This window comes from Leucopleurus acutus (genome assembly GCF_964270905.1).
Source record: "Leucopleurus acutus genome assembly, chromosome: X".
NCBI lineage: Eukaryota > Metazoa > Chordata > Mammalia > Artiodactyla > Delphinidae > Leucopleurus > Leucopleurus acutus.
Genome location: NC_139148.1, coordinates 97,935,807 through 98,007,895, shown reverse-complemented (window position 1 = coordinate 98,007,895; position 72,089 = coordinate 97,935,807). Strand labels below are relative to the sequence as shown.

At 43.2% G+C, this 72,089-nt stretch overlaps 1 protein-coding gene across 1 annotated transcript; it reads left to right on the top strand.

Annotated features, from left to right (window-relative positions):
* Positions 1-24,838: 24,838 nt before the first annotated feature.
* AMOT (angiomotin) lies at positions 24,839-68,742 on the top strand (the record flags this gene model as incomplete). The annotated part of the gene is made up of 12 exons (XM_082864146.1): positions 24,839-24,913; positions 26,789-27,722; positions 33,933-34,440; positions 39,245-39,389; positions 40,216-40,308; positions 42,837-42,982; positions 56,588-56,737; positions 57,469-57,659; positions 65,112-65,234; positions 66,239-66,471; positions 67,606-68,295; positions 68,645-68,742. The coding sequence occupies exons 2-12, from the start codon at positions 26,851-26,853 to the stop codon at positions 68,740-68,742; spliced, it is 3,249 nt and encodes a 1,082-aa protein (XP_082720272.1). The 5' UTR covers positions 24,839-24,913; positions 26,789-26,850.
* Between the last annotated feature and the right edge of the window lie 3,347 nt (positions 68,743-72,089).

Below are 72,089 nucleotides of genomic sequence, written 5' to 3'. Positions count from 1 at the left end.
AGAAAGCCCACGTGCAGCAACGAAGACCTAACGCAGCCAAAAGTAAATAATTTATATATATTAAAAAAAAGGTCAGGATGGTAGAGCTGTGAAAAAACTTTAGGCTTTCAGAAGGCTGGGAATTGAAAAAGTTTTTACTTTGAAATAGTTCTGAATCCAGATTCTGCATTCCAAGGAAACAGGGAGATGAGTTTTTAAAATATTGAGGGTATCCCGGGAAAGCCACCAAGATAGGGTTGGAATGGCTTCAGGGTTTTTTTACCTGGGGCAGAGGGGTACACCGGAGCAATGACTTTGCCTGCTCGGTTCATCACAGATGCTGAGAAAAATAGCTTTGATTTTGGTTTTAAACACAAAGTGAGATGGGGAATTGGAAAGGATTATAAATGACTCATTTACACAAAAAACCTGTGTCATGAAATATGTTTCCTTGACCCGACAAATATTTCCTAGGTACACACTATGGGCCAGATACAGCGTGTGCTAGGTGTTGTGGATATAGCAGTGATTAAGACACTGTCCATGACCTTGGGAGAACCTAAAGTCTAGTTGGGAATCAAGAGAATAAATAGCTACAAGACAGTATGAAAAGTAATCTGATAGAGAGAGGAACTAGGAAGAGAACTGGAGCCTACCGAACGAGGGAGGGAGCTAGGGACGAGGTGCCGTTAGCCCACAGCACACCCTGACTCAATGCCTGTCCCACTCCCCAGGGAGGGGAGTGGTAATTGAAACGTTGGAAACCCTATAGTACATGAAACATGACACCTTGTGAAATGAACTACATAAACTGTGAAACAAAAGTTGTGGTTCTATTGTTCTGCAATGAGGTAAAAATTGAAAATTTTTTTTTTATCCAACTAGAAACCATGAACCATGAAAAAGTATGAGCAGCCTTCCCTTCTTTCCCACCCCTCTGACACTATGCTTCTAGAAAGGGGGCTATGGGAGTAGAGGCATGGGACATCAAACTTTTGTAAAATGTTTGGTTGGTTAATGTCACCTGGGGAGGCGCATGCCAGGAGTGGGTGGAGGGGGAATATCATGATCCCAGATTTATGCTCTTTGATCTGGAGATAACGAAGAGGAAAGTTTATCCAAATGGAGGTTAAACCTATGGCTTAGGGTCACCCTGGGTTAAATTTTGCCACAGAGGGAACTGCTACTAAATAGTAGGAAAAAATATTGCCACTTAGGATGGAAAAACTCATACAAGCCACCTGTTATTACTAATTACATGAATCTCAAGTACTTTGTTCAAGCCATCTATTATCTCTTACGTAGAAATTACCTGGATTCACCTGAGTTTATTTCCTTGTTTCTTTTTAACAACCCTTTGTATAGACATTTGAGTTTGTATAGAAATTACCTGGCTTCACAGATGTTGATTGCTTTACTAAAAATATAATAATAATAACTACTATTACAACTATTATTATTTATTGAGTACCTACCATGTTCCGGGACTGTGTGGACAACACTCTGAATCTTCACAGATCTTTAAATATCTACTCACCATTCCCACATCCCTCCAAAATGTAAGCTCTTTAAGGGCAGGGATTTTGCCTGTTTTGTTCGCCAATGCATTCCAAGTGGTTAGAACAGTGTTGAGCACATAGTGGATACTCAATACATATTTGTTCAACCAACAAATTATAATTCAGACTTGAGAGGTTAAGTGATTTATCCAAGGTCATATAGCCACTTGAATGTGGGGATCTTAACCCAGTTTGGCCTGAATGAAAAACTGCTTTGTTTCTCCCACTATACTAGGCTGCCTTTTGGTAAAACTATTCCTGGTTTACGGTTCTGATGGGAATACAGGAAGCGACACCATCCATAAAGTCATCTGGAACAATCTTCTTGCCATCAAAGGCCTTCAGCCAGCCAGTCACACTCAAATGAATCTACTCCCTAGCGCTCATACTTACACTGTCTTCCCTCTGATCTCACAGCACTCATTTGCTAGCCACCAAATAAATATACCACCTTGTGCTTAAACAGTTCACACCCACATTTCCTTGCCATACTTCAAAACTCCCCGTTATACACCAAGATCAAGGAACTGGGAGGCAGGAGGATACGGATGACACTTCTGACATAGCTTCCCACTCCAGCATTCAGCAAACTTGTCAGCATCTGACAACTGTCAGCAGTCAAGAGTTGCAAGGAACCCTAAAGATCATCTAGTTCAATGTGCCCACCTAGTACAGGAAGAACTCTAACAAATGACCAACCCAGGCCAGCCCATGTGTATCCCTAAGGAAGTAAGCAAGAGGGTGCCAGGCCATAAACAAAGCTATAGGATATGCCTGAAGCTTCTTCCTGGACCAATGATTTTCCAGACTGGAAGACAAAATTATATAATTTACCTATTGAATAATTTAAGTATTATTTGTATACTAAAACCACTTCTGATATAGTTTATCACATAGAATATGCAATTCACATGAATGTTTAAACAGGAGACTAGGGTAGAGGTTACTGCTTAGGGAATATTTCCCTGAAGAAGTGACATTTAAGTTGAGGCCTGAGAAATAAGATTGAGTCAGCGAGGTGAAGAATGGAGTGGAGAGAGGTACGTGTAGGGTCCTTGTCAGAAAGAATAGTATGGGCAAGTGTTCTAAGGCAGGGAAAAGTGTGAGATTCAAAGAGCTGGAGGCCTGAGTGTTTCAGGCCCGCACTCCACAACAAGAATACTCTATTATCCCAGAATCTCCTGCAACACCTCCTAGGAATCCCTGTTTCGTTCATATTCTTCCAAAACACTGTGAAAATCTTGGGAGAGGGGAGAAGTTCCAATTGCCTGGAACTGAGATGTCTGTAGCTGCTCCAGCAGCACCCCAAATTCCTTAGCCAAAACCAGGAAACCAGGAACACATCGCTGTTAATGCTTAAGGATTTTCAACACTCTTGCTAAAACCATTCACTAGTAACTGCTTGGTATAAAAGTAAACTCTAGTCAGCCATTGCACAAAATATTAGCTAATATTTGCATATGGCTGTCATTTTATCCTCATCACTCCCCCAGTGAAATAGGTGCTGTTATTACTCTTTTACAAATGAGGAAACAGGCTCCAAATGGGCCCAAAGTCACATAGCTAGTGAGTGACAGAACAAAGACTGTGACACTAGGTCCATTTGGTGCTAAAACCCATATGCTTAGTACGACACTGCCCCACTGAGCAGGGTTAGTAGGGAAGAGTGATTACCAGAGCCTTAATCCCTGTAGGCCACTAAGCGAACCCATTGTCCTAACTCCTGGAATTCCCTAAGAAGATTGAACAGAGGGGCATAAAGAAACGGTGTTAAGTGACTACTGAAAGCCAGGAATCATGGTAAGGCCCCTAAATATGTTATTTCATTTAATCCTTACAGCAACCCCATCACGGTGGAGAAATTATTATCCCTACTTTACAGATGAGGGAGCCGCGGCCCAGCATGGTTAAGTAATTTACCTCATTGGTGAGTATTTGAGCTGTGACCGAAATCCAGGCTTGAGTGACTCCAAAAGCCTACACCTTTTCCATCAGAGCACACCAAAGATGGCTTAATATTTAACCCTTCCCAGGTTACATATTTGCACTTTAACAGGGGTCTTTCCTGTGCGAATCTCACGGGACCGTGGCGAACGTGAATAGAAGGCTAATTGGGGGCTGCAAGGTGAGCCTGCCTTAAATCACACCGGAATGGCATTGACCTACCCTCTCCGCGTAGTTACTGAAGTGGGGCAGCATGCCAGAGAAGATAAATCTCTACTCCAGTCACAGCCTTCTTCTCCAACTGGGATAACAACTCTCAGACACTCTGGCAACTACAGGAACAGAGAAAGCGCCGAATCAATCAAGAGTTTATTTGCAAAGTGTAATGTCAGAGGATGAACTTCCTTTAAATCCTGCTAACTTTGTACAGTTAAACAGCTTACTGGCTCAGGAATGTGATTTGCCTCTGACTTGCTTTCAGTGATTTATTCTTTATCATTGACTAAATCGTCTTCTTCCTCTCATCCCACCACCTTTTAGAGCGCAGACTTTGATGTGTGTTCCTCGGTCTCCCTACCTCCCTCTTGCACCAGCTAACCTAGGACTTTGCAAACAAACCCTACTGAGAAGTATGGACAGTCTGGGCCTTTCCAGAAACTCAAGCTGCTGAAGGAGATATGATATTTAGTTAAGCTGAAGTGAAGCCCTGCATAAATCATAAAGAGGCGAACCCAGGTTACTCAAACAGGACCCTAGGAGGTGCTTGGGGAATAGACTTGCAGGCAGCTTTATTTTTCTACAGCCGATTTACTTCCAAAATGCTGGGGCCCACAAGTACCCCAGGAGTAACTTGGCTCCCAAATGCTGGAGCAGGTCTTGGCCTTGGAGCACAGTTCTGGTGTTGTTTCCTGAATTCCCACATTGCTGTTTTCCACGCATGGATCAGGCTTCAAACTTCCTGTGTCTGGACTGTGTGTGTGCGCACGTTTGTGTGTGTGTTTATATGCTTGGGAAGGGTGGAAGGGGGGAGGAGGGGAACCCAAAAGGAAGAGAATTTAACTCAATGCTTGTATTGCATATGTATCCCTTTGATCCTTTCCTGTTCAGATAAAGCTGCTATTTTCTAATCAGCTGGCTTCTGTATGTGCAACGGCTAGTATCCTTGTGAATAAATAAGAGACTGACTTTAAGAGGTGTCCCGGAGAAGGCTGCTTTTCAGTGTTTGTCGAATATATTTGAAGGGTATTTTTTTCTCTGGAGTTGGGGGGAAGAGGGAGAGTTATGTGGACCCATAAATCCTTAGGATTTATTTTCCCTGGTGTATGTGCTTGCCTCTGCTTTTGTTTCTAAATACATTTAAATGATTGAGTTGTTCACCAGGCAATTAGAGGAAGATGTGCTCATTTCACACTCCCAGTTGACTTGGTGGGTGGGGAAGAATGTCATTCAATACAAAGCACTATGGTTTTGTGGTCTTTCCTTCTAGAAAAATCTAGCCAAGGATCAAGGAATCAACTATAAACCATGTTCTCCTTTGTACTTTTCCTGTACATTGGGGAAAATATTGCATGCAAAGGGCAGATTTTTTAATTAAAATATTTATTAGTTGCCGAAATAAAAAACCAGGAGGTTTTACACTAAAACATTTGACTTCTGGTTTCTCTCGAAAAATCAGAAGTCCTGGCTACATTGGGCCTGCATTTCCTGTGGTGTTGACCAAGCTGCCCCCTTTAGAGGGGTCCTGCCTTCTTAGCAGCCTCCATTATTGGCCTTGTCTCTTGACACTGAGCCTGAGGGTTGGTATCTTAAACTTTTTTTTATTTTGGTAAAATATACATAACAGAAAATTTACCATGTTAACCATTTGTAAGTATACAATTCAGTGGCATTAAATACATTCAAAATGTTGTACAACCGTCATCACTATCTTGTTCCAGAATTTTTTCATCATCACAAACAGAAACTGTGCTCATTAAACAATAACTCCCCATTCGTCCCTCCCCTCAGGCCCTGATAACCACTGTGCTACTTTCTGTGTCTGTGAACGTGCCCATTCTAAGTAACTCAGATAAGTGGAATCACACAATATTTGTTCTTTTGTGTCTGGCTTCTTTCACTTAGCATAATATTTTTAAGGAAGATCTTGATTTTTAATTGCCTTTTCTTAGCGCATAGACGTTGAATTTTATTGCATTTTTTGGCCACACCCCTCGGCTTGAGGGATCTTACTTCCCCAACCAGGGATTGAACCCAGGCCATGGCAGTGAAAGCACCGAGTCCTAACCACTCCTGCTTTTTATTGCATTTTCAAGGAGGAGTTGCATTTCACTGAAAAAAGAAAAAAGTCAAATAGGACAGATAGTTTGGGATGAAGATTCTTGACTTCTTTAAATGATCATTACATCCATTATCGATATGTGGAGGTTCTTAATGTACTTAGGTAACCCTGCATCTTTACACAGGTGTTTTACAGTTAGTGGTTAATTCTCCTGGTATCCCCCAGAGGCTTCTCTATATTTTACAGTCAGGATATGAAGACACAGGGATGCTCTGGGGATTAGTTAAATGTGTGTGGCATACTTCGCTGTATAAACTCACTCTCTGGAACTAGTTTTCGCTCCCTGCTCTCAACTTCCACAGCTTTTACTGTCAATCCCATTCATTTAGCACTTAGCATATGCTTGTTAGTTGTCTTTTTCTGTATATACCCTTGAAGGCAGGAGCCAAGTCTCATCCCTCTTTGTTTTTTCAGTCTTGTCCATAATAGCAGCTCCATCAATGTTTGCTGATGTTGGCCCCCCTCCCCCTTCCTTTTAAGTAGAGCTGGCAAAGCATAGCTTTACATTCAGACTCAGTTTAAACAAACTGAAGGGTTTTCAGGGTAAAAACAGAAGGAAGTCTTGCGTGGCAGGGGAGAAGGAACACCTAAGACGCTTAGAAGACCTGGGCAAAGACGACGTATTAAAAAACCTGTTATTAGCCACAGGCTAAGAAAGTGACTCACACGGGGCCTGATCCACCATGAAATTCAGTGCTGTGCTCTGCTCTACCCAACAAAATTCAAAATTGGAGGAGATCGATAATGCCCAAGGCAGGATTTGAGGAGGGGGGTATTAAAAGAATTAAGTGTTTTAGGGGTTTCCATTGTATGAAGGCCCCACTAGCTGTGGGGAAGGCAGGTTTGGAAAAGTCTTGGGAGGGCAACTTCAAGGCTGGGGACAGGCATTCTGCAAACAGAGCCACCAGACCTTTGCTACCAGGGTTTGTTTCCCAGCATCTTCTGTAATGGCCTGAATCACCTCTCAATAGGGGAATGAGTAAAAGAATTTTGGCACATGTATGCATTGGAACACAGAACTATCATGAAAAAGAATGAGGCAAAGGAAGTTATCCTGAGATGGAAGGATACTTAGACATTGCTGAGTAAAGAATGCAAAGTGTGTGCGTGTATGCAAATAATACATTTTGAAGATTATACACATGTATGGAGAGAAAGGGACTATGAGAACAGAGTGGTGGAGAGGAACTCTTTATGGTCCTACTTTCAGTACTGTTTTCAGTTTACCATGTGCATATTTTTAGTTTTTAAATATTTATTTCTTTATATATTTTTGGCTGTGTTGGGTCTTTGCTGTGCGTGGACTTTCTCTAGTTGCGGCAAGCGGGGGCTAGTCTTCATTGTGGTGTGCGGGCTTCTCATTGCGTGGCTTCTCTTGTTGAAGAGCACAGGCTCTAGGTGCGCGGGCTTCAGTAGTTGTGGCACGTGGGCTCAGTAGTTGTGGTTCACGGGCTCTAGAGTGCAGGCTCAGTAGTTACGGCGCACGGGCTTAGTTGCTCTGCGGCATGTGGGATCTTCCTGGACCAGGGATTGAACCTGTATCCCCTGCATTGGCAGGCAGATTCTTATCCACTGCACCACCAGGGAAGCCCACATATTTTATTTTTCCCACTTTAATAGCAGTGTTAATTTTAGCAAGTATCCTATTGCCATTCTGATCAGTAGTCGTCTGCAGCATATACCCATCCTATCCAGCTCTGCTGTCCATCCCTCCAAACAAAGCTGGAATAATCTTCCTTTGTTTCACAAACTAGGTGTCTCCATGTCTTTAACACTCAAAATCTCACTTTCTCCAGGAAAAATCACCCAAATAACTTCATCTCACACATAAACTGAATCATATCAAGAATCCATTGTTGCCCATGCTCTGGCTTCTGAATTCTTACAGCAGCTCTAGCAGAGCCCTCTGCACATTGAGGCTACCCCACTACTTTTCCTGTACCTGGTTATATTCTGGGACCCTGTTCACAGTGAGATGGTATTTCCTCTGAGCACATTTCCTCTTGCATGCTTTGGTCCACAGCCCCTCAGAAGCTCCCGGTAGGCAGGCTTGAATTGGGTGTCATTTTCTCATTGGCATGAGCTCCTTATAATAGTTCTGCATTGTCAAGGCCTTACATACAGACTCGCTTCCTCCTTGTAGTGTTTTCTAGGAAATACGGATCTGTAGAGAATGGTGGTTTCCATGGTAAATGTTCCCTCATATTTGTTTTCTTAAGTTCTCTTCAGAGATACACAGTATGATTTCCTCTTTCAGTACCAGCACCACAATAGACTTAGGTCGTGGCACCACTGCAGAACAGTTTAAAGAAGAAATCTCACCTACCCTGGATAGAAAAGGAGTAATTTATTATTCTAACTTCAGGGAGCCACAAAGTGTAGGAAAAGAGTTGACTTTTTAAAATAAAGCCACAAAACCTACACACCTTGGCTACGAATGCTTAAAACAGATGAGCAGAGTATTTGATTCCCAAACACATGTGAGAATCTCCACCATGTGACAGACACAAGTAGGAACACATACACGTGTGGAGTGCTTTGTGGTTTACAGAGTTTTCACACACAATTCAGTTTATTTTCATATACCAGTGCCAGTAAGTTAATAGGATATGTTTTATAGCCTTTATTTACAGATAGGAAAATGAAGCCTCAGAGAAGTTAAGGGACTTAACGAAAATCGCACAACTAGCTGGTAAGTGCTTGAGTCTGAAACGAGTTCTTCCTTTAGTTCCAAATTCCATCTTATCCTGCTATTTCTTTGTGCTTTCGTTTCCCGGTTGTAAAATGGTTGATTTTCAGTGTCCCAGGAGGCTGTTCTCAACCCTCTGTGTTCTTCAAGCAATATCAATTTTTTCGCAGCCGGGAAATGTGAACACCACATTGACACTTCTCATACTTTCCCCCCCTCTTGGCCTAATGAATTAAGGGGGGAGAAAAGTTACCTGTTCCCAGAGGGCCGGGCAGTGCCATAAAGGTGTACTAGAGCCGGCCGACACACTGCCCCATTCTCTTAGGAGACTGAGAAACCAAGCGTCTCATCTTTCTTTTCTCAGCAGTAGCTGGGGGAGAAGCGAGAGCTAGACAATGGCCTCTTGTTTAGTTTTATTAATTTTGAGGGCGGGTGGAACAAAAGAATCGGATCGACGACGCAAGTAACCAATCGCACAGGAACCCTAGGCCAGGATTCGCCAACCGATAGCTGCCAAAGAATGGTGGGCGGGATTTACTCCTTGGGCCGGCTCCGCCCAGGCCGGCCCTCAGTCCGCCCCAGAGGCGGAGGCTTGGCAGAGCTCCGCCCACGCCACCCCTGCCGCCAGCGCGGCCTGCCAACTGGAGGGGGGCCGGGACGCAGGGTGGCGCGGGGGAGGAAGGGGGTGGCTAGAGGGAGTGGAGGAAGAAAGGAGGGTGTCTCGCCGAGTTGCGACCTGGGTGGGGGCCTGCTGGTCATAGGAAGCAAGAGGGGAAGGAAAACCAAGGATCGCTGCTCCTTCCTGAATTATTTTAAGCAACCTTTGCAAGAAGCTGCTTTTCAGCATTTCTATTATTTGTTTTTCTTCCTCCCGCTGTGGGGCGGGGAGCTGCACTAGCTCTCCCACGCGACTCCGCTCCGCTGTTGCCGTACACTATTATTGGAGTCTTTGCAAAACCCTTTCGTTCCTCCCAGCCAGTCCTTGCTTAGACTCTCAGGGATACTGTAACCGAGTCATGCCACTTTAGTGGGAGGACCAGAGTGAGGGCCCCCCACCCCAACTTTCGCCGGAGTGGCCGGATCCCGCCGATCAATTGTTTGAACTGCCCCGCCCCCTAGCCCCGCCTCTCTTCCGCCCCCCACCCCCCCCACCCCGCCCCGAGGGTACAGGCTGACTCCCTCCCTTCTTTCCCCGCCCTCTACTCCGCCCCACTCCCTAATCCACCGCCCCCCGGCTCCTGGGCGGTCCTAGCCGCTCACCGCAAGAAGAAAAGCCACCCGTTCGTCCCCCTTCCCCTACCTCCAATCCTTTGCCCAGGAGCTGCCTTCATCGCAGTCACGCCCCTTCCTTCCGAGGAGCTTTCTGGCTGCCTAAGCTGGTAGACCCCCTGATTTATTCCTCCATCTCCGCTCCCTTTCGCCTCATCTTCTCTTAGTTCTCACAGCCCCCTCCACCCCCACCTCCAGTCTGTCTCGCCTCGGACCATCCGCTGCTCCACCCTCCGGCCCGGTATCCTGCCTGTGCACTGCCACCAAGGAGAGCCCGGACGGAGCAGCGAGGAGGGAAGCAGCCGGGAGTTGGGGCTTCCCTCCTGCCTATCCTTGGCCTCTGGCCCGGGACCGAAGCCACTTGAGCGAGCAGAGTCGTCACCTTGTCTTCGTTGCCTTCAGGGGTAGGAGACGCGTGGTTACTTTTCGCGGGGAACTGGGGCAGGAATCCATGGTGGCATGAACTTGATCGTAACCTCCGCGTGAGTGAGTCAATCTAGATGCGTGTGGGGATGCCTGTGTTCTACTTTGCTGGCCGAGAGTTTTCCGGGATGTGCAGCAAGTTAAATAGGTTAAAGAGTCTGCGCACCTTTCCGCGTCCTACAGAGATGCTAATGGGTACCACTACTAGATGGTACTTTTACTTTCTTGCCTCCTGGGGTCCTTGTAGGTCTCTAGGTCATTAAGCACAAAAGGAATTAAAGACCAAAGGAAACTTGAGCTACGTTTAGCTCATCTGGAATGTACGCGCTTATCTCAGATTGTTAGATGCGTTACTCCTAATGCTTGGGGTTGGGGTGGGGGCTCACACTCCCCTCCGCCAGGGGCTGTGAATTCTTGAAGCCTTAGCCTGGAGTGATCTGCAGTGCGACACTCTTTTAGGTATATGTGTGTGTGTGGTCGTGAGGAGAGGGTTGCCCCTTATTTGCTTTATGGATGTTAGTAACTAGTTTTGCCTGATCATGCAGGTGTGTTGAGGGTCCCAAGCCTGGGTCACTGTACGTAGGTACTTCAACAGCAAGATGGACTTACCAGTATATGCAAATGAAGAGAAGGAAAAGTGAGAGGGAAAGTACAGTCTTTGTAGACTGAGCAATCCCTGGTAAATTGCCACTAATAATAATATAATATCAATAGTAATTTGCAGCAAGGGACTAAATACAATTAAATGAGAGAGGAAAGGGCAGTTTGTGAAAAACGGCATTTCCAATCTCTAGCATGTATTTTAGAATTTTCTGACACCTTGTGTATCAAGTATCTAATTTAGTTTTCCTTCATCCTCCCTGTCCTCCCCCATCCCCATGAAGAGTGGAAGTCGGGAGGCAGATTAAAGCTTTTAAAAATGTAACCCTCTTCTCCCATTCAGAGAGGAAGATAATTAGTCACCATAATCTTCAATAATGGAGGGCTAAGTGTATGTAAGTCTCCTTGAACTAGGCTTTGTGAAAAGTCCTTTCTTAGGACTGTCTTTGTGAAGCTTTCCCAGTTAGACCTTTCAGCACCCTCATTTACTAGCTAAGAACAGTTTGAAATACCATTTTGGCTGTGGGATAACTCTTCACCCATCTCCCACCTACCTCCAATTGAGCACACGTGGCAAACTTATAAGAATGGTGGTGTTCAAAAACCAGTTACAAAGATGTCCCCAACACATTGCTTATTTGGGAACAAATTATTTACTTATATTTTTATCTAAGTTCATTAGTTGGTTTTAATGGGGGAAGAGAAAGCAGGAAGGAGAGAAGGAACGCTACAGGGTGACAATTTTAAAGGCTATCATATTTCAGATCAGCTGGAAAGGAAAAGTTGGCCTGACCAAACTATATTTTATAACTGGCCTGGGACATTTTAATAGCCAGGTGGTTGTAGAGTAGTTGCATCTATTTACAGATGATAACTCAGGTTCCAGCTATTCTGTATGGGTTTATCCGGTGTCATTTACAGACACTTTCTGGCACTACATCATACTTCATTTTAAGATACTTCTTTCTTTGGAAAAGTCTATGGCTCCGTAAAATTGAAAGTGCTTTTTCTTACTTCATAGTCTAGATATGAAGTAAACCTCTGACCATGCTTATATGTAGAGTAACTTTTACGTGAAAGTTGTGGATCTGTTTACCTATTTAAAAGATTTTAGAAGGGAATTTAAAAATTCACATTCAATACTGTTTTGGATTTGGAAATTGAAATCTCATTTCTGGTTTATGAAGTAGGATTTATTAGACTAATGCATTAGTAAGGCGTTTTGTGGAGTTGCTTTTTCTGAAGTTTTGTAAAGAACGAATCAGTCTCTTTCTAGAATGCCTTAAGAACAGTTTATTCAAAAAGCAGAGGGATGGATGCTATGACCTTGAGGTCCCACTGAGTGCCAGAATTCTAAGTGGGTACATCTGCTTCTGTGCCTCTCCTAAGAGCCCTCTCCCAGGGCCTGTGCCTTCTTTAAAAGGGTGTCTTTGTAATTAAGCAGCCCTTCTCCCCCATCCCCCTGTCTTCCTCTGATCCAACTTTTTAAGGGCTTTTTTCCATTTGGAGACAAGAGGAGTTTCTCACATTCTTCTACTTTCCTCTTAAGGTTTCTTTTCCTTTCTCCCCCCAAAAGCGCCCCGAAGTTCTCAGGATGGTTAGAAATTTTGTTTTGTTGGGGTGAGGGGGTGTTACCAATGAGGAAGTGTTGAGGATATATTCCTTCTTGAGAAATGTTTGTGACCAGGTAGCCTCCTCCATGGAGACTGAGCATTTGGAATGCATGAGAACAGTCTATTCTTAGGGACTGTCTGGAAGAAATTGTCCTTCGCACCCATTAAGCCCAGCTTAAACCCACTGAAAGGAGTGGAGAGAGGTGTGTGTGGTCGTGGCTGAGCCTTTTAGGATGGTAAATGGGTAAATGTTCCCAAATCTCCTATTACATCACCTCTTTCCCCCATGGATTGAGTGGGTTTGGAGATCTGCTTGACAAGTTAATTAGCTTGGGACTAAACCAATTTGTTTAGAATTGTGCTCCATTGATTTCCTGTCCCCAGGAATTTTCGTTGGTGGTTTACTATGATGTGTTGTCTTTAGTCTTGCTTACTTCTTCGTTTCTTGCTGCCTTTTGTGGACTTTGGTCCAAAATCTAGGGTCCCACCCCCAAGTCAAAGGTTAGAATTTGGTCTCAGGAACTAAGGGGGCATTAAACAAGCTGCCCATACTGCTTTACTCTCCTCCGTGGTGGGCTTCTGACCCCTTTTAAAACAGAGAAAGGAGGGATGTCTCCCCTTCCACACACAACACACAAAATCTGAACTAGAAAAAAGGAAAAAGCAGGAAAATAGGAGGTCATTTGCTTTATAAAAGAATCCACTACAGTTTTCTTTGAAAGAAATAGCTTTCCTAGTTAGTGCCTTTGAACTAGTGCCTTGATATATAAAAATTCACTATAACTGAGACTGCTCAGAAACATATTTATTGCATAAAGGAAGGCATTAGAATTTTGTTGTAATGATTATTTCTTGAATTAAGTGAGGCCGTTATTTGGCCTTTGAAATCTTTTAGTTACATGGCATGGAGTTAATTGTCTAAATCATTCTGGCTTGTAATAATGCTGGCCACGTTTAGCCCCAGCCTACATCTACTTGTAGAAGAGAGCTAGTATGATTTTCTGGAAATATATCAGACTTCATGGATTTTGGTACGTCTAAGGATGGGACTCTATCCCATATAGGTAAAAGATTTAAATTCTAGTTGTTGTATTTGAATAACTCAAGGATCCAGAAAATTTTTTCTGGTATTCTGTTCATGTATCTAGCAAGGCTGTCGAAAGTAATAGCAACTGATGCCATTTTTAATCAAAGAATCCACAATAAGCTTTCCTAGTGAGCCTATTGGTAAGAGGGGCTTGGCTCTGGGCCCAACTCTAAATCAGTTTACCACCCTTAGCAAGTTTCCTCCTCTGTAAATTGTGGGAGGTTGGACAGGGTGATTTTGAGAACCAGTTATCAAAAGCTTATGGTTCTCTTCTTAGGCCTCCATTTCTGGTGTGAATGTGAATGATTCCTACTAGAATGAGGTGTAACGGTTGTTACAAGTGCAATCATGTAGTCACCTGGATGTAAAAAAAAACCCACAGAAAACAAAACAAAAAAAACTCTAAGGAGATATCAATAATCAATATATCAATATAAATGCATTGTATTTTGTATTTTAACAACATATCAAATTAAAAAGCTAAGACCCTGCCCAAAACTTCATCAAGAATCCCATCATCCTAACAGATCACCTGTGTTCATTTTATCTAGTTCCTTTCAAGTCCTTGTTTCTGTACTTGTATGAATTTTACAGAGTGAAGGTCATAGAAATGTACAATGCTGCTTTTAAATTTTAAAAAGAGCTCACCTAAGACTTAGCTTTGTAAACCTATGTAGAGGAATGAAGTCAGAACCTGACTGAGTACATATGAGGAATCACACACGCTTGTTCCTCCAATGCCAGAAGAAACTAACAGATTTAGTAAGTAATCCCTAAACCATTTCTGTAATTTAGGGTGTTCATGTATGTAGCAAGGCTTTTAATGCTACTCCCTTGACCTCATTACCCTTCCTCCACTCTTTTTAAGCAGAAAGAGAACTAGGATTCACTGTTTACTTTGTCTAAATCATTAGCAATGATTCTTAAATCACTGTATCATGATATCCCATCAAGAGAGTACAAATTTGGGTAGACTATGAAATCTCCCGAATGAGAAAGGAAAAGCGGGAAAGCACAAAAATTTTTAATAGCTTTGAAAATAATATGTTTAAATTAAAATAAATAATAGTAAGGAAACTAAGGGCTTTAGATAATTAAATAAAAGACATGTAGGTGTAGCAGGATGACCCACACATAAGAGGTTCTTCGTTTGAGGCTTTACCATATAATGAAAGTTCAGTTACACGGTCCTTTAATTTTCCTTTGATAATGAAGGTATAGTATACATATGATCTCCAATTTTGGATGGACTCACTCCTGGAAACCAATGGCTCTTCATAAATTAGATTAAATTTCATTAGCCAGAATAGGAAAGTAAAGTATGGGTTTTAGTACTTAGAAAGTATCAAGTTAAGCACAGGAACATTTTTTATGATATGTGTACATGGGGAAAATGCAGATGGATATATTTGCTAACATCTCCTAAGGTGTTTTTTGAAAATCTACTTTTTTTTAACTGTATAGGCTGCCCTTGACATTTGTTAAGTCACTTTCACTATTGTCCCAACTCCATGAAATATCATTAGACTGCATGACTTGAAGCCAGGCTCTGGGTTTCTCTGCCCAACCCTTTCTGACTTGCCACGTGACCAAGGGTAAATGAATTAGATGCTCTGAGCTTCAGTTACCCTTCTGGGAAGCAAGGATATTAATATTTCACAGAGGTGTTTAGGCATGCTTCATATTAGGCACATGCTTTGAGGTCATTGGATGAAAGGTGTCTGCACGATGGCAGAGCAGGCTTATTATAGGGTTCTGAGCAGGTGTTCACTTTAATGAGCTTTGCTCTCTTATACAGTGCCCTTTGGTGCCTCAAATCCCTTACTGACTATAATTGATTGTCCCAACATTTGTATTATTGACCCTCTTGGCTTTTATAAAAAATTAAGCATTGTCATTCTGTGTGGTAAGTTGAAGTTCTAATAAGAGGACTCTAGCATCTGCTGGGGTGATGAAAAATAGCTTCAAAAAGAGACATTAGTTGGTATGTGCCATAGAGATCAGTGAGTTCTTCAAAGCTCTTCCAAAAGATTAAAAAGAGTAAAAAAAAAAAATTCTGCATGTATCTGTGTGTGTGTGTGTGTGTGTGTGTGTGTGTGTGTGTGTGCGTTTTAAGGGGGAAAGTTTTGAGTAACATTTGCTTGTGACACATACTGATGATAGCCAGTAACTGAAACCCAGCCATTGTAGTGTTTTATACACAGCTGGTTTTTATTAATGATGGAATATTTATGCTTGCTGTACAATTCGTGGCTCATTTCCATGTGTATGTCAGAACTTAAATACCCCCCAAAGCAACATTAAGATAACATTAAGTATAAATGTGGCCAAGCTAGAAAGGGTGGATTGGGGGAGTCCTCTTTATTCTTTTTGGTGTTGCTTCAGATCACAATAACTGCCCCCCAACTTTAGGCATTGATGCTGATCTTTTTTTTTTCCTTTATATATCCCATAGCAAACTTCACATTTTGATCCTTTTGATATGGACAAATGATCCCCCCCCCCCTTTCATAATGCAGATGAAACTGATGTATGTGTTTTTTAAGAGCATATTTTCCCTGCACATGCTTCTCATTATCCGAGAGGCCTGGACTCAATCAGTAAAGGAGCAGAGAAACCACATAATTGAAAGGAGAATGACGGTGGTGCATACTTGGAATATTTGTGGGAAGGAGATTGCTGACATCAGAAAATGTAGTGGCCTGAGTGTTAACAGCATTGAAGAGAAATAAGCTTTCCGTGTTTCTGTGCATTGAGAATTATTTTTAAGGGGATAAAAATATGGGCCAGGTTTGACATCCTTTTATGAAGTTGCCCTGGAAATTTTGATGAAGGTTGTTACAGAATGGTTCAATTAAAACCTTCCCCATTAGGAAGCTAATTAGTACATCACTTACTCATTTTGGTTGTTTTCAAGGGGCATGGATTTGCATTGAATTAATGACATTCTTTTCCATGTGATAGCAAACTAAGATAAAAATCACAGATGGGGAAAATTATTTAGATTGCCTATTTTGAAGAAATCTAATCTCCTCTTTATTACATTTAGGTTTTCAGTTCAGATTTTTCTTTCACTCTGTTTATATACAGTGATCACATTTTAGTTTAGTAGCTAGTTTTACTTTCTGGATCATGGGCTGTAAACCAAAGCTTGTTAATTTGAGTTTCCCATATGAATTGAAGAAATATGACAAATGACAATAAACCATTCTATTAAAATAACATTTGAGGTTTTTTTCCTCCTACAATTAGTTTCTCTTCGGGGTGTGTGTGTGTGTGTGTGTGTGTGTGTGTGTGTGTGTGTTTGGTGGAGGCAAACTGCTTTTTTAAAAAATAAATTTATTTATTATTAATTAATTAATTAATTAATTTTGGCTACGTTGGGTCTTTGTTGCTGCTCGTGGGCTTCCTCTAGTTGCAGCGAGTGGGGGCTACTCTTCGTTGTGGTGCACAGGCTTCTCATTGTGGTGGCTTCTCGCTGCAGAGCATGGGCTCTAGGTGTGCAGGCTTCAGTAGTTGTGGCTCACGGGCTTGGTTGCTCCGTGGCATGTGGGATCTTCCGGGACCAGGGATCGAACCCTTGTCCCCTGCATGGGCAGGGGGATTCTTAACCACTGAGCCACCAGGGAAGCCCCTGCTTTCTTTTTAAAACAAAAATTTTTGGAGCTAAGAAAAATTTGATGACCACCCCCCCCCGTTTACCCCCTAGAACATTCTGTCTGCCTCGGGCTCTCAGTTAGGCTTCCATTAGGACAATGTGATGACTTTTCTGTCCTGGTACTTTTTGTGACTACACTGAGTAGTTCTCCCTTGGCAGCCTGAAGGAGAGTGGTTATGATGGGAACTGGAGTGCAGGATTTCTAGCATGTTTTTTCTACTGTACTCCATCTTATTTAGGGAAATGAATACTTGCTTCTGAGGGTTCAAGGCCATTTGCAATAGAATAAGTGCTCTGTAGCTAAATATGTAATATGGGTCTGCTGTAGTCTTCCTTTCTCCCATAACTAGTAAGGGACAGTCATTCTGTACATATATTCCCTGATGTTATGCCTGCGGCATATGTCTGCACTAGGTCTGGAGAGTAAGTGGGGGGGTTGGCTGAGTTACCTAATTTGTAGTTTAACTGATTTCACCCTACCCCTTCCTGAGAAGTCAGGGTCTAGATTTAGTTTTGCAGTGGCAACTCAGTCAAGACAGGCTCCTGGGGCTTGCAAGTCAGAGGGAGGAGGGGCAGCTGCCTTTGGGGAGTGACTCAGGCCCTTTGGTATGAAGATATGAAATGCTGGCTTCTGTCCATGCACCTGCTGGATGCCACACCTGCAATCAGCACCTGAGCCCCACGCAGACACAAAAACCAGACTGAAGGCAGATGGAGCTCCCTTCAAAAGGGGTACAACAAAACGGGGAGCTCCCAATTATGTTAGTGGAGCACGACTGTGAACGATTACATCCAGCCGTTCTAGTGTTGGTATGGGGAAATGTCGTAGATATTTTCTTACAGGTGCAGTGCACTGGCTTGCTCGAGAGACTGTTGGAGTCCCTAGGGAATTTGCTTTCCTAATGAATTTCTCCTGTGAACTGTCCTCTTAATAATTGGAGAGTCAGCTCTGTAGAAGTTTGTGTCTAGTAACCCAGCACAGGGCAGCAAGTCACAAGACCTGGGTTCTGATCCTGGCCTCACCAGTAAGCCACAGTGAAACCTTGGTCAAATTAATTATCATGAGCTATCTGTCCTGGACTTAAGCTTCTCCGGTTGTAAAATGGAATTAATCACATCGGCCTTTATTTCCTCACAGAGCTGCAGAGAAGGACAAATAAGATAACAGAAGTGAAAGAGCTCTTGTCTCCTTAGAAGAAAGGCTGAGAAACTTAAGGTAAGAGTATTATTGTTATTGCTATTCTATGTCTTTCATTCCTTTTCTTCTCTTTCTGTTGCCTCTAGCAAAGTCTTTGGAAAGTTATAGGCAATTATTAAACATGCTTTATGTACCAGTTGATATTTTAGGTGTTGGGAATGATACAGAGGAAAATCATGCACCCAGTCCATGCCCTCTAAGATTGCAACTTCCATTTCTGGCTCAGCCTATTATAATGATTTCTACCTGGGTACTTAGAAGCATAAAAGACAAGAATTAACTTCATTTTTTCTCTCTGCATTGTAACTGGGGACTTCTGTCCCTGGAGCGGTGTACTACAAGGTCTAGATTGAAGGTATGTGGAGGAAAAACCGTGCAGTGTAAATAAAGGAATTTCTCTCTCACTCCCACATTAGCAAAGTACCTGACCCTTGAATGATCACTTTTTTTCAGACGTCTATCCTGAGCTTCATCCTTGGTTCTGTTCTGCTCCTACTCTATATGATCCAGCCCACTCTTTGACCTTAGCTGTTATCCATATGCTAATAACTCCCAAAGATGTATATCAACCTATCTCTGACTCCTCCCTTTTCAGCTTCCCCAACATTGGTTATCAGATTCTATGTCTCCTACTCAGTTCATGAGTTTTTTCCTCTAGGAAGTTTTGTTCAGGTGGCCCAGAGTTTTTTTTGCAGGGTCCTCTGCATTGCCTGAGCTATCTGCTCGTACCTCTGGTTTCCCATTGGATTGTGACCCCTCTGCTTGACTGGGAGCTCCTTGAGGACAGGACCCTGTTTTATTTCTCTTTTTTATCCATCCTAGGGCCTATACAGTACTTGGCTATAGTAAGTGCTCAATAAAGTTTGTGGAAAATATGGTGATAAATGTTGTGATAGAGATGTGTGTCCAAAGTCCAGTAGGAAGACTGAGAAGAGAGAATTAAATTTCCATATTGAGCAGAGCTGGGGGCAGGGGGAAGATGGAGAAGGACTAGGGAAAAGTCTTCAAGGAGAAGGTGGAGAGCGGAACTGCCCTCTTCTGAGAGTTCTGACAAAGCAGCCCAGGAAAGAAATGCTTGTTGTGTCTGCTCTTGCTAAGCCAGGGGCATCTCTGGCCAGTTGCCTCCCCTGCCTTAGGACTGGATGACTTTTATGGTCGCATCTGCAAATAAACCTCTGTCTATAACACATTGACCATGTAAGACAGGTGCCACTTAGTCATTTAATATTAAACAAGGCTGACCTTAAATGTGCCTCTTTAACCGTGGTTGAAAATAGAGGTACACACACAGGCTCATGGGTCATGTATGCTTAGTTCTATACAGCAAAATACCCTTTAAAATATATTGAAGATTGGTTCTGAAAATTAACAGATTGAAGTCTCAGAATGTAGCACATTGGGTCACTAGAACTGAATGTCTTTGAGCTGACTGTCAGATCTTTCCAAGGGCAAAAATGAAACATGATATCAGCCATTACAGGCCATGAACCTGTTCTCACCCACCTGATGCTTTTACTAATTAGCTTCTTGGCTGGGTGGCAATTTGGGGCAAGTGCATGCAAGCTGGATTCACAGGGGAGCCCACATTCCACTCTGCCATTTCGCAAGCCACTGGGATACTACACTGCTCCTCTTGGCTTCTTTCCCTCCCAGGAGTCCTGCTCTGCCCTGGTGGAAAAATGGGAGCAGGAGAACTTTTCATTAAGTGGAGAGATTTCATGGGGCTTTGGCGTTTTGTTAGTTTCATTTATTTATTTTTTTAGTGGGTTGTCTGAAAACATTCATGTTACTTGACCCATTAATTTCACTTCCGGGATACTATCATTAGGAAACAATCCAAAATATTGAAAAAAAGGCTAAATCACAAAGATGTTTTTGTAACATGATTTAGACTAGCAGAAAATGAAAAGCAATTTAAATCTCTTAATAATTGGAGAATGGGTCGGTGAATCTTGATACACTGCTTTAATGGACTGTTACACACAATGTTTGTTAAGAAGTCTATGCCACAGCATGGAGAAAGTGCTGATGACTAAGTGAAATGTAGGACCCAAAATGATATGTACATTAATATTCCACTGCTTTGTAAAAATACAAAAACACGTAGGAAAAAACTAAAGGAAATATTCTATAATGCTAACAATGCTTGGGTTGAGGTGCTGGGATTATGAGCGGGTTTTTTTCTCTTTGTTCTCAATATTTGCATGTTGTGCTTATATTACTTGTAGAATAAAGTAAAAATAAAAGTGGGTTGTATGCCAGTGAAGACAGGAGATTGGTAAAGCAGGCAGCTTGTAGGTATATTCTTAAACTTTTCTTGGTTTATGCTCAATCTGATTTCATGGACTGTTTATACTTTTTCTGAGGCAAGAAGAAATAGGACATTATGGTGTGATCCGTTCCTCCCTTGGAATGGGTGTGCGCGGAGGGAGGTGGAGGGGTGGTGGCAACAGGATTCTCCTTGTTACTCAGTGTTTCACTGCTCGTGTACACTTTAGGGTTAATCACCTTTGTTGCCTATTACCATGTTCAAGCTAATTGTTTTAGAGTTCAGAAGAGTAAAACTACCAAATTGACCACGCCTTGAGTTATCATCTGTGAAACAGATAACTGACACTGGTCCAAGATTTGGAAATGCCAAGGACTTACTGTGGTTCTTAAAATAATTTTCCAACCTAATCTAGATAGAAGTAGAGATAGGAGCAAAGAGGTGGGGCCAACTCAAAGCCTGTTCTTAAGCTAGCGCTGAACTTAAATAACAACAAGTGCCAAGTTGGTATGATGTTGACAAGACCTAGAACAGGGTCCTGGAAACATTGATCAGTGGAGATTCCTGTTGCTCTCCAACCTACCTGCATATCGTAGCCTAAAGAGGAGAGATTTTGCAGGGTCCTTCTGCCATACTTCTGGCTAAACGCCTTCCTCTTACATTTTTGAATTTTCCCTCCTGCCTTTAACATTTTACTTACAATCGAATTGGAAAATTGACGGTAGCATTAAGCCAGGTTTATAATCTGTTAAAACCAGAGTCAATTCAATTTAATTAATATTTATTAAGCATCTTCTATGTACGAGCTAATATGCTAGATCATATATTGTAGTGGAAGTGCTATTACCCTAGAAGTAATAAAACCTGCACTCTGGTCCTGGCTCTGACCACTTTTAAGCTCTAGCAGCTTCATCTATAGAAAGAGAGGGTTGAAGCACTAGATGGTCTCCCAAGAGTCTTTCTACTTCTAGCCTTCACTTATCTAAGGACACCTGCACAAAAGACTGAGCTGCAAATAAAGGGTTTAAAAGAAAAAACCCTTACTTCATAAAATTGCTGTACCCTTCTAGAAAAAGACCCCTTTGAAAAAATAATATTCATAGATAATATTTATTGAGCCTTTACTATGTACCAGGCTCTGAGCTTAGCACTTTACATAGATTACTTCCCTTAATCTTTATAACAACCCTTTGAGGTATGAGCACTGTTAGCCCTATTTTGCAGATGATGAAATTGAGACTTAGGGAGATCAAGAGACATGTATGAAGTCAGTTAGTAAGTCATAGATCCAGGATTTGGACTTGGGCAGTGTGACTCTAGACCCAGGCTTTTAACCATGGTATTTATACTGCCTGCCCATTACCCAGTGAAAGTTTAGGGATAACCTGCAAAGGGACCATTGTTTCTTACCTCCCAAAGGAAGCAATTAGTATCTTGCATTGCAAGACTCTTGGGAAAGCAGTTCTCTAGGACACTTCAGGCCACAATATGGACCAACATGAGAGGACATGAGAGAATTCAGCGGGCTGTTTTGCATCTTTGTGTGGGAGGTTGTGTGTGAGTGTGGGTGTGTGTGGGTATGTGTGGGTGGGTAGAGGTTGTGTGTGTGTTTTATGCACAAATACGTGCACGTAGGTATAGGGAAAACTTTGAACTGGCTTCTTTCCATTTAGCTGGAAGTAAAATGGTATGAAACAAGTTGACCAAGATTTAGCAGAGAAACAGGTTTCCTAGACTTAGATTCTTTATCCTGATTGGTGGAGTGAGGGGTGGGGGCAGAATAGGAGGAGGAGGTAGAAGGGATAGAAAGAAGATCTTATAGGCAGATTTCAAAATTAATTGAAGGGTAGGAATTCGGTCTGCCCTGCCCACCTTGTAATGTTGATTTTCTGGGTCTTGGCTTGGGAAATATCTGGGCTCTCGCTAATGTGTTTCATTTTGGCTCGGCCCCTCAGGTATACTGGGAGTGGCCGATGACTGCAAATGGAGTAAGAATTTAGCTTGGCCTTGCTGCCCTGTTGTTGTTACAAAAGAGTTGAATATATAGATTCCAATTGCATTTTTAAAGAGAGAACCATGGATATCCTTTCTTCCCCTGTCAAGTATCCTCAGGGACAGTCTGTTTGTCCAGGGGAAACAAGGTTATTTTATTGATTGAAGATGATGTCAGACCCCTGGCAGTGGCATGATTAAAGCTGTGGGCAGATTAAAGGTTGCAGAGTTCATAACTATTTTAATTCTTGCGCATGAGACAAGGAATCTTTTCCTTTCCTTTCTCTAATAAATAAATGGAGTAGTGTTCCCCTTCTTATGTGACTCTTATCATGTAGATGAACATAAGTTCTTTAAGGAAAAAAAATCAGTAAACTGGAGAGGAATCAGCAAAGCTTTTTTCTTAGACGGATTTCTTTTCCTCTTTTAAACAGAAACAAAAAAGGCCAGGGGGCGGGGTGGTGGGGAGGGACAATCTGTGTCCGGTTGACATAAAGTGGTTTGGGTTTTGAAAAGGATATGGAGGAGAGGGGACAAAATTAAAGGAAGAGAGTAAGATTTGGGATATGTAAAGTTTTCTTGGTGAGGAGCTGGGTGCCAGGAGCAAGCCAGTCAAAATCAGCATGAAGAATCTAAATAGTACTGGAAAAGAATTGTAGTGGTTTCTCACCAGGGGCTCAAGTTTAAAAGCCTTGGGCTGTTTTCTGCGTGTTTCAGTTGAAGAAAAAAAAAAGACAACTGTTTTGTTCAAAATTGGACAATAGAAGCACAGCGGTTATTTACCATAGCTCTGTTAATAGCCCAGCTTTGATTCCAATTAGAAGTTGTTCCTCTGTTTTGAAATTAGGGGAGACACCCAAAAATAATTACCTTGCATATTGGAGGTGATTTTGCTTTTGCTTGTGATTATACGTTGGACGGAAACAAGATGGAAAGACAAATTTCCATGTTTGTTCACTGTATATCTGTTCATTTTATTTTTGGCAACATTGCAAGGAAATAATGTTAAATTAATCACTGTGTGGTTTTGTGGATTTTTTTTTTAAACTTGGATGTTTTGGACATGCTCCCAAAATACAGGGATGCTTGTGTGCTTCCTTTGCATTGCTTTGCTCCTCAAATGGTGTCCCTGGTGTGGATTAAAGGCTTTCCTTTAAGTGATATGAGTGAGTCATGGCTAGGCCAGGGAAGAAAATAGGAATGTAGAACATGTGCCTCTCACCTAAACACAAACCCTTCAGTTTCGTAACCATTTTGGTTGGCCCTGCAGGGCTTTTCTGAGGGTCAAAGGAGTAATTCGAAATGAGGACTATGTCAGATCCATATCTGGTGGGCGTTTGCATCTAGTCTCTATAATGTGAGTCCAGTAGTTTCCTTTTGTGGAGATACTGGGGCAGTGGAAGTGCTGAGAAAGCAAGTTGAGGCATCTTCTTGGAGAAGAGTTGCTGCTATGTGTGGAGAAGGGCAGTCACTTTTGCTACTCCAGTAAGAATGGATGGGCCATTGATCAGATTGTAAGCTCTGTGAGGGCAGGAACTATGTGTTGTGCGTCCTTTGTAACCCTCATTGTGTTTAGCACAAGGCTGGAAAATGTGTGGAATAGCCAGGATGCAAGAAGTACTTAATGACTTGGTTGAAAAGAAGCTTGGGTTTTCTTCTGCCCCCCTGAGGCTGTAGCAGTTAAATCAGGAGCTTCACCGAGTGTTCTTTTTTTGTCTAAAATCTACCTTTTGATGACTGCCTTCCCGTCTGGGATGTGGGCCAGTGAGTCTCACTTACCTTTCCTGCTACTGATAGCAGTTTAAATGTTGCACCCAAAAGGTGACAGTGGTTATAGCTTTTGTCGTCACCTACCATTCCAAGTCAGAATGGAAGCAGCTGCTCCTGGGGGCTGTGAGGCTAGAGCAGAGCAATCCTGAACATTTCCATCCCCTGGAGACTGGACGAACCCCTGAACACAGCCGCTGGAGAGTGAGGTTTCTTTTTGTCCTTGTGGAAATGGACTCTGCCACTCACATAAAAGGCAAGCACACGGCGGGTAAAGTCATCCCCTTGGAAGGACTGGTTTGGTTAACTGTTGGCCATTGGTGGCAAAATAGAAACGACGTTTTTATTTCTCCCTCCCTCCCCTTCCTGACCATTTCAGAGTGACCAGTGGTTGGACTCTTGGCGGCGCTTACCCTGAACCTGAGTGTTAGGGGAGAGGGAATCTGCCGTTGCGGTTTCTGGAGCTGCTCATAAGCAAGAATTCCCTATCCTGAGCAAGGCTTTAAGCCTAAAAGAAAGCAGAAATAGGTATGGACCATCGGTGTGAGTGGGTGCCGGTGTGTGAGTGCGAGCCCGGGTGTGTGCAGGGCGGGGCGGGTGTGGGGTGGGAGGGGGTGGTGCGCTCTTCAGAATCTGCATTTCCCTGCCTTTCAGGAAGGGTTTCTGAGTGATTTTGTTTGAACCATACATGCTCCCATTTCTATTTTTTGGAGAGAAGAGAAGTAGTTTTCTAGTAATCTTTCCAGTTTCAGGCACCAGCAGAAATTTATATGTTATACCTGTCAGCCTAATAGAAAATCGCAATCTGACAGTTTAAGTACAGGAGTCCCAGAGGGTCACTGCGAGAGAGGGAAAGTGGACTTAAGGGCAGGTTGCTCAGCCCCTTGGTGCGGACTTCCCCCCCAAAATATGATGAATGGGATTTAAAAGGGGCCTTTGGAAGGTTAACTGTGGGGTGAAACTACTCAATAGAACAATTAGAAACCAGGTAGCAGTAATCATGCAAGAAGTGCAAAAGGAGGGGGGATGACCTTTTTCCATCTACCGCACGCATCTTCTGGGTCACTCCCTGCAAGACTAAAGGAAAAGGGGTCATGTTTCCAGAGAGACTGGAGACTATTTCAAATCATATAAGTCAGGGCCTGGGAGCCAGGACTCCAAAGTTCTCATCTAGGAACCCGAGGCTGGTTAGGTTGACCTCATTGTGACTTTTTGTGTGACATCATGTCCATTCTCCAACACTACTTAAGATCCTTGAAGTGAAAGTTTCACTACTGAATATTAGTATTGAATTGCAGGACTTAACATGACAGATTCTGTCCAAAGATTTTATGAGCCTCTAATGAATTTGCATAGACTGTGCCGTGCAGAGAGAGAGAGAAGAGAGAGGTCACCTACTACCACTTTTCAGGTGGGAAAACAGAAGCCAAGAAAAGAGGAATCAATTGCTTAGGTTAACCTGTAAACCCATAGCATGATTAGAATTTGAGTTTTAAGTTGTCTTTACTACTGATGTCCATTTCACTCAACCCATATTATTTCCCTAAGAAGAATTGGGGTGGGGGAAGGGATATGGTAATCATATCCTTTCCAGAAGGATGACCTTTTAGTTTTTCAATTTCTAAATGCTGTCAGTGGCACACTTCAAATAAAGAGGGCTTCCCCTTTAAGCTCCTCCCACCCAACAACAACAACAAATTCTCAATGACTATTTCTGGATGGCTGAAAGAGAAACTTTGTCAATAACAGTTCTCCCAAGCCCGTCTCTTACTAAGCTAAGGAGTATCCAAAATGGACAATACAAAAAGGATTTTTTAAAAAAAGATATGTTTCAGAGTTTTGTGAGATCAGAGAAAAAGATTTGCATCAAGCAGAGATCATTTCTATCTGGTGCAAGCCAAGCTCTCTTCACTTTTTATTTATTTGAGTTATTATTTGGCATTTTGTAGCTCCCTCCACATGCTGAACAGCTTTACAGATCCTGCCTATGGGGTAATTTCCCTCATGGTCCTTCCCCCGCTGCCACAACCATAAGAGTTGGATTTTTCATTTCAGTAGAATACAGAGAGATGAACTTTGTAAGGACCTAGGAAAATTGCCCTCTCTGATCACCCTACTTGGCTGCTTCACGTTTCCCCAGTGCTTTTAGGAGTTAAGTCAAGATTGAATACTTAACCCAGGCTAAAAGTAAAAGAGGAAACAGAGGGCTCTTATGCCTCCAAGTTCCTCATCATGTCAATGTTAGAGCCAGAAGCCACCAACGATTAACTGATTAATTCTAGATTCAGTTCTCTACTTTGTCTCTGCAGTGGAATCCTCACCCCCGAATACTCATTTTCTTCCCCTTTAGAGGACTGATTTATCCATCACCTGGATGTTAAGCTTCCTGTTTCCCCTTCCCAGGTCAAGGGCAGCCCAGGTGCCCAATTTCTCTCTCTCTTCACAAGGCACCACCAGCAATAGAGATGAGAAATTCTGAAGAACAGCCAAGTGGAGGAACCACAGTATTGCAGCGTCTGCTACAAGAGCAGCTCCGCTATGGCAATCCTAATGAGAATCGCAACCTGCTTGCCATACACCAGCAAGCCACAGGGAATGGCCCTCCTTTCCCCAGTGGCAGTGGGAACCCAGGCCCTCAGAATGATGTGTTGAGTCCCCAAGACCACCACCAACAGCTTGTGGCTCATGCTGCTCGACAAGAACCCCAGGGGCAGGAAATCCAGTCAGAAAACATCATCATGGAGAAGCAGCTTTCCCCTCGAATGCAGAATAATGAAGAACTCCCGACCTATGAGGAAGCCAAGGTCCAGTCCCAGTACTTTCGGGGCCAACAGCATGCCAGTGTCGGAGCTGCCTTCTATGTCACTGGAGTGACCAACCAGAAGATGAGGACTGAGGGACGCCCGTCAGTTCAGCGGCTCAATCCTGGAAAGATGCATCAGGATGAAGGACTCAGAGACCTTAAGCAAGGACATGTTCGCTCCTTGAGTGAACGACTAATGCAGATGTCACTGGCCACCAGTGGAGTTAAGGCTCATCCGCCTGTTACCAGCGCTCCCCTCTCCCCACCACAACCCAATGACCTCTACAAGAATCCCACAAGTTCCAGTGAATTCTACAAGGCCCAAGGGCCACCTCCCAGCCAGCATAGCCTGAAGGGCATGGAACACCGAGGCCCCCCACCAGAGTATCCCTTCAAGGGCATGCCACCCCAATCTGTAGTGTGCAAGCCCCAAGAGCCAGGGCACTTCTATAGTGAGCATCGTCTGAACCAGCCAGGGAGAACAGAGGGGCAACTGATGAGGTATCAGCATCCCCCTGAGTATGGAGCAGCCAGGTAAGAGAGTTCCCTTTCTGTCATTCCCTGATCTCATCCCCAACCAGCTTCTGCTGTGTGTTGGGAATCTTAAGGGAAGGAATGGGCAGGTGTTTGGTATAACAAACTCTGCAGTGCATGGCTGGCCCCTGGCTTAGCAAATTTCCTGCCAACCTGAATTTCTAGCCTCTTCAGCAGTCACTAGCCCTGTATTAACATACCCTTGACTTTATAGGTTGAGCATGGCCCCAGCTGCCTAGTGGCTGAACAGGAGCACAAGTCTTGATTTCAGCGGCTTTTCGCTGTCCGGTCTCCTCAGATATTGAAGGAAGAGTCAGTGTTCCTCTTCTTGTGAGTTATTAAGCCCTTCTTTGAGGGGAAGTAAATTATCTTGCGCTTGAGTCTGGAATATCCTATCACTTTCATTTATTCTCCTCCACAAAGCTCTCTTCACTAATTTTTGCAAACAAATCTTTCTGCAGAATTTGTATGATTTTCTCAGACACTAAACAAACATCCAGATATTGTTGGGAGAACTATATATGTGCAGGTTCAGAATGTGACTTGCGTGTACTTCCTTGCAGTTCCTGAAGTCTGGACTGCTTCATCTTTCTTCTGTAGAGAGTTTGTTAGCTGCCGGTGACGTTTTTAAACATCTAAGTCAAATTCACCTCATATCATATAGATGCTAAAATGCAGAAGGAAAAATATTCCCATGGCTTCTGTACAACTTGCCATTAGTTCAGGAGGACTGTTTTGTATATTCATTAATTCCTAAATGTACTTCTGAATTATTCAGGGACCGATTGACTCATTGCTGTATCAACCAGACCTTAGGATTCTATGATTCTGTTCATTGTTCCTGTTGGGGCCATGTCTCCAGTCAGGAGTATTTCAGCATATGGGACAGAGGGACGGTTTCAACCTTGGGCAAAAATGATGGCAGTTATGTGTGGTATTCCTGCCTTGTTACCATGGGTAGTTATGGGTGGCTTTTTTCCATAGGCAGCCCCTAGACAAGGCCTGTGATCTCTTTGATGCCTAACTTTTTGCTTCCTGTCCCCTCGTACTCATTTGGGAAAGAGTCCCTTGGCTTGAAGTATAGTGGGTGACTCAAGAAAGAAGGCAGTCAGTGGGTGGAGTAGGGTGAAGGTAAGAGAATGCACCTGGCATTTCCTGGTATTTCATTTTTTTCACCTCTAGGCCCTGTTTTTTAGCCAGAGGCAATTCACTTTGGGCTCCACCCCTAACTTTGCCAGTTTAGGATTTTTTTAATTCCTTAACCCAGGCTGATTTCCTAACCTTTTTCAACCTCCTCTGTGCAGCATTCAAAGGGCAGGAGCCTAATGTCTGATAAGTGGCTTGAAACAGGAAATGGGGTAATGGACGGGGCCCTTCCGGTTTAAATGAGCAAGAACCCAATTCCCATCTGCCCAACGAAATGGAAGACCCAGGGAGGGGTTGGTCCATTGGGCTGCTTAGCTTAATGGAAACCCATCCAAGCCAGCAACATGGCAGTGAAGCTGGGGGGTTTTATTTTGCTCTCTTCAGCAGCATGGAAGAGTGTGTGGGACTCCCTCCTGTATGTGAGTGGGCTGTAAGTGTATTGCCTTGTGGGAGGGGAGTGTGTTGGCTGGGGTGTGGAGCAGAATCCAAGCCCCGCTCAACACATGGCCCGCCTTCCCAGGAAAGCTATTTTCAGAACTCATTCACTAGCATTGTTTGTGATCTGAAATGACTCCCACAGTGTTTGAAGCTAGATAGAAAAGCCCTTTGATCTGCCTAAAAAAATATTAAGGAGCCCAGAGAGAGATTTTTTTTTTCCTCCCCATACTGATTAAACCACCAGAGAAACTTAGCTGCATATATTTAACTGGAAGGTATTTGTATTTTCTCCTCCCTCCTATGTTATCTGTGGCTCTCTCGCTCTGTTCCCCAAAGCAGTAGATTCCACGCTGATTACCCTCTCTTGAGCGGTATTTTAATACACAGGGTTGCTGGAACAGTTTTTTTTTTTCCTCTATGGGAGAGGAATGGGGTGCTTGATAGGCTCAAAGAATAATCAAGCCTAAGACAATCCTAACCAGAAGATGCTCTTTGTGAGCTTTGGGTCTGCAGCAGACAAACTCTGGCAATAAAATTTTTGCAGAGCCTGGGGTGAGGGTGTGGCACCTGTTGACAAATTACTGGCAATGGGAGGTCCTTGAATTGCTTTCCGCAAGTAATACCACTTTTAGGTGGTGGTACATTTTTCCTCCTTTATTTCCTTGAACCAACTAGCAGGACAGTTTGTGAGTACCTTTCCAAGTAACTGCCGCTAGCACCAAACGATTAGAAGACAAAATCCTTAGTTCTTAATCCACAAATTACAGATCAAGATTCAGAGTAAGCTCTTTGAACAAATTGTTCAAAAAACCTTTGTTGGCCTTTAGAGGTGAGGTGAAATGCTAGAGATTTACTGTTAAAGTGAACAAAACGTTATAAACAGTCTTTTTTATTACTTCATCTTCCCTATGCCCTCCTCCCCACTTAAAAAATAAATATCCTGAATGCCCAGAACTCCAGATGGGAAACAAGGCCAAGCCATCTGAAGAATTAAAACTTTTCTGAATCTTTGTCTTTCTAAGTGCTGAGCCTTTTCTGCATCCGGGGTTTATACATTTATCAACTGCTTTTAAAAATTAAATCCTTTCTGTTTGTAAAGCAGCCACCTCCTTTCAATTGTTGAAATCATGCCCAGATCTGAGGTTTCTTGAAATCCTTTTTTAGTGGAATCTAAGGGTGACCTAACTCTGTAGTTCAGAGCGGAGCTGGTTGTGCAAGAGAAACAATCAGGAATTTGCAGCCCTCTCCAGGATTCAGAGAGTAACCATCACAGAGCCTGGGAAAGGCACAGTTTCTGTGGGGAGAATAAATTGGGTTCCAGGCTGTTGGCACCTGCTCTGGTGAGAGTGTGCATGTGCGGGCTTGCACACGTGTAGGCCAGGAGTGTATAGTGTGCTTTGGGGGTGTGTGTGGGGGGCTGTGTGTCTGGGAAGGGCAGGGGCTCCAGTCAGAGAGGTGGCAGGGTGGAAGTTGCTGTGTCAGCTCACTGGATCTGCTTTTGCTTTCCCTTTGTGTCCTCACAAGCTGTCTCTGGGAGGGATTTCCCCCGGCTTTGAGGAGATGCTGATTTTGGTCACTGGCCTCTGTCCTGCGTATATGTCAGGTCTCCTTTTCCGCAGAGCACCTGGGGCCCAGGTTGTCTTAGGAAGGAGAAGGATGAAGGGAGGGAAGGGGCAGGGAGGCAGGTCAGGGCGTCCATGGGATCATGTGATTGTGCGGTCTACAAGCGGCTTGTTGTTCCTGGTTAATGTGTCAGTGGGGAGAGATTCCTGCTGCTGTGCAGTGGAAGGACCTGGGGAGTGTGCCGCTCACCCAGCTGCCACCTTTATTATTACTATTACTCTGATTATTTTTTAATCTTGAGTGTAGTTTTGCTTCCTCTGACATTCCCCCAGCTCGCTCCCACTCCCATCATTCCTCAGTCCCCTTCTCTCAGGGGGAAATTCACAGGAGTGTTAATACTGTCCTACTTTTTCATGGTGGGCGGATGCCGGAGTCCAGATGGAGTTCGTTGGCTGGAGGGCTTTCTCTCCTTTTGCGACTGCCCAAACCTTGCTTCGTGTTTGCAAACCTGCCAGGGACGGACTGCATTGGTTTTCCCAACATCACGGTGCACTGAAATCTGCTCCCTTTTCCAGCCTGGGGAACCCAAGGGGCAGCTGTCTTTTCTCCACTTATCTTTAGGCAGAGCCCAGAGTCGTGGCTGGGGCCACTGCCATCCTGGGCTTATCCTACCCTGGAGACCTCCTCCCAGAGACCTTGTGGTCTCTCCTTTCCCGAGGCCCCTGGGAGGCCATGTTCTGTCCAGGGCATGGAGGGGCCTTTCAGGAGGGAGGCCAGGGCAGGAGGGAGGCCAGTGGCTGGTCTGTTTGAGAGAGAGGTCTGGGTTGCTGATGGGACCCAGGGGAGCTGTGGGAAGGAGGCCCAGTTCACAACTGGGCATTCAGTCTTTAAAAGAGAACACCTCCCGGGCCTTGGGTTTCCAAACCGTGGCACTGAGGATGAAGGTTAATATGGTCATTTACCCCTTAAAATTTGAAAGCTGGATTGAAGAACATGAAATTTAAGCCCCTCTTTTCTGCGCAAGATATACAAAAGCCCCAGCAAATCCCAGGACATCATGCTTTAACTCTAGGGGTATATATAAATTATAATAGCTCTTACTAGAAGTGGAAGGAGAGCACATAGTCCATTTTACCTCTGAGGAAACTGAAGATCCACAGCATGAAAAATGCAGAAAGACTCTCCCCCAAATAAGTTTATAAACAGCTCCCAGGCTTTTGATTGAATGAGTGCTTTGAGCTCTTCGACATAACGGTTATGTATGGTAGCAACTTTCCAGTTGTAATCATAAAAACCATGTAAATTCTTCTGTCTACAAAAACTTTTCCCTCTTCAATATTCAACAATTATTTATAGTGACAGATGTGTGAAATTGGAAGAATGTGGGTACACCAGACACATTGATGGGGCTGAGAGACAACCTTCGGCTTGAGCAGGTCCAAGGGCTCTGGCGAACATCTGGGTTATTGGATATCTGTGAGCAAGTATTTGGAATGGTTTTGTAGCTGTAAAAATCCCTCATAGTGAGGATCTCTTGTAGAGAGAGATAAATGAACAGTAATGACAACTGGAGTGTGTGTGGGAGGGGTGTGCTTTAGCATCTGGAATGCCTGTTAAAAGTTAATTGCTCCTGGTGATGCGTCCCAGTTTCACCACAAATTTTATGCAATTTAGTGCAAAGATTAAGTGGATATCCCATAAGCAAAATCACTAACAGGGTCAACCATTCTCATTGGGAGGTAGATATGAGACTCTTTGTAATTCCTATGGAGCTCAAAACTGAGAAGAGTCCAGTATTTTTGTAATTCATTTGTGACCTCGGGAACAAAATAGGTTCATGCAGATGAAGTAACTTGAGCAAGGTTACACAGCTAGTAAGCAGTAGGAAAGGTCTCCAAACTCTGTTGGGATCCAAATCCTGTGCTCTTAGCCATCTGTCTTCCCCGGATTGAGAAATATCAACTGTAGGACAGGCATCCACAGGATGTGGGAGTATATGAGGGTAGCTGGGCATGGGCTAGGGGGTGAACAAGTTTTTTTGTTTTCAGTGTATACCGACATATTCTTCCTGGTCGTGGTGATGGTAGAAGTGATCCATCTGCATACTCTGATTGTTTCCCTTAATGGCTGATAGTCCAGTATTAGGTACAAAAATGGAAGAGTCACATTAAACCACGTACCAAAGTTCTCTTTCTAGAACTTTCTATAAGCAATAGGCTGGGAATCTGAACATCAGTGGAAATCATTGCATTATAGTAGTGGAAAGAACCAGAAAATGGGACTTAGGTTCTACCCTGGAACTGCCACTAACTCACCCTGTAATATTTGGCAGATCACTTCCCCTCTCTGTACCTCAGTTTCCCCCTCTGTCCAATGACAGAGTTGAACTAAAGGATTTCTTTAAGGCCTTTCCAGTCCTTACATTTTGTGATTCAGTTAAGTCAAAAATAGTACGGTAGCGTTGCCTGTAATCCCCTCCAAATCTTGGGATTATTGCTGCTAAAGGCATCATTCAATTATTAACTGTAATCAACAATAATTATTTGGTGTCTCTAATGTAATAAGTACCTATATATCCTCAAGTAATTTTTTGTGACTATATGAATTATCCGAGAAAGTTGCAGATAACACGATGAAGGGTTGTTTTGATGACGGTTTGCCGTTTCCTTCTGCGCAAGTGGAACGAACTTTCTAACTGTGACTCTTTCTGTGTGCTGGGCCACATATAGAATGCCAGCAAAGGGTTAGTTTAAAATTCTGAGGTGACAGTTACCTAGCTGAAGACGAATTTGAAATGCTTCCCCTTGAATAACCAGTGTACAAGGATGCATCGCTTAGATTTTCATAAAGCAACCTTGGAGATCATATCATCTGGTTCCATCCTGCATGGGATCACACCTCTGTCGGTCAGGTATTCACAGGACCCCGTAGTCTAACCCTTCCTGCTCCTCATTTCTCAGCTGCCTGGGGGCCCTGGGAGCCTCGTCTTCTCCCTTTCTTGTGCCCCTCTCCCCAGTGCCTTTAGAGGGAGCTTAACCTGAGCACACCCTCCATGTTTTCCAGGCCAGCGCAGGACATCTCATTGCCGTTGTCAGCCCGGAACTCTCAGCCTCACAGCCCTACTTCTTCCCTCACGTCTGGGGGTTCCTTACCCTTGCTGCAGTCTCCACCGTCCACTAGATTATCTCCTGCCCAACACCCCTTGGTCCCAAACCAAGGAGACCACTCAGCTCACCTGCCTAGGCCGCAGCAGCATTTCCTTGCTAACCAGGCTCTCCAGGGGGATCATTACCGTCTCCCCCAGCCTGGCCTGAGTCAGCAGCAGCCGCAGCCACCGCCGCCGCCACACCATCACCACCATCACCAGCAGCAGCAGCAGCAGCAGCCAGGAGAAGCCTATTCAGCTATGCCTCGGGCTCAGCAGTCGTCTGCTTCGTATCAGCCAATGCCAGCCGACCCTTTTGCCATTGTTTCCAGAGCCCAGCAGATGGTTGAGATTCTCTCAGATGAGAACCGGAACTTGCGGCAGGAGTTGGAAGGATGCTATGAGAAGGTGGCGAGACTGCAGAAGGTGAGGCCCCCCTATGGGGATATTTGAGTCTTTTTGAAATCTTATTGGTTTAATATCGATGTAAAAGTCTCCACTTGTGGGTCCCTGCATGACTTATGGGCGCATCTTCAGGATTCTTATATTTCAAGGTTATAGATGGAGCAAACTTTGGAAAAGCCTTCTGCCTGTCTTTCTAGCAGAAGTAACGTTTCGCAGACACCACAGCCTTCAAGAAAGCTTAATTGAGTGTTTGAGAAATACGAAAGGCAGAGAAACTGCTTCAGAAAGTCAAGAACACTGGAGAGGTCTGTGTAGGTGAAGGACCTGCCAGCATAAAGACTTTTCCTTTTGATTATATTTTCCCAAATACTGATTTTGAATGTTAAATATAAACCCATAGTTCCCAGAAAAATCTCACCACTGAAGTTAGATCCTGCCCTGCCTTGTTCTGGAAAGGGCTTAGAGTACTTTTCTGAGTGGCAGTTCTCACAGTAACCCTTTTTCAACACCCTTTCCTTTTCCCTCTTCTTGCTTTGGTCCTTCCCTGCAGATCAAATTCAACATCTGCTCTCTTTCTCTGGTGTGTGTGGGGGGCAGGAGGGGCTTAGCACCACAGCTGGGTGACAGGTGACAGCCCTAGGCTGAGGAAGTAGCAAAAGGAGTGTATGTCCCAAGTTCACATTCTTTCCTGGGCCCCTCCTGAGTCTACTGCAGCTGGGACTTTAGCTCTTGAGTGCCCTAAGCTAGGAACCTTACCTCTTGGCTTCCAGTGGCTGTTGGTGAATGGGGTTATGCCTTTGGCAGCCTCTTTACAGCTTTTGTCATTGTGGAGCTCCTGTGGTTTGATCTCCTGACAATGCAGACTGTTCAGGGAGGTGAGGGTGAAGGTGGAGGAGGGAAGGAATGTTGCCTGGTATTGTTCAGCGACTCTGTCCTTAGAAGACACCCAGGAGTGGAAATTTCAGGGGCCTGAATGAAGCTGACAATATGTAAACACCAGATCTGGGTCCTAATGAAGAGGAGGGCTTACTATCAGCTAAGTATTTTTATGTAGCAAAAAATGCTTACCACCTACCCAGTGTTCCCAAGTCTGGATGGGGGTTGTTGGGTAAGAAATGTTTCTTCCCAGCTTTGCCCACAATTTAAAATTTTCTCCCTCCTCTCATACCTGCCCCCCCATCACATTGGTACAATAAATTAATCATACTCACACACTAGAAGCAGACTGGCCTATTGGCTGATTAGGTTTAACAGTTGATACCGCTCCCTAAACTCTCTATTCATGGTGGCCCTGACCCCATCTTTGATGCAGTAAACAAAGGATGATGGACCCAGATCTTCTGCAGGCTCTCTTTGCCAGAGGATGGTGAATTTTTTTTGAGGGGGAGGGTGGGTGGCAGGGAAGCGGAGCAGAATAGGATTTGGGTTGTTGTTTTGTTCCCCAGTGTGGGGAAAAATGCCTCAACCAAGCGTAATCGGGACAGCTTGAGTGTTGGGAGAAGTGAAGGCCGACCCAGTGCTGCAGTGCATTAGAGGCACAGGTTGGGGAGAAGAGGACAAAGAAAGTGGGGAGAATAAGGTAGATATCAGCTGGTGCTAGAAAAAAGAAGGCCCGAGGCTCATGAGGGGAATAAGTAGACAGAATAAGTCTGGAAACCCACCACCATCCTCCCTCTCCCCTGCCCGCAGACCAAACCAATGGATACGCCCTTCTGTGACTTCTTTTCCTGGAAGGTCCTGTTGACAGATGTACAACTTGCCCTTTTGGAGGGAACAGTATCTACAAAGAGGGTAGGGAAAGGATCGGTACAACATCTTGAAAGAGTCCTCTGAACAGCTTGAGTAAAGGGACAGCCTTCCACGAGGATGAGGAGAAAAGGGAACCCTTGTACACTATTGGTGGGAATGTAAATTAGTGTCGCTACTGTGGAAAACAGTATGGAGGTTTCTCAAAAAACTAAAACTAGAACTACCATGTGACCCAGCAACTTCGCTCCTGGGTGTATATCCGCAAGAAACAAAAACACGAATTCAAAAAGATACATGCATCCCAATGTTCATAGCAAAATTGTTTACAATGGCCAAGATATGGAGGCCACCTAACTGTCCATCAACAGATGAATGGATAAAGAAGATGTGGTATGTATACACACACACACACACACACACACACACACACACACACACACACACTGGAATACTACTCAGCCATAAAAAAGAATGAAACTTTGCCATTTGCAGCAACATGGATGGACTTGGAGGGCATTATGCTTAGTGAAATCAGTCAGACAGAGAAAGACAAATACTGTACATTATCACTTATATGTGGAATCTAAAAAACAAAACAAACTAGTGAATATAACAAAAAAGAAGCAGACTCAAAGATATAGAGAACAAACTAGGGTTAAGAGTGGGGAGAGGGGAAGGGGGAGCGGAGAGATAGAGGTAGGGGATTAGGAAGTACAAACTATTGTGTGTAAAATAAGGTACAGGGCTTCCCTGGTGGCGCAGTGGTTAAGAATCGCCTGCCACCGCAGGGGACACGGGTTTGAGCCCTGATCCGGGAAGATCCCACATGCCGCGGAGCAACTAAGCCCACACACCACAACTACTGAGCCTGCGCTCTAGAGCCCACAAGCCACAGCTACTGAAGCCTGCGTGCCTAGAGCCCATGCTCTGCAACAAGAGAAGCCACCGCAGTGAGAAGCCCACACACCGCAAAGAAGAGTAGCCCCTGCTTGCCACAACTAGAGAAGGCTGCGCATAGCAACGAAGACCCAAAGCAGCCAAAAATAAATAAAATAAATAATATTTTTTTAAAAGCTACAAGGATATATTGTATACCACAGGGAATATAGCCAATATTTTATAGTAACTATAAATGGAATATAACCTTTAAAAATTGGGAATCACTATATTGTACACCTGTAACATAATATTGTACATCAAATATAATTCAATAAAAAACCATAAACAAACAAACAAAAAATGGGGACTGCCTTCCAGGTGTGGCATTCTGTGGGGCACTGGAAACCCTTGTACCCTAAAGGCTGCCCAGAGCAGACCAATACCAAGCCTGCTCTTTCAAATGGAAATGTGTATTTTCTCTACTGAGCACTTGAATTTCATGCAAAAGCTTTATCAGGCTCAGGCCTTGCAGATCTTGTCTCTAAATGCCATTCACCAGTTTTCACCTTCTGTGCTGCTATCTTGGTGCCATCTGCAAGGAGAAAAACACTCTCAAGTCTGCTCTTTTCTGTGGTGTAATCCTCATTCGTTTGCAGGCAGTCCTGCCTCAGGCATCTTGGAGCTGGGACAGGTGGAATCTAAGTTGTTTGGTAACCCCACCTTTCTCCGAGTCTCCCACGGGGGGCCTGATATTTCTCCCCATAAAGTAGCCTGAGCTTTGTTAAGGAGGATAGTGGAAAGCTGAGAAGGAATGCAGAATGGTTGCAGGAGTCGAATTTTATTTGAAAATTGCTTAATAGGCCATGAGGTTTACTTATCTTATACAAATCATATGCAAATATCTCTGTGGTTGTGATATGTGCAATGAAACTCTACTGGTTCCAGAAAGACTCTGGAGTCTAATTTCTTATTTTCTTCCAGATTTGGGCTGATTCAGGGCAGGACCCTTTCTCTTTGAGGTTGTGTGTGTGTGTGTGTGTGTGTGTGTGTGTGTGTGTGTGTGTGTTTCCCTTTTACAAGATTTGCTGGGGTGTCATAAAACACAACTCTGATCATGAGTTTCTGTTAACAACTCTGATCGTGAGTTTCTGTTAAAAAATCTGTTCTGGTTTCCCACTGACTACGGGATAAAGTCCAAATGCCTGGCATTAAAGCCCTTTTATGATCTGACTCCAATCTGTCTTTGCAGCCAGATCTCACCAGCTTCCCCCTGTGTACCCCACAGTGTCCAGCCAAACGAGACTACTGGTCATTCTGGGAATGCATTCGCTCACTCAGAATAGAATACCCTTCCCCTCACCTCTGCTCATTGAAATCTGACCCAGCTTTCAGGATCCGACTCGAAATGCCACCTCCTCCCTGAAATTCTTCTCCTCTCACTTCACCCCCAAGCAGGAATAACCTCTTCCTCCCCTACACTTTATAACTTTACTCCTACTTTTCTTAATAATGTATCTTCCCCTATACTCTTTTACTTGATTAGACTGAAAGCTTCTTGAGGGCAGTTATAATGTCCTCATTCATATCTACACACCCTACAGTGCTTTAAAGAGTTCTTGTAATACTTGGCCCCTGGTAAATGTTTGTTAAATTGAACTGAACTAACTACATGAGGCTGAGGCTTCGGGTTTTTAGGGTTCACCTCTGCCACTGACTTGCTCTAGAAAAGGCCGTTGAAGTCTTCTCTCTGCTAAAATGGGGAGAGGTACCCTTGTGTAGGCCAATATCATCCCGGATTGAAATAAACATATGAAAGCCCTTTGAATGCTCTGCAATAACTATATATATTATTATTAATATTTTCAAAATTAAGAAATTCTTATTTGGAAAGGAAAATCATTTATAACTATACTTATGAAATTTATCCTCTCCTACCACCTTCTCTGAAGGCAGAAACATGTATTTGTTTTTAACCTGAGGAAATCTCGTGACCTGGTGAGTTAATTACTGAGCTCAAAGTTGAACTTAGAAATTCTTCCAGGAAACTTTTCTCATCTGACTGTGTTATGCTTGCCTCCTGGCCATCTGTAAAGCCCTGGGAGAAGTTGTCATTAAGGATTTACATATATGTTTTCAGATCGTCTTCCTCATCAACTTCCTGTCATCATCACTATCTTTCATTTTTGTTGTTTTTCAGGTGGAGACAGAAATCCAGCGTGTCTCAGAGGCATATGAGAACCTTGTGAAGTCATCCTCCAAAAGAGAGGCCCTGGAGAAAGCCATGAGAAACAAGCTTGAGGGCGAGATTCGAAGGATGCATGACTTCAACAGGGATCTGAGAGGTGAGGGAATCACTTCTGAAGCATCAGTCAAGATGGTGAAGGGAACAATAAGGTCCTACTGTAAACAACGAGGTCCTACTGTATAGCATAGAGAAGTATATTCAGTATCCTGTGATAAACCATAATGGAAAAGAATATAAAAAAAGAAAGTATATATAAATATGTATAACTGAATCACTTTGCTGTGCAGCAGAAATTAACACAACATTGTAAATCAACTATACTTCAATTTAAAAAAAAGGATGGTGAAGGGAAGGGCTAAGCTAAGGAGCACATGGCGAGGCTTCTAGGTCTTGTCCAGCCCACTAGGATAGTCAGCAAATTGCAAAGCATAGACCAGGCTAGGTTTTTGTGACTACAATAGTGTCTGGTCCTAAGCTTTCTTAATCAAAGTGGGATGAACTGATGTGTGAATCAGACAGTATCCCTCCTGGGTCTCCTGGACCCACTTGGCCTGTGCCCATAGTCTGTGTTACCTCTCTTCCTTTCCAGGTTTAAAGATTTTGTAATAACTTTGATGATTTTTTTTCCTGGTGAATGAAAGCTATCATATATTCAGGGATGGATTCCTTGGTTGGAATTTAGAAATCTGCACTAAGGTTTTGTCAGTGAGGAGTGAAAGTATTAAAGTACTCACCTCCTCCTTCCCCGTCATGGTCTAGTATGGTTTTGGGATCCACATTTGCAAACCTATATCTGTGTCACCCCTTCTTGTGTAACAAGAAGAGACAGGCTTGTTTTGCCCAAGATCACTGTTTAGAGGGCAAATAGCATGTGCTTGGAAGTTTGTCCTTAGGGCCCCGTTGATTGTCTCCAAATTCCACAGAGCGTCTAGAGACGGCCAACAAGCAGCTTGCAGAGAAGGAATATGAGGGGTCAGAAGATACCAGAAAAACCATCTCTCAGCTCTTTGCAAAAAGTAAGTCTGAAAGCTTCAGCTGCAGGTATTAATATGTGGGTGGGAGTGAGGTGTATGAAAAGGTTACACAGTTCTATTTAGCCTTCTAGAACAGCCAGGGCAGAGTGAATGTCATCTAAGGATTCTTTTTCCTGTTCAAGCATGAAGTTGGGAGATTGTGTTCTTTTCCTTCCGGCCAAGAAGGCTGCTTGCTGCAACATCTAGTCACATCAACATAACTCCTTCTGTATTGAAACAGAGAAGCCCCTTGGAATCCCTGCTTTTTGTCATGCTAGCTGAAAAGGACCTTGATAAACTTGGGGTCCCTTACTATTGAAGGGATTTATCATTGAAGGCTGCATGTGTTGGCTCTGGAAGAGATGGGATTAACATGCAGGATTAATGATTAGTGCTTAGAATACCCAACTTGTACCTGGGGCTCCCTTAAACACCCTGTATTGTATCATATCATTCCATGTTGGGGGATTGCAAGGGTAGCTGGAGGGAGACCACTGCTAAGGCCTCAACTAGTGACTCTGGTGTAGAGTTGGAGGGTGTGGGGGAGGGCAGAGCTATGTCTTCCTCCTAATAGTGTTTCCTTTGTCTGGAAATACTCCTAGGACCCTGACAATGAATTAATCTTCTTCTTTATCGGGTCCCTAATGGACTCCACCCAGCTAGACAATGCCTCATTCTTTCCAATTGCCACAGTAAAACCAGCAATAAAAACTACACAGTGGATTGAGTCCATAGGGAGAGTGAATTTCGGGGAAAACAGATGATCTACCCTGACTCCTGCAGATGCCCATAGTTGGTATCCCCTACCCCTAGCCTCCACCAGTGTGGTTCCCAGCTGGAGGGCGCTTGGTGGGGACTTGTCAGGCCCCATCTTTGCTGGGCCTCCACATGACCCTTTCAAGTCATTCCATGCGGCTTCCAGTCAGCTTTTACAAGTTGTTTGATCTTCACTTAACAATATCTCCCTCCCTTCCTGGGTTGTTCTCTTGTGCCTTGGCTTTAGAACTAGGGCTTTTTTTTTCTTCCTCATTTCCCTGAGCCTCCTGTTCCTCTGTCAGTATGTCTTAGAGAAAGGAATGTAGTTTTTCTGGTGTCATCAGTGTTTAGTGTAAATTGTTGTGAAGTGGCTTTTGCAGTGTCACAGTTACCTTGGAAGCTACTTCACTGGTGGAGAGGGTGGCAGCTTCCCAGCATAAAACAAAACAGAAAATGTATGGATTCTTGGCCCTGGATCTGCTACTTCACACTTCTCCCTGCATGGAGATGGTATTTCAGGTGTCCTAGGAGTTCTGCTGCTGGTTTATAAAATGTGGTAATTTAGTAGGTCAAATTGTATTCACAGCAGGGTGAAAGACTGTCAAATGGTTCTAGAAGGGAAAAGTGGACTCTACCTAGTAGGCAGGGAAGAGGACATGACTTTAATTTCTTTTGCCTTTGGGCGTCAACAGGGCGCCACAGGGTTGGAAGTATGTCAGGAGCCAAGAAAGCCCTCTTGAAAAGGCCCCCTAAAGAGGCCAGACCAATGCAATCCTAGGAGAAGGCCGTGTGGTACAGTACAAAAAGCTTAGAACAACCTGGCCTTAAGTGTGGGCTCCACTACTTACTCTCCAATTGTGGGACCTGGTACAAGTTACTCAAGCCCTCAGAGGCTCTGTTTTCTCATATGCACGATGGAGAAGAGAATAATACAACACCTGCCGTGTATGGTTGTTCTGAGGATTAATTTATTACAATACTCGGTATGCAATAAGTATTCAACAAATGTTTATTTCTTCCCAAGGTACATCTGAATAGATATGTAAAGTCAGAGTGGGAAGGAAGGTGAGGCTGTCCTATTAAAGTCTTTCCTACAAACTTATATATCAATGTCTTGAGAGGAGGAAGGGCACTCTACCTCCCAATGAGAATCAAAACCTCTCATTTGAGTTTCTGGTATGAGGTCTGTCCTAGTTAAAAGGGGAGGGACCTAGAAAGGCATGAGGCATAACTACATGTGTCATGGTCATCTGTAGCTACAATATGATCATGGATTGACCTCAGTTAGAAAATCATGTTAGTGAGTAAAGGGTGGGATTTGTGGTTTTATGCATTTTATGAAATACCATTTTTATATCAATTTAATATACCGTCATGAGGAAACAATGGGGAAAATTTATGGAGGCTCAATTTCTCATTGGCCAAGACAAGACTGAGAAATAAAATTGAGGAGACAAGCCTACCTGTTCTTCTGACATATGTGTATGTGTATGTGTATGTGTGTATATTCTTCTTTGTATAATACCTTCCACAGCACTTTTTACATCTACTTTCTCACTGCTTCTGCACAACCACCATTGTTAAGTGACTTCTGAATTTATACAGCAAGTTAGTGGTAGAGCCAGTGATGAGAGTCCAGACCTTGGTGTCCTGGTTCTTGTGGCTGTGTGTGAGAACACTAGAGCGTCTAGTAATGGGGATTATTGTCAGTTTTGCTCAGGTGAGGTTTTGAGCTAGCTCTGGAATGGCAGTATCGATATTTCATGTCCTGATAGATAAGGAGAGCCAACGGGAGAAGGAGAAACTGGAAGCGGAGCTGGCCACTGCCCGTTCTACCAACGAGGACCAAAGGCGACACATTGAAATCCGAGACCAGGCCTTGAGCAACGCCCAGGCCAAGGTGGTAAAGCTGGAGGAAGAGGTATGTGTAGTTTCCTGGGGTAGTATATGAGCCTGAGGGTAGAAGAGCTGGGGAACCAAGGGCACTGGGGGCCCCCCACTTTGGCGAACCGGCAGCTGCATCATCCCCCAACAGGAAGGTACCATCTGCTACTTCTAGTTATAACTGTGCTGATGTGAGTAGACCTTGATTTGTTTTTTCTTCTCTTCAAGTTCCTTCTTTTTGCTCCAGATTAGAAAGTCACCAAGGTCAAGGATAAATTTTCATTTGCTCATTCATATAATAAGCTAACCACCCGCCTTCCCTACATTCTGACTGTGTACCTAGCCCTGCCTTAAATTAAGCCTATGACAGATTATATATATATATATATATATATATATATATACACACTTACATATGTATATGTACACGTGTGCGTATGTACACACACACACACACACACACACACACACACACACACACACATATATTCCGGATATTTTAAGGTACTCCAAGGATGTTGAAATCAGAATGGTCCTTGTCTCCCCATGCTCAGTGGGAAGTTGGTCCTCTCAGGCAAAAAAATGAATCTTGAGGGCTATGCCTCTTGTTGGATTTATTTTGCAGATTGATTTTTGAATAGAAGCAATCTTGGGGTGCCTGGCACGGGATGGGATCCAAGGACCATTTACAGTTTATGGTAGGCCAAGAGCTCTGTCCTGGCTCTTACTGGCTAGGTTCTGGAATGTAGGTATGTGGTAGGGTGAAGTTCTCAGTTATTTGTGTGCAAGGACGGAGCCTTTCCTTGACAAATGCAAGGGCCCCCAAACTACTAAACATTTGATTAATATGTATCTGATTACTCTCAATGTAGATGTTACTCAATTGCAACACTAAGCTGTGTTTATATGAAATAGAGGGAACTTTGCTGCTGGCCTGTCATTCATTAATCTTGGATGTCCATTGTCATTGTATTGGAGGACTACTAGGTCTTAGATGTTTTGCACTTCAGGGAATGGGTATATTCCAGCAAAAAAATGATGCTAAAATGTAACTTGGTAAAGAAAATTTCACATCTCACTGACTTGTCTATTCTAAAATTGGAATTGTTTTAAAAGAAAAAAATAGCCTCCATTATAAGAAGCTGAACTCTTTATAAACTTGAGATTACAAAAAAGTGTTTAGTGACCAAACCTTGAGCATTCTGGCTATTGCAGGTGAGGTATCTTTTCTACTTTCATTCATTGCCTGCTTCCTCTCCCTTAGTAAGAATGTCTAGTTCTTAAAGATCTCCCGACTTACAGATATCCTTTGATTTCTTTTGTGGGTGTTAACACACTTGTTGGAGCTATATTGTGGGCTCATGCTTTTCTAGTAGGTGATGCCATCTAACCTATGATGTCCTTTAACCTGAATTGCTTAATTGTTAAACTTCAGATTGTATAAAGTCAGGCTGACGTTCTGCTTCATCAGTTGTCTAGATCAGAAATACTGCCAAGTTGCTTTATTGAAAATGAGGGATACTTGTACATGCTTGGTGTCCAGGTCTTAAGAGCTTAGCACACCCTTTAGCCAGCCCTTCGCCATACCTCATATATTCCCTTCTTTTCCCTTTTTGCAAGGAAATGACAGAGTAAATTACAGGACAGGGATAAGACTGTATTCTTTTAGAGAAGGGAAAACTGAGAGACCCGCTGAGTAGTTTGCTGGTGGTCACATGGCAAGTCTTGGGCAGAGCCAGGAATAAAACTGGAATCTCATGACTCTTCATTCCCTAGACCCTGCTGCCTGTCTCCCCGTCTGAATCATCCTTCGGTTCCACTCCCAAAAAGAAAATGTGGGCGCCTGTTCAGATTTAGTAACCTCTGCATCTTTTAATTTGAAAAGAAATTGCTTTACCCATTGGACCCCTGTTTTTCAACAGACTATGAGAAGCTTGTCTGGACTGCTTTGAGATTGGGGTATATAAACAGCCCCACTGCCCCTCCTGGAAGGGTGCCCCTCCAGTTGGAGATAAATGGAAACAAAGATTCTGCAACCATCTTGGTTTGCAGTATCTGAGGGCTCAGTGGTAACTGGTTGTTAATCATGGAAATAGTATACTTGTATGGAGAGGATCTTAATCTGTAGTTCCCACCGGGCAGCCCTCACTGAAACAGTTGCCTGACATATATTTCTGACTTCAGACTTCTGAGGCTTTTCTGGGAATTTGTTCCAGAGATTTTTAGTTATTTTCCAAGGCCCTGCTCCAAAATATGTAGATTTACAATTTAAAGAAGAAGCTCTAAATATTGGGCTAGGATTGAATGATGGCATCTAGTGGTCAGAGATATCTCACATGAACTCATCAATTATTGTTAATTTTTTAGTCCTCATCCAACCTGTTCTTTTGCATGGGGTCTAGTCGTTGGGAAATTCTGAGTTGCTGTTGCTAAAGGAGGCGGAACCTTTGATGGGGAGAGCAAGCTTCTACCCAGTGGAATCAGAGGCAGAGGCCATGTAATGCCTTCCAGACTCTCAAGCCAGATCACCTCTAGCACATATAGGGGCTTTAAACCACATCTCAGGGAAAATCCACAGATTCCTATTTTCCTTTTCATTTTAGTAGCCTATCAGAGCTGAGTCTGCTCCTGGGTGGTATTTGTCCTATCTCCTCCATAATATTCAAAGGAAAACATTCCTTTCCCTTATCTTCAAAGACAGGAATTGATAACTGAAGTTTTGCTTTTTTGCTGTGACTCAACCCCCACTAGGTCTCATTTTTCCTGGGGTAAAATTTTTAAGTACAGAACGTTTAGGAGGTATTTAAGGTGAGTAGGTAGCCCTGGAACTAATCTAGTAAGGTTTCTTCATTGTGATTCCGTCACAAAATTAGTGAGCATTTCTAAATCAGTAAGAGTATTCACAAATAGAAAATATATCCCTCTATCTGTTGGAGACGGCTCAAGTCAGGTCATGTTGGAAGGCAGAGGGATATGTCAGATGCCTGCCTATGTCTCATAGAAACAGATAATTTAGTTATGGCTTACAAATGGCACCATGCATTTTCCTTAGAAGTTCTTCTAGGGAAAACCTCTCTAGTCTACTTAGCAAATGAGAATTAGGGGAACTTTTCCAAATTAAGCCTTTATTCTAGGGAGTATATTCTTAGCCTACTAAGTGCAAGGCCACTCAGGTTTAACTATTTTGCGTTGCACCGAGATGGTCAGGTTGACACATATATTGACTCATTATGTTGTACACCCGAAACTCATGTAATGTTACAAGTCATTTATATCTCAATAAACAAAAAAAGATGGTTAGGGAACGGTTATGACTACTTTAATGGTCTGAAGACGCTTGCATATATTTATGTCTTTCTCTTTACAAGGTCCTCATTTAGATACTTTTCCTAAAATCCATTCCATCTTTCTAATCCTATTAAGTCTTTTGCCCATGACACTCAACATTCACTGTGCTCTAAGCTCTATACAGAAATGGTGCCTCAGGCTTACAGAGAACTTTCTCCTGCAATCACAACTTCCTTCCTCTTCCAAGTTCAGCACAGATTCTCTCACAGACCCTGCTCTGCTGACCTCGAGGGATACGGTATCTTGCTGAGAAGGGGATAGCACTCTAAAGAGCAGATCTGTTTTTTGGTGATTCACTATAATCCAGGTCTTGCCACCAATCTACAGCTTATGCAGCAGGAAGCTGGCTGGCGTAAATGGTGCCTTTCCATCCCTGCCCTTATCTTTCGGGACACGTAGGTCCTGTTGAAGTGGAGGTTCATTAAACTCCAAGTCAAAAGAATTCTGTGTCCTACAGCAACCATGGTATTCTCCATTCAAAGAGACCTCCCTCTGCCCCCCACTAATTTGACCTCACTGGAGAGTTTTGACAGATGCCTGGCATATCCACTCACAAGGCTCAAGGCAGCCCAGGCTTCTGGCTGGCTGCTGTCTTATGATGATCCAGAGCCGAGCCACTGCTTGGGTAATTGTTTCAGGGATGGTGGGAAAAAGGCCCTGGCAAGATCAAAGAGGGAAGATGCTGCGGGTGGGCTGCTTACTGAGCAGAGTGCATAGGAAGGGATAGAGAGGAATGTGGGAGGGCTGGCAGAAAGAGCCAGTGAGCCTTGTTCTTTGGCTTTAGGCTAGATTGACAGCCACAGAGATTCAGGGGAAAAAAGGACCCAAGTGTTAACCTTTTCTCAACTGCAATGTCTGGTGCAGACATTTAGACATTGCAGTGAAATCTCTTAGTGGCGGTGCATTTTCCAGAGTCATTTTGCCACTCCTCTCAATTCTCCAAAACTAAATTCATATTGTTTCACCTCATTTCCACCATTATTCTTCATGGTTCATATTTTCTCTTATTTCTAGATCTCTTGCCATTTATTTGATTTGTCTCTTTGGTTTTAGAGATACATCATTTTCTGTTATCACACCTATCCACACAGCACCATAACTAGTCTCCTTCTTTGCCAATATTAGAGGAAGATGTCCTAGGCATAGACATTTATATGTCTAATCCAAAATAATCCTCAAACAGTAGGATTTTGTTGGTATAGGTAAAACTCATACAATTGTTATAATGGATTATAAATGTGATAGAAGATCTGAGGGTATGAATTATGTGTGCATTGAGAGTATTGATAGGAATTCAGATAAAATACATATCTACCCAGGAATCTTCCAGAGTGTTCTGTTGACTTATTTGAAGGGCATTTCATCTAAGGATGACTTTTCCCATATTTATGGCAGCATATTTTCTTTGAAGTAGGTATTGCTCCACTCAGTATAAGAAATTATGTTCCCCACCCCCAATAGAGGTGGAACTACTTCTCAAAGCTTGATTTTCTCAGTTTTTCCTATGATTTTGGCTTTTGAATTTCCCAAATTGAAAGTCTTGTGTATTTTTCTTTAGCCTCCTTAAGAGAATGAACTCCATTCCCTTGGTAGCAAGTTTCTAGGCGTGGTTTTTTTTTTTTACTCTTCAATTCTTTTAATATCTACCAGTGGACCACAGCTTCTTGGCAGTGGACACAGGCAACTTGCTAATACCAGGGTAGTGTTACCAAATTGCTTCAGAGGGAACTCTTACTTGGAGCCGTGGGCTCCTGGGCAAGGCTAAATAAGATCAAATGGAAATCACTGAAGGCTCATGGAGTAACATATAACTTAGTTGTATGAAGGAGAGGAGCAAAGAAAGTACACTTCAGTTGTGACATTTGTGACACCATAAGTGTTTGGAGTTCTGGGTGATAGAAGGGAAGATGAAAATCAGACATAATGAAGGATGGCCTCTGTGACACTGGACTTAGTTCTGTATTATTGGTCTCAATGTCCTTTAGTCATCAGAGTGTGTGTATATGTTGGTGTTCATCTACCTAATAATAGTAGCCCACCCCCTCTATCCATATTATATAGTTTTATTATTTATTAAGACTTTACTTTTTTAGGACAGTTTTATGTTCACAGCAAAATTGAGGGACAAGTACAGAGACTTCCCCATATACTCATTGCTGCCACATATGCACAGCCTCCCCTGTTATCACCTTCCCCCACCAGAGGGGTACATTTGTTACAGCTGATGAACCTACATTGACACATAATCACCCGAAGTCCATAGTGTACATTAGGGTTCACTCTTGGTAGTATACATTCTGTGGGTTTGGTAAATGTATGTAATTATATGTATACATCATTATGGTATCATACAGAATATTTTCACTGTGCTAAAAATCCTCTGTGTTCTGCCTATTCATTCCTACCATGTATTTTTAACCTTTCAAAAATATTTCCAAATACTTACTACATCCCCACTATGAAGCTTGGAAGTTTCAGTAGAGTAGGAAATTAAAGTACAGACAGTTTATACAGTTAGTAATACATCTAGAAGAAAACCCAGATCTCTTAATTCCAAAATATCCCATACTATGCTTTGTCCACCAGTGAATAAATGGAGAAGGTTGATGATTAAATCACTTCCTTACAAATGGCTGAGACAAATGGGTAGCTTTAGGGGCCCTAGAGGTAATTTTGTGTATAGCCATCCTTGAAAAAATAAATTTGAAAGACATCTGCAGTTGTTGGAAGGAGGGAAGAGATGCCATCACGTGGTATTCATTTGCAGGGATCAGATTTTCCTGAGTCAGAAGGGGGTTAAGAGATCTGCCAAATGCTTGGGAATGGGTTCAAATTATTGCAGAAGTGCAATGGAAAAACATGATTGATTGAGCTCAAGAGTATTTGCTCTATTCTTCAATAGGTTGCCTTCTTGCTGTTCTTCCTCCCAATTTTATGACTCTCCTTTAAAAACTTATCTCTTAATAGGAATGATCTGAAACCCTTATCTTGACTTTCCAAGCAAAGTGAATACATTTATGAATGTGTGTGTTTATTATTTTTATATTTTCACTGTTACAGCTAAGCTATGCTCGTTCTTGTTTTTGTATTTGACAGTTATTTAATATTAACTGGTCACCAAGAGTGTAGTGAAAAATGAACTAGATCTAGAACCTAAGAGAGATATGAAGGAAAATAGAGGGCCCTATCCTTAAGTGGCTTATGGGATACTGCCCTTCAATGGGGCACAGACTTTGTCTTGCCTCCCACTGCATCACTACTGCTCTCAGATGTAGAATAGGGCCTGATGTGTGATAAACATTTAGTAAATATCTGTTGAATGAATGAATCCACAGTTGAACAAAATCTTATAAAATGACTGCTAATAGAGTGCACGTTATAAGAGGCTCTAGGGAAAAGCAGCGATCAGGGTCAGGTAAGATTATTCAGGAAGAGCTCCTTGAGAGTTTACTGATATGGTGAGGAAGGATGAAGAAATGATCAGACTAATACAAAGGTTGATCATTTGCATAGTAGGCCTGATAGAATTGTAAGGCAGTAGGAGCCTAGAACATTGACAAAGGCATTTCTAAGACGCATATCTAGGATGGACAGGGGACAATGAGACAGTAGATCGGGGGGTGAATTGAAAAATACCAAGTGGTTTAAAATATGGATGAGAAAGAATAGCTGTGGTCTAAAGAAGTGAGAGAGGAGGTGTAAAGTTGCCTTCGATATATAGTAGGTACCTAATCAATAGTAGTTCAGTGGATGTGCTAGCAGTAGATTGCTTTTGTTCTTAAATAAGGCAGTGCCATAATGTTCTACTCGAGCAAGTCTGTTATAGCAATTGTATGTCAGATGGACTGATTGTGCGTGTGTGTATGTGTGTGTATTCATCTGTGCATAGGTGCTTGTGTGTAGATGGGAGAGGGCAACAAAGTAAGAAGATCTATTAGGTTATTATTCTAATCATTTAGTTGTGAAATAAGGACTTAAACTATGTAGGCTATGAAAATGTAAGGAAATCAAAGAATATGAGAGATGTTATTTAAAATTAAGATATAGTGACAGATTGGATATGGTGGTCAAAGGAAAGAGGGAAGAAAGGACAATAATTCTAAGATTATAATGATTATAATGGCTGAACTATTGAAGGGATAGCAGTTTGGATAAAGATGAAAGCACATTGGGGCACATTGTTTCAGAGTGAGAAATCTTGCCCTCAGCTAGGGGTCTGTGACTAAAGAGAGTAATAATAACATTAAAATATGAATATAAGCAGTTGTGAGAATTGTGGCTTGAAGGAAATCTCCAGTAGTGCTGAAGTGGAGAGCAAGGTTTCTCAACCTCAGCATTATTGACATTTGGGGCCAGATAATTCTTTGGTGATAGTGATGGAGGAGGCTGTCCTGTGCATGGTGGGGTGTTGAGCTGTATCCTTGGCTTCCAGTCACAAGATACCAATAGCAACCTACCCCCAGATGTAACAACCAAAAATGTCTCCACACATTGCTAAATGTTCCCTGGGGATAAAATCACCACCAGTTAAGAACCATCAGTATAGAGGTAAAAGAGTAAACTACCATAGATTGGACCTTTGGGGTATAGCAGGAGATGGGGATGAAATTGGAAGGGAAGGTGGGTCTAAAAGATCAAGACAGAAAGTAAGAATGATTTAAGGAACCATGTTAGGAGAACACAGGTTTAGGGAAGCTAGGGAAGGGGGGTTTTGACAGGTTTTTGAAAATTGGTATTTGGTAAGAAAATTTAAATGGATGGAATGAGTTCCCCCATTCACTGAGTATCTAGAGGGAACTCGGTTCTGGCTTCTTCTAGAGATCTGTGGGTACTTGTCTCTACACCAGAACCACTACCTTGGCTTTAGAAACTTTTCAAGTGAACTTTCACTTCCTTGAACACTAAAGGCATAGAAAAATAAATCATCTAGGATCCTATAGAGAGTACACACCTTATGTGATCTGTCTCTTACATGTACATACACACAAACGAAGGCAGGACTTTTATGGGGGTTTTTTTACCTCCAAGAATATGCCTATACAGATTTCTAGGATCCCATTTTGTCCAGTTCCCTTAGTTACTGGTCAGTGTTGAAGATGAAAAGGGGAAGCTTAGATTCATAAAATATTTGTGAATTGAAAGACTGTTAGATAGACATCTGTCTATCCTGTTGCTGGTTTTTTGTTGCTTTTTTTAAACTTCTTAAAACCTAGTGGGCAAGGCGTTCCTAAGAGAGAGAATGCCATATCCAAAGGCAATGAGGGCTAAAATACGAGGGGGTCCTCGGGAACCTAAAGTTATTTAACCATGCTGAAGTGTCAAGTGTGAAAAGATGATGGAGTGAGGTAAGATGGGAAGCCCATTCTTTAGGGCAAAAAGACAAAGCACAAGAACATATATACAGTAGACCCTTGAACAACACTGGTTTGAACTGTGTGAATCCACTTAAATGCAGACATTTTCAGTAGTAAATACTATGGTACTACACGATCTGCCATTGGTTGAATCCCTGGATATGGAACTGTGGATATGGAGGAACCGCATATATGGAGGGCTGACTATAAAGTTATACATGGATTTTCGACTGCAGGGAGGGTCAGCACCCCTAACCCCCATGCTGTTCAAGGGTCAACTGGATATTCATATGTATCTTCAAAGATGTAACAGTCTTTTTCTTGAAATTTTTATGTAGAACCCTCACTGTAAAACACATAAAAGTGGAGCCACTTGATACAACTCACCCATTGTAGTGGCTTCTGAAGCACTCCTTAGAACAGTAGGACTGTGGAACACTGTTTGAAAATCACTCCAAGGGCTGGCACCTTATCTATAAAGGACCAGATAGTACATATTTTCAGTTTTGTGGACCGTAGAGTTTCTTTTGCAACTGCAACTGCTCAACTCTGCCATTATGGCAGGCAGGCAGCCCTAACCAATAGGTAAATGAATGGGCATGGCTGGATTTGGCCCACTGCTGACCATTTTGGTTTGCTGACCCCCCAAGACCCCCGTCATTTTTTTTTAACAAATGGGGACTCTGAGGCTGAGAACAGGGAAGCAAATTGCTATTAAAAACAGAGCTAAGACAAGAACCCAAGTCTCCTGATTGCCACCTTGTTCCTTTACCTTTCAATTTGCTGTCAAATAGAAATTCCTGGTGTGTGTGTGTGTGTGTGTGTGTGTGTGTGTGTGTGTGTGTGCGCGCGCGCGCGCGCGCGCGCATGCGTGTGTGGCAGGGAATGAGCTTTGCCTAAGTGTCTTTAGTTAAACAGTACCTTTGACTATAGGTAAAGTATCTCTCACAAAGTGGAGGTGCTCTCTAAATCGTGTCATTTTGAGAGAATATGGTGTCCTTGCAGCTACTCAGTACTCTCTTCTAATTGTATCTCCAGTGAAAGGCCTTGCCCTATAAAGATATCTGAAGCTCTGTGGCATGAAGGGTTTGAGGCCTAGTGTTATATGTCTTCCTGGGGAAAAATAGCTGTGTTTTTAATGTCTTAATTGATGTGTTAATTAGAGTTAATGAGAACCATGTCAAGGCTATCTGGAATGAATGTTCAATGTTGAGAGGACTAGAGTATGTGTGACTTGGGATTAACTTTTTCTTTAAAAAAGAAAACTCTGTGCACGTTTTGTGCCGGACACTCTACTAAGCACTTCATTTGTTATCTCATTTGCTCCTTTTAGAGGTATATCAAATTATCATCATCTCTATGTTATGTATGAATGAGTAAAGGGAAGTTCAGGGAGATTAAGTAGCTTTCCTCAGGTTGCATCCCTAGTAAGTGGGGAGCCAACATTTGGACTGGGGTAGCCTGAGGCCAGAGCTGATGACCTTAACGATTTTACTGTATGGCCTCTCTCTTTACCTAGAAGGAACCATTGACATTTCTGATGGCATTGAAAGGTGAAGTTGGGGATCTAGGATGTCTTAATTACTGAGCTAACATTTGAGGAACTTAGCACAGGAGATAAGTTTATAGAAGAGAGGCAGAAAAGGGGATTTACCATAATGAAGGAAAAAGTGAAGCATATAAAGTTCAGGATAGTACAGGTGTTAATAAGCCGCATAGACCTTTGTTCCTTTCTATGTATAGATGAGATCTAGAAAACATAGAATATGTAACTTAGAAGATAGCCTACTTTGTGGATTGCATCTTTATAGGGTCTTGCACTGGTAGCTTCCAACAGTTGTCATTTTGTACCCTAAATTACCTAGGTATTAAGCATTTACTAGGTGATCTTGGTGTTTATGGCTGAGCTGCACTTTTTCTTCGTCCTGTATATGGGTATTGTGATTCATAATTGGACATAAAGTTAAGAGATTCGTTAGGGAAGATGTAAAAGTTTCCCTCAGAGAAAACTATGATAGGCAAAGCGTTTGGTGAATTTTTAAATTATCTGGAAAAATTCCTGGGGATTTGGATATTATGTTGTAAAATCTTCTCTTTTATTAAAAGTTATTTTGGGGACTTTAATTTCCATGACTCTTGGTTTTAATATCTGCAAATGTCCTTGATCTTCCATACTACTAGATAGTTATTTGGATCTGCTGACATAATAGATTGGCACTTTGCACAATAAAAAAAAAAGATATGCAAAAAAAAAGGAAGTAGAAGAATTATGCCAACAGTAGAGGTCCTGGTACCTTGTGGAAAATCATCCCAGTGGCAAAGCACGATGGGATTTTCCTTGGCCTGGTTTGTGGAAGTTGTCTGACTTGTGTGACTATCTTCAGCCGACTCAGAAAACTCTCTGGGCCTTTATTGCTTTTCCCTTCCAGACAGTTGGCTCAGTGACTTCCACTGCTGGGGATTCCTTAGCTAAGACATTGAGGATTCCTTTCTCAAGAAAGGCAGGGCATAGAGAAATACACCTAGTCCTGACTGCTTATTTTTCAGTTCTCTGAGCATACGTTGCAGTACTTTACCATCAAGGCAAGAACTGCATACTATCTAACTTTAATTGCCTTTAACTGTAACTCCTGTGAGCCTCAGTAATTATAGTTAACACTGTCTGCATTAACATTGCACTGCTCCCCTAGGGTTTTCAGAGCGATTCACAAATAAGTGCATTCAACTTTAAATAGCTCATCAGGATTATAGAACCCAAAAGGCAAAGGATGGAGGATATTTCCTGCTCTCCAATTATTCAAAGCATAGCAAATAGGAAGGCAGAGGCATCCATGGCCTAAAGGTCTTGATTGCCCTAGTCAGTGTCATTACAAATAGTCGCATATCCCAGGAAAGAAAGGTTTAAGCTTATTGAGAGGATGAGAATGGCAATTTTTGTTTCTTTTATTAACTAGGGAAAGGTCTAATGGATAAAAACATTTAGACTTATAACTCACCTCAACTGGTTTACAAGGCTAGATTGAACTAGGCCTTGGAATGAAAGGAAATGTCAAGAAGTGTAGCGTGAATTTTTAAAGTTTTCCCAGTCACCTAGGCAAGGCATAATGCAAGTCTGGTAGGAAAATGTAAGTTTTCTTCCACCTAGAGAAAGTTCAGCAATTCTAATTTGGAGAGAGAGCAGTTATAAGACAAGGAGAGTTTCCCCATTAGCACATGCCATTGCTGTCTGAGTGGACATTCTAGAGAGCAGTGATTTGGACACATTACCACGAAGGTCTTACCTGGTTTCTGCAATGAGGGTGTCAGGTTGGTTCTGCTGGTCTGGCCCCAGCTAAATGGATGTGGGCCGTGCTGGTAAAGTGGGTAACCTCTTACATTGCAACTGTCTATCTAGGTATCTCAAGGGCTTGAGAATTTGTTGGAAAGTTAGAGTTGAGCTGAATTCTTGAATTTCCTTTGGACCATGTTATCAATAATATTTTCACATTTAAATCTTAATAATGAGAGTATCCCTAACCGCAGGTTTCACGAAAATAATAATAACAGATGTGACCAGCTTGGAAGAATTTCTACTTTAGAAAGAGTCCATGCGTTGATTTTATTAGCAAGAGAGGCACCCGCACAAGTATTATAGGTATGAAGAAGCACCATCTGCTCATTCCTAACAATTTGGGAAGGCTGCACTTTCCCCTATCTTCTTAGGTGTTGAGGGTATGTATGCCTTCTTTAAAAAGCTCTGAAATTCTCTTCATTCCTTCATTTCAACGGAGTCGGGGATTTACCATGATGGGATTTGCCTTGGAAGTTACAAGGGTACAAAGAACTCAAACTCTTAGTCCCAACCTGCTTCTACCTTTGTTTTTGGTTATGGTTCATAAGCTTGCAAAGAGAAGAATCATATTTGATCTCATTTAGTCTTAGATTTGATTCATTACTTTGCATCTTTAGATATCTTTAAAGGTCCCAGAGTGATAGTTGAGAGATTACGGTCCAATGTTATCAACTCAGGCTCATGAGTGAGGCAGAAATCGCAAGTGACCTGTGTTCTTTTAATAAGAACTGGGGGAGGGGGCAGTGCTGGTCAATAAAGAGACTAAAGATGAACCATTGCATGGCAGCTTCACTTTTTTGTTTTTTTTTTTTTTTTTGGCTACACCGCGTCTTAGTTGCAGCATGCGGGATCTTCATTGCGGCACGCGGGATCATTAGTTGCGGCGTGAGGGATCTAGTTCCCTGACCGGGTATCGAACCCGTGCCCCCCGCATTGGGAGCGCAGAGTCTTAACCACTGGACCACCAGGGAAGTCCCAGCAGCTTCACTTTTGAGGAGCAGAAACATTCCAGGAGAGCAGTGATGATTACATTGAGTAATTACCAGGACTGTAGAGTTCAGAAAGACAATTCTGGCCTCCCTCTACGTGCAGCAGTTGACCACCCTTTTTCTCTCACTTGGAGAGGAGACAGCTATATAAAGTGGGTAGGCTTCCTTTCCATTCTGAATTAAACTCTTCTCCCTGGAGAGCCCCCCTTTTATTTTTTTAGCATTCCCCTACTATAATGACCAAAGTAAGATATACCCTCTCCCAGAATATTACAGTTTATAGAGTGAAGAAGAGCAGAGGAGAGGACATCCATAAATGGGAATCTTAAGAGCTTGCCATCTAAGACAGACTCTACTGATAGAAATAGACTTGGGGAAAACATAGAGATGGGGAAGGAGGGAGAGATGAAAAAGGAGCTCGTAATTCCTATCCCTTGAGACATTATCTGTATGGTAAATACAAGGCAGCCCGATACTCATGAAGGACCTTCTTGCCATTCATGCTTTTCTGGAGCTGGACAGGAAGAGATCTAAACACAAGGCTGGATTTGGGGGCTGTATAACTGACCCTGTTGTTCTCTTTCCTTCTATCTTGTAATTCTCCCAACCTGGATTTTCAGCTGAAAAAGAAGCAAGTGTACGTAGATAAGGTGGAAAAGATGCAGCAAGCTCTCGTACAGCTCCAGGCAGCGTGTGAAAAACGAGAGCAGCTGGAGCACCGTCTCCGGACACGACTGGAGAGAGAACTGGAATCCCTCCGAATCCAGCAGGTATAGAGAACTTCAAGAAAATGAGATTGCTCCTGATTGCTTATTTGCCAGATAGTGTCTGACATGAGAATCCAAAAACACACTCACTCATCTTCAGGTTTTTTGCCCCAACCAGTCTTACTCCACAGCGCCTCCCAATTGTAAAGATGAAGTTGGCTTCCTTAGCTTCCTATCACAGCAAAATCCTTAATGCCTATCATCTTGCACTTTTTGTTTTCATATGAACCCCGGAAATAGTAGGCCCTATAAGAAGTGAAGACACTATACAGATAGACTCCTGGACATTTTAGGATTGGAAATGGTCTTTAGAATCATTTGGCCATACGTCTCCTCATTTTTAGATGAGAGAAAATGAAGACCCAGGAAAGGTGGCATGACTCCCTTAAGGTCACACAACAAGTTTAGGGGCAAGGCAGAGACCAAATCCTAGAGTTTTAATTTCCGTTTCTATGGGGAACCATGCTGGCCGGCAGGGCTAGTGATTTTTAAACCACTGATCCACTTTCTGAGCAGCACGACCATTTGACACAGCAGGCTCCTTTCGTGATCGAGAGTCTCGTACTCAAGCCCGAGGTAGAAAGTCCTATGAATTCCCCTTGTTTCTGAATCGGAATCCAAACTGAAGTGGCTTGGGCAGTAATCCTTTCCAAAAATAAGGGCTCTTCAAATGGGACTCAGCCACTGTGGTCCTAACTCATTAACATCTGGGGTCTCGGCATCTCCTCCAACAGCGCCAGGGCAACTCTCAGCCCAGCAATGTTTCAGAATACAATGCCGCTGCACTGATGGAGCTCCTTCGTGAGAAGGAGGAGAGGATCCTGGCCCTGGAAGCTGACATGACTAAGTGGGAGCAGAAGTATTTAGAGGAGAATGTGATGAGACATTTTGCTCTGGATGCTGCGGCCACCGTAGCTGCTCAGAGGTAAGTAGCTGGCTGGTAGAGTCCCTGAATGAAGGGCAGGGGTGGTGTGGAGAACAGAAAAGTGACTGATGAATAGACTTTCCAGTGTTTTTTTGCCCATAATGTTGTTTCCTTTTTCTCAGTTTCTGCTTAAGTGTGTGGTTTTTGTTTTTTTCAATCTGGTTATGCAGAGACTGAACAACTGTGGGGCAGAGGGTCCAGGATTTGTAAATTAAAGTTACTGACGAACTTACTGGAATCATAGTTCAGCTTTCTTCAGGAGCCAGAACACTTGCAGATGGGATCAACTGAACGTCCGCACACCTCCTTCCCCAAAGCCTCAGGTTCTTTCAGCCACATGTGTAGGTTTCTTTGTTTAGCCCCAGGACTGGAATGGAAGTTTCTCCAGAGAAATGCCACTCAGAAACTAAATGTCACTCAGGAGTGGCTACCGCCATTTGATAGCTCTGGCTTGTCCAAGGTATGCCAAAGACTGTGCTGAACATGAATCCATCCCTGCCCTTTGAGAAGGTCTATATTTGAAGCCCACATTCTCTGTGCCTCCAAGTTCATCACATGTAAGCAGTCACATTCCATTTGGTAAGGGAGAGAAAGTGGCAGGAGGCGTTTTCATTTTTTGCCCTTTATGTGTTCCCCTTTTCTCATTATAAACATTTACTATTGCTCTTTGGAGGACACAGTGCTCTTATCCAGTTTGTCTCGCTGCTGTTTGTAATCATCAGTTGGGAAAGAAACAAAAGCTAAATTCAAATCAGGAGATGATGTGGATTGTTGGAGATACAGACAGGGCCATGGTCTGGAGTTGGGTATCTAAAGCAGGCTATAGCATATTGCACCCAGATAGGTCTCTATCCAGAAAGTTATTAAAAACCGTGGCGTTGTTTTTAGCATTCTCCTAAATGCGGTGAGCCGGCAGAGCCTGGCAGCACTTGCCAGACTTTGGGTTGGAATATGTGTGTGGAGGAGGCAGTGGATACATTTATTTTCGAGTCCTTCTCATCCCAAATCAGAGGAAGGTCAATGCTTAAAAGCTGGACTGGTGGTTTGTAAACCTATTCCCAATTCTTCAGGAAGACATCTTACGTTTCTCTAACATGCTCTGTCTGTCTCCAGATACCCCCTATAAACCTTAAACAGATTGAAATTGCCTGTGCCTTGATTTTGAGGTCCTCATGGACTTAAGCTTACCTGTCTTTTTTTTTTTTTTTCTGAGAACGGTGTGCTCAGTCCATGCCAGTGTAGTAATAGAGTGCAGAGAAGCCCCAGCTGGGCTGGAAGATGGTTGATAAGTTTGTAGGCAGCCTAGAAGCAGAATGAAGTGTAATTTTAGCTGTTGGTTCCCAAGAAAACACCTGTGCCCAGTGCTTGTTCAGAGGTTATTCAGGAAACCCTAACACTGACAAAGAGGTGCAGGGCATTTTGGTCATCTTTGAGCAGAAACTTAGAAAGATACAGCTCATGAAAGTGTGCGGTGTAAGAAAATGTTGGAAAGCCAGGGTTCTTGGTGCTGGGAAGTTCACTGTTGAAACTGACTTCAGAATAGACTCCAAGTCAAAATGCAGGAAAGCTAGGAGGTTGTCATTTGGGGGCCTTGTATAAAGAAACTACCCCTTTCCTTCCTCCCTGGAAAGTTTTGAATATTGGGAGAATCCCCTTTCAGATGGATTTCTTTCCAGAATCTGTTGGCTCCCATAAAATAGATTTAATTTAAATTGAATTCCTTTAAATCACCAGGTAGAAAGTTTCCATGCAATCACTGTTTTCAGTAAATGCTTATCATTTAATATGGTAAAAAGCAGTCAGTTCCCACCTAATAGGAACACTTTGTAATAGTTTCCCGGACAAACATTCCATATCTGGACTGTGTACCTTTTGATGCCTATTAATACAACCCACAGAAAAGACTGAGAGATTGTATTTGAATTCCTGTAAAATGAGAGAATTGGACTAGGTGATTGTTCCAGACCCTTCTATTGCTAAGATTATACTATTTTTCCAAAGATTTGCTTCTTATGCTCTGCCACGGAGATTAGTTTCCTTCTCCTCCTTTCTTTCTTTCTTTATGAGATTTCAAATTTGGAAAGTAACATTCAGAAAACTTTGTTTCAGAACCTGTGAGCTCTTCTGCCTTCCCTCCCAACATCTCTTCTTGCCATTTCTTTTCTGTCCAGTGATTTCACTTTCCCTCCTCCCAACCCTAAATGTACTGACCAAGGTTCTGTTCTTCACCCCTTTCTGTAGTAAAGGCTTTATATTCTATTTTCTTCCAAAATAATTTTTAAGTGCCTAGGATATTGGCTGCAGATGGAAAGTGCTCAACGTATGTTTGAGTAATGAAGGAAGGAAAAAAAGGAGAAAAAAGAAAGAGGGCAAAAGGAAGAAGTAAAAGAAGAAAGGAAATGCTTTCTAACTCTATACAACTTAAATCCTTAAATCTAGTGCCACATTGTACCAGCCTGCTCAGTTTCTGTGTATTCTGCTTATTATTCTGAGATATTAAGTATCTCAAACTTAATATATTTGTAAAATAATAGCTCATACATAAATAATAAGTTGTGCCATTAGGAAATGTTGCTGGGGTCATACAATGGTAGTTGTAGAAATTTTTCAATTGAAGTACTATTCACATCTTTAAAAAGCACTTATTTTAAGTGTCTGGTTTGGTGAATGTTGGTAATTATATATAATAATGTAGCCACCACTACCGTCAAGATAGAGGACACATTCTAAAGTGCCCTTATGCCCCTTTAACTTGATCCCCTCCTCCCATGCCTGACCCCAGACAACATCTGTTGTCATTGTAATTTTGCCTTTTCTAGAACGTCATATAAAAAGAGCCATATAATATGTACTTTTTCTGTGTGATTTCTTTCACTCAGCATGATTACTTTGAGCTTGCCCTAAGTTAATGTGTATATCAATAGGTTATTCCTTTTTATGGCTGAGTAGTGCTCCATAGCATGGATGTACCACAGTTTATGCATTCACTTGATGATGGCTATTCGGATTGTTTCCAGTGTTTGGCCACTGTGAATAATAAAATATAGATTTTTAATATAGGAATAGACATCTGTCTTTTCTCAGGTGAGAAGACATATTGGGTTATCTGTTTTATACCCATTCCGGCATTTTGATTCTGTGAAGCAGCTCTTGTCAAAGGGAAAGCTGTCAATGCAAGAAATCACATGTAGTGTTTACTATATAAGGTACGCTTCTAAGCGCTTTACAGTTATTGCTTATCTTCACAATAATTCTTTGAGAGAAGTACTGGTATCCATTCTACAGATGAGGAAACTGAGGCACAGACAAATTAAAGAATTCCCCTAAGATCACACAGCTACTAAGAGGCAGAAGAACCAGGACTTAAATCTACATTTTTGACACCTTGAGTGCTATATATACTCTGCTGCCTCCCAGATAGGATGATTTCAAAGATGGTGACATAGGGAGTATTACCTGGTCAAGAGTTACTATTTGAGGCTTATTATTTAGTTTCTTAGACTATTATAAATAATCACAAAAACATGGCCTATATTATAACTTCATATTATTGTGTTCCTAGAGTATTCCTCTCCAGATGCTTAATGCAGATGAGGGAAATTACTACCAAGTAGGAGTTCATCTCAGAAGAACTGATTTGGCAGTGCAGATTTTTAGTTTCAGCTCACAAATGGTGATTTATTTCCGAATAGCAGCAAAAAGATAAAAAGATAACACACCCGATCAACCAGTAATTTATTTCTTTGCATTTACTGAATCAGGTTGTTACCTTTCTCTGAATGTGCAGTGTTTCACTTTTATTTGGGACAAAGTAAATCTGGGAAAGAAGGAAGTAAAGAAAGGGAAAGCAGAAGGTAGAAACTGGTCACACACGTGACGCATGTCTACCTAGTCTTGCGTTGTGGAGGCCTTTCTCAGGTTCCGTTCCCTGCTTTCTTCTCATTCTACCTTCTGTCTTAGTTATCTTGTTCTCTACTATAGCTTCAAATAGTAACTCTGACATCTCTAAGATTAAAGTTAGAATTTTCAACAACTTGTTGGATGGATATTGTCATATGGCTATCCATAAGACACTTTAAGTCCACTGTAACTAAAATCAAAACCCATTATAGGGCTTCCCTGGTGGCGCAGTGGTTGAGAGTCCGCCTGCCGATGCAGGGGACACAGGTTCGTGCCCCGGTCTGGGAAGATCCCACATGCCGTAGAGCGGCTGGGCCCGTGAGCCATGGCCGCTGAGCCTGCATGTCCGGAGCCTGTGCTCCACAGTGGGAGAGGCCACAACAGTGAGAGGCCCGCGTACCGCAAAAAAAAAAAAAAAAAACCATTATAGGCATTTTCCAAAAAGAAAGAAAGTTCTCCTTGGTTTCCTATCACAGAAAACGAGCAGTATGCCATCTTTTCTAGTCATTTGAATTAGAAACAACAAAGTCCTCATTCATTCTTCCCTCTCCCTAACACCCACATTTAAATAGTCTCCAAGTTCTAGCAGTTCTGCGTCCTGTAGCCTGTTTCCATTTCCCTTGTCACTTCGCCGGGTCCTGTTTTCAATATCTCTTGCTGGGATTATAACCTTTCTGACTGGTCTGCCTGATTCCAGTATTATGGCCCCTCTAATCCCTCCATTACATTTCAGCAGAGATAATGCTGTCTTCCTGAACCACAGCTTGGATCATTTCATTCCCTTTGAAAAGCTCTAATAAGCTTCACTGCCTATTGGAATAAAGTCCAAACTCATTTCTATAATAGTTAATTATTTACTTTTTTCCCCTCCCCTTACAAGTTCCCTACAGTCGGGGACTAGTCTTATCCATGTCCATCCACTCTCCAGCCTCCCAGGAACTTCAAACACACTGCTCCACTCATGGTTGAGTTCCCATTTTAAATAAACAAAAGGGTGCTACCGATAGGAAAAAGATGGACTTGAAGTTTAAAAGGCCGCTAGATGTTTTAATTAGGAGGTCATGGGTGACATTCTAGAAAGCAGTGTAAGTAATGTGACGGGGATAACTTCATCAGAGGAAGGAGAGAGAAGATGACTGGAGGAATAGTTGCCAGAAGCCATTTACTTAAGAATTTGAGGTGCAGGATAGTAATTCAGGGATAATGCGGTTTGGGGTCTGTAGGTTGTCATTTCAAGCCCAGCATCTCTCTACTGATGTGCTTAAGGGTAGGCTCAGAGTACTGGAGGTTAGCAGGCCAAGTTGCTCCCTCAAACGCTGTGCCTGCTTGCTTTTGCTTAAGCCATTACTCAGTAGCCCCAGTCTTCTAGAAGGAAGATTGATGTTGAAGGCCGTCCTGGCAGCTCCGTAGGAATTCACTAAGTGCCCCACATTTTCAGGCTCCATTCCTGAGGAGTTCACAGTGTCCATATCAATTAGCTGGCAGGCCTCTGTGTCCCCAGAATGGTCTTTTATGCAATGAAAGTGGCTCCCCCAGGGACAAACCGTACGCTCAAGTCCCCAGTGTCCGTAGACACTATGCACTTTTAAAAGAGGCCTGCCTCTGAAGCCTCTGCCATCACATTGGAACTCTGCACTGCGGGGATCGCCTCCAGGATCATACCAAGAGCTGGAATTCATTCAACTCATACTCTCTTATATGTTATTCTCTTTCTACCTACACTTTTCTCTCTTAATAATAACTTGTTGAGTGTTTTTACTGTGCCTGGCACTGCGTGTTTTACATGCACACTTTCATTTCATCCCCCCCAAAATCCCATGACATATAAGTATAATTATTATCTCAATTTTGCAAACAAGGAGCCTGAGGCTTAGAGCAGTTAACCCAATTCCTGAGCTCATAGAGTTTGTTAGTGGCAGAGGACTAGGGAAAGTGGAACTTGACCCTGGCATGGCCTATAGTCAGGGCCTGTGCTCTCAACACTACACAATGCTGCTTCCTCTTGGGTACTTTGGAACACAGGGGCCATTCCCAGTAGGACTACAAGCCAGTGAACTGCACTAGAGCAAGTGTAGAATTCCGAGATACTAAAATATTTTGAATTTAGCAAATGATGAAAGCCACTGGGGTCCTTTCCCTTCTTGTTCTCCAGTTATTTCACCATTCAAATGAATTGTTTCCGCCTTGCATATAAGGTGAAGCATTTTGGGGAACAGTAGCTTTGCAGAAGCTCACCAAAATTCCCCAACTTTAATACCAACTTTCTGCCTCTTCATTTCCCTGCTCCTTCACAGCCATCTGCACTGGTCACAATCTCTATGCTAACAGGACATAACCAGCTGCCAGCAGAAGAGCTGCCTGGAGTTCTCCCACAGATCCTCATTCTCAGAGGAAGTATAATGCAGCAGTGCCAGTTCATTGTTTCCTCAGCCTATAGTCTGGTTTTCTTTAAGACCAATATAATTACATCAACATTCTTCCTAAACTCGTTTTCTTTCCCTCCAAGTTACTCAAATGCGATCCAGTTTTCTTTCTTCCCTTCCCTCTTTACTCTACCACTAGTTCTAAATGAACTAAAGAAAGATGCATGACGTCACTTATCAGGAGGGTATAGGCTTCTCATTATGTGTTTGTGCTGTTTAAACATCAGCCTTGCCCATGGGTTACATCCTTTCCCCTCCTCTCCTCTCCTCTCCTTTCCTCACTTCTCTTCTCTTCTTTCTCTCTCTCTCTCTCTCTCTCTCTCTCTCTCTCTCTCTCTCTCTCTCTCTCTCACACACACACACACACACACACACACACACTCTTCTCCTTATTAATTACCCCTTGGGTTAATGGCCTGAGACACTTTCAGATGGAACATGATGATCTCTCATGCAGTTGGGACTCTGGCAAGAGATTAGTCACTTAGTTGGGGGAGACTCATTGATTTGGCACTTGAATGTTTCAGATATAGCTTAGATAGGAATCAAGGGGCACGGACTCAAAGGCCCTGCTTCTCACTCAGCTCCCATGCCCTACCTGAACTTGGCTATTGACATGTCTAGAGTTCATTTCTAGCAAACACTCAGGTGGAGTTACTGCTGTTGAATGTAGCAATAGCTCTTTGGTACTTTCTCTGACTTCCTTCAAAGTCTAGCCTTTTCCCCTTCATGACTGTCATGAGAATAAAGTGGGCATATCTCATATGTAATATAAATAATCATATAAAGTGGAAATATGAATATCTTCCTATTGCCTGGTCATGATCTACAAACTTGAAGGGACTTTCTGCCAGAGGTTTTGGGAGGGTGTCTCTCTAGTTCTGAAGGCAAGCCTGTGCACTTCTCATAGAATTCATCACTGACTTTTGCACTTATGTCTGTCAATAACCTCTTCTAGCTCTGAAAGCTGAACCTTCCCATCTTGGAGATTCTTATCAGTAAGTCACCCGGAAACCGACCTTTCCTAATAAGTTTGATTTCAGTGTAGGGCCTTCCAGCCTAAGGCTTTTGACTTAGGACAGAGATTTTGTTGCCCTCCCGTCATTATCACTGCCATTTTCCTTCCCAGGGACACAACAGTCATCAGCCACTCTCCTAACACCAGCTATGACACAGCTCTAGAAGCTCGCATCCAGAAGGAGGAAGAAGAAATCTTGATGGCCAACAAGCGTTGCCTTGACATGGAGGGCAGGTAAAATGTTGATCTGGACTCTGGTGGATCTGAGAAGTTGATATGGAGACCAGATAGGTCAGTAGGGAAGGGCAAGCATCTTCATTCACAACAGGGGAACCTGATAATGCAGCCTCCCCCAACCCCTGCACCCCTGCCAGCCTGTTATTTAGGACTTGAGATGCAATGACCTTTACCTTGATCATTCCCACTAACTCTGGAATTCCAAGTAACACTGCTTTTCCCATTGTCCTTGGTAAATTGCTTCCATATGCCCTCTGCCAGAACTGAACTGTTGGTATTTGCACTCTGAGGTATTCTTTCTAGCATTGCACCTCAACTCTGTGGTACAGCAGAGTGCTCGATAAAAGAACATCCACTCAGGGCTTCCCTGGTAGCGCAGTGGATGGGAGTCCGCCTGCCGATGCCGGGGACACGGGTTCGTGCCCCGGGTCCGGGAAGATCCCATATGCCGCGGAGCGGCTGGGCCCGTGAGCCATGGCCGCTGAGCCTGTGCGTCCGGAGCCTGTGCTCCACAGCGGGAGAGGCCACAGCGGTGAGGGGCCCGTGTACCACAAAAAAAAAAAAAAAAAAGAACATCCACTCAAACTCGGAGATAGGGCATCTGATGTCTCTTACAAGCGCGTGATCATTTACTTATTAGCCAAAGTAGCCCATTCTTAGAAGTTCTCATCTTCTCACTGACTGACTCATCATTTCCATTGACTCAGATTCTTCACTAAGGTACCCACTACATCAGTTTACTCTCTCATATACAGCCCTTCTTTTCACAGATACTTTTCTTTGGCTTCCTAAGGTTTAACTGACAACTCCTGGATGTTCCTCTGTGCCCATATGGGTGTGCATTAAAAATTGTTGCACACTGTCTCTTGTCTTACAACTCAGAAATAAGTAGACCACCCCCTAGTCAAAAATATAACGGAAGCTCAAGTCCATGCAGGAAGTGAGACCAGAACCTGGAGGTGGCAACAGTGTTTTATATGTTCTTTGTCTTTGGCTCCTAGGATTAAGACCCTCCATGCCCAGATTATTGAGAAGGATGCCATGATCAAGGTACTCCAGCAGCGTTCCCGGAAGGAGCCAAGTAAGACAGAGCAGCTGTCATCCATGCGGCCAGCAAAGTCTCTGATGTCCATTTCCAATGCTGGATCAGGCTTGCTCTCCCATTCTTCCACCCTGACTGGCACCCCCATCATGGAAGAGAAGCGGGATGACAAGAGCTGGAAGGGGAGCCTAGGTAATGACAGTAAATAAGGAAGATTAAAGTGACATGTTTAAAGAGAGCCCTGACTTGGATATGTGCCCACGTGGCAATGAGAAGGAGTAATAGTCCCACTTCTAGAGAGGAAGATATACCTGGTTGGGTTTTGTCCTCCTGAGAGGCTGACTGCATATTTAGGAGACACCATGAAGTCTCACTGAGAGAACACTGGTTGAAGCCACAGCCCTAGACGATAAGAATCCTGAGTTCTGTTTGGGTGGGAAAGAAGATAACTTCAATTTCCTCTTAAAACTTCTCAGCTTTGGCCTTGGCCATGCGGAACCTTTTGTCTTTGTCCAAAGCCCATGTGGCTTTCGTGTCATTGAAAATTTCAAAATTCCAGCTTTTTCTGTGTTCTTTCCTCCCATATAATAGGAGGACGCAGAGTTCTAGTTAAGCTAAATGGAGCTGGGTGGCAGGTTTTTGTTACCAGAATATTCTGAGATGAGAACAGAATGTACTTTTTCATTCCATTCCTGTCCATTCCTTCCCCTCTAATCAAAACCCCAGAAGTATTGTGGATACCACGAGGCACATTTTTGGAGGCTGAGGAAACAAGCTATGTATATTTTAATTTTAGCTCTCTTTGTTGCTTCTAATACCTTTCTTGGTCCTCTGACACTTGCAGTGTCCCTTGCTTAGAGTAGGTATTTGGGGGACCATGGTCATGGTTAGAACCTTAGATCACACAATTACTATCACACTCCTCTGCGACCACAGACTTCTTTCCCTGATCCTTTCCAGCTGTTTGGTAATGGCTGGTGTTGGTTATAAGTGGAACCAAGTAGAAGCATTCTGACAGCTCGTTGGAAATCAATCACCATTGGAAAAATAAATCAGAACAGATACCCAGGACACTTAAAGGTTTAATACGTTTCGCTGGGGGATTAAAGAATGAGAACCAGAAGGGATCTGCCAAGTCTGAAAGAAGCTTTTAGCCACGGTGGGAGGTGCCTGACAAACTGATTCCTGGGTTCACTGGAGGCAAAAGTAGAGAATTTGGGACCATTCCTATTCCTCCTGAGCCTCCTGCAAGGAAGAAGAGGTAATCGGATGTCTATATTGGAATAGCCTGTAGTTTTCTAAGCTCTTTCCCTCTTTCCTTTGTAGGTATCCTCCTGGGTGGAGACTACCGTGCCGAGTCTGTCCCTTCCACCCCCTCGCCTGTGCCGCCCTCGACTCCCCTACTGTCAGCTCACTCCAAGACAGGCAGCCGGGACTGCAGCACGCAAACAGAACGGGGAACGGAACCCAACAAAACCGCAGCTGTCGCTCCCATCTCTGTTCCTGCTCCAGTTGCTGCTGCCGCCACTGCTGCCGCCATCACTGCCACCGCTGCCACCAACACCACCACCATGGTAGCTGCTGCTCCAGTGGCTGTCGCTGCTGCCGCTCCAGCCGCCGCCACCGCCGCCGCCGCCCCGTCTCCAGCAACTGCTGCTGCTGCTCTCGCTGCTGCTGTTTCTCCAGCTGCTGCTGCTGCTCAGATTCCAGCTGCTGCCTCTGCTGTTGCTGCTGCTGTTGTTGCTCCTGCTGCTGCTGCTGCTGTTCAGCTTGCTCCAGCTGCCCCGGCTCCGGTTCCAGCTCCGGCTCCAACTCCAGTTCCGGCTTCAGCAGCGGCTCAGGCTTCTGCTCCAGCTCAGACTCAGGCACCAACTCCAGCTCCGGCTGCAGCTGCTCCTCCAGCTCCAGCTCCAGCTCCAGCTTTGGCTCAGGCTGAGGCTCCTGCAAGTCCAGCTGCCGGTTCTGGACCACGTCGTTTGTCTATACCAAGTTTGAGCTACAATCCAGATAAGACAGGTAGTAATTCTCTGGATCAGGTAGCCCTGGGTTCCGCCCTCAGTGACAGATCGGGTGGTTGGCCCGCTGTTTAGGCACAGCCGGTCATATGGGCAGGGCTTTTCAAGTTCTAAAGCGGATTAATCAGAGGAGATAGGGGCAGAGAGTCTGTAAATGACTTCTCCAGGATAGAACGGGGATGAGTCAAGGTCATTTTCCCAGTAGAAGTAAATGCTCAGGTGAACAACAGGGGGAGTGTAGTGGGCCAATGTCACTTTGCCTTGGGCTTAATGGGGGCTGTAAAGCCACTTCTAAAATTTGAGTTTTCACCCTGTCCCTAAGTGTTTTCTAACCCCTTATTTCCATTTAGATGGCCCTGTTTTCCACTCCAATACTCTGGAAAGAAAAGCTCCCATTCAGATCCTGGGACAAGAGCCTGATGCAGAGATGGTGGAATATCTCATCTAAATGGCCTAATCAAGAGCTGCAGTTTATCAGCAAGAATGCTTTTAATCATTTTTCCCTTTTGTTTGTTCTTATTTTGAGGGTGAGGACAAGGGTTGGGTGGGGGGATGTTTTTTAAAGGGACTTTTTATTGAAACGACATAGTACTTAGGTAATACCATATGAACTCCAGTCTGTTCTGGTACACTTAGAGAGTACCTCTAAAGCCAGATCAATGAGAATGTGCTCTAAAGTTTATTGTTTGGATTTATACAAATTCTGGGACTGTTAATAGCTGGATATACATCAGTGTTTTCAATGTGCTGAAATTTGTTTAGCATTTCCATATTCTGGATCATTCTTTAATCGAAGAGCACAGTATGTTTGGAAGACAGTGTGTAACATGTAGTTCAGAAGTCGAAGCCAGAGAGGATTTGGGTGTGTGCTGTTTTGTATAGTTTCCATCTAGGCAGCATCCAGAAAGAGCTCTCGCCTCGGGCACATGAAAGGGAATAGTTTTAAGAGCTATGTAAACTGGAGAAAAGGTAGGGAGTATTGGGGTGTGGAAGGGTGCTGGAGCTAATTTTCCCTCCCAATTTCCCAGCTACCCTGGGCCAGGAGATTGTGTTTATCTTTATTTCAGTGGTGCTTTGGAAGTGGATTCTTTTGGTTCCCTCGTGGAGGTTCATACATTCATATATATACTGTGGAGTAATTTATGCATTTGGATAATTAATATATTGCTTTCAGATGCTAGGAGAGTAAATTAGCTGAGTGATGTACAACTTCTTCTCTCTTAGGGAGTTAGACCATCTGAGGCCTTGATGGAGAGTTGCATGAGGCGCTGTATGCAGACTTGTGTGGTCTGTGTGTAGCCAGGAACATAGCTCGCTTGCCTTTCCCGAGACCAACCTGCTTAGTGTTTATTTCTTCTCCAGCACAAATTCACTGGCTGTGTCACCAGTCTCAAATTGCCAATCATTTGCAAAATGAGGAAGCGTTTTCGTTGACAGGTTGAATGCTTTGAATTTCTGGTGACTACTTTGAAATAACTCGTGTTGTTTTCCCAAATTCTCAGCATACGTCTTAAAAGGCATATATGACTATCACCTCCAAGGGAATAGCATCAGAAGCCCAAAGTACTATGCTGCAGTCAGGGGAGAGGGAGGCTGCAGCAGTATCCTCAGCTACCTCTTCTCACTGCCAGTGACTCCATCTTGGAATACCTTTGGAGAGCAGCAGGAAACGCACATGTGGGCAGGGACCAAGGAGGCCATGGCTCCAAGCTTTGCCTTAGGTCTGCCTCCAGGGACACAGAAGGGCTGCCTGTTGCCACAGGTCTCTGCCCTGTGTCGCCTCTCTGCCCTTCATTAAGGTGATAAATCCATAGACAATGTCATTAAGATCAGTTTTCAGGGGTATGGGGGGGTGGTGAGGGGAGTGGGGGTATTAGGTAAGGGTGGGGGGGTAGAGGTTTGGGGATATGTTAGTTAGAAACCAAATTCATAGAAGAGTAGGCCTGATATATTACATTGTGAGGCATAGTGGCTGGAAGGAACTTTAGCAATATAGCCATACCCCCTCATTTTAGTAATGAGGAATCTGAGACCTGGAGAGGTTAAGTGACTTTTTCAAGATCACACAACACAGCTTTCCACTCTGCCGATTACCATGCTTAATTTGGGAAACACTTATATACAAAAAGCTCCACTTTAAGAAAAGACATTGACACGGTCCAGGGCACATGCATTTTGGAAAATGTCCCTGGCTTGAGTAATTTGTCCAAGGTTTTGAATTCCTATCTTGCCTCTCCTGCAGTGCCTTTTGCAAGGCTTTCCCTTTCCTGATCCTTATTTCAACACTGAGCCACATGAAACATCCCCCTAAGAAATCAACCTCACTTTTCTTGCTATGGGATTGGCTATCTCGGATCATCTTACAGGGTTCCTCTGCGAGTATAGGAATGGTATATTTAACAATGTTTTTCTGGTCATTCCTAAAAGGAATTATTTTGTATGTGGTGAGGGAGAGACAGGAGGGAAGGTGACGTGATTTTTCAGCCAGTCTTGACATTTTGCAAAGATGAAGTGATCATCCTACACGAGTCCTCAGTCATCAAGTGAATCCCAAATAGAAATTAAAAGTGCAGTTGTGTTAATACTCATACTACCCTATAGTCACAGGGGAAAAAAATCCTTCAAATAGTAGAAGCAACAAGTAGCAAACTTCAGGACTGCTACTTTCTATTCAAACAAATAAAAAATAAATAAAAAGAAACCTTTCATCTACTCCTTTCATGGTTATGACACATTGCCAGAATTTTTGCTAGCTCTGGGAGCCGTCGTTTTAATCACATTCTGTAAGGTGACAAATGTCATACATTCCACACTGTGGGGCAGCCATCTCTTTAGACTCATATATTTTGGGGCAAGGAGGAACTTCTTGGCCAACTACTATTTTGAACTTTCCACAACTTCTCTGCCCCCTCACACCAGAGGCAGTTCCTTTTGGCTCAATTTTTTATCACAGGTAATTTGCTAAAATAATATGGAACATCTAAGAGGTGGAAGAAGTCCATGTCAGTGTATTATGTTTACGAGGAAGATAGATCCAGGCTTTTCAGAAAATCTCTAATAGGGGTCATTTAAAAACTTCAGGTTTATGGGAGAAATCTCAAGTTAGCCACCTTTTCATGATTGTGTGGATGTAATAACACTTGGGGGATCTTTCTGGACTCCCATCTATCTATGCATTTTACTGGCACCTCAGGACAGGAGGGTGACCTTGTTGTCTTAACTTGTACTGCCTGGTGGTCTCTGGGGACCTTCTAAGTCAGTTGTACACCAATGTCCCATGTACAGAAAAACTTCATTAGAACAAACTTTACTTGATATAAAATTCCTATTAACAATTTTTTTATTAAATAAAACTAGCTTGAGCTGTCTTTTAAGATCATGTATCTTGATTGCTGTTTTAATGAAGGATTTATTCTCAGTGCTGCTTTTGAGCTTCAGGATGACAGGATAGCAGGAACCTGAAATATCTACCGTCATCTGCCATAGGAAACACACCGAGAGCCCCGTCGTGCATTCTTTTTCTTGTCACACAGTTGGGTTGGGGACACCAATTGGAAAATGGAACAAACTGATTGTGCAGACTACTTTTTTTTTTTTTTTTTGCGGTACGCGGGCCTCTCACTGTTACGGCCTCTCCCGTTGCGGAGCACAGGCTCCGGACGCGCAGGCTCAGCGGCCATGGCTCACGGGCCCAGCCGCTCCGCGGCATGTGGGATCTTCCCGGACCGGGGCACGAACCCGCGTCCCCTGCATTCGCAGGCGGACTGTCAACCACTGCGCCACCAGGGAAGCCCC